The sequence below is a fragment of the Sinohyriopsis cumingii genome, chromosome 10 (genome assembly GCF_028554795.1).
Source record: "Sinohyriopsis cumingii isolate HCF-2022 chromosome 10, ASM2855479v2, whole genome shotgun sequence".
Lineage (NCBI taxonomy): Eukaryota > Metazoa > Mollusca > Bivalvia > Unionida > Unionidae > Sinohyriopsis > Sinohyriopsis cumingii.
The window spans coordinates 73,828,971-73,901,059 of NC_142970.1; the positions used below are offsets into that span (position 1 = coordinate 73,828,971).

Here is a 72,089-nt window from a genome sequence, read left to right on the forward strand (position 1 = left end):
ATGCCACAAACGTGTAGCATGATGTCCCACCAAGTCACATTATCCTGACACCAGGCCAACCAGTCCTAACACTAAACTCTTAATGCTGAGCGCCTAGCGAGGCAGCTGTTAGTATCATTTTTATGTCTTTGGTATGACTCGGCCAGGGTTCGAACCCGCTACCGAGGCGCACGCTCTAACCACTAGGCCACCGGAGGTGTAAGTTTCGGGGGAGTTCGCAAAATCAGTGAATTATTAAAATCTCTTAGATGTCCAATATTTTAATTTAAAACATTTAAAGCGGAAGCCTTTCTTTGACAAGACTATAGAATACCTATTTTGTTGAGCTACTTTTTCAAAAATCCTACTTGTACTGATTTTTTTCTTAACTTACTATAAAAGTTTCTATTCTTTTGTCCAGTCTGTGATATCTCTGTGTCTATCAGATATTACAAGTCTTACTTGTAAAATATTTTGTCAAATTTATCCCACAACATATCATAACTGAATGGTTTGCTGATCAACTATTTACAAAAATGTCACTGATTGAGCAGAATGCATTGAAATGGACAGGAGGTCGAACAACTGCTATGTATTGTAATAAAATTTCGTAAGATTTTCTCTCTCTCACACACACACACACTCCCCCCCCCCCCCCCCCCCCCCCCGTGCTACGATTTCTACCATGATTGAGCTCGATCATCCCCGATAAATTCTTAGGGTGTGAAACCTACGTCAGTACTTGAATAAACTGCTTTGATTACCGGTAAATTGGGTCAATATAGAAATATATTTGAAGTAGGTTAAACGACTATCAATGAGAATAAACCGACGGTGAAGTGGTAACTCAACTCATATCTTTTGGTAGCCATTCTGTTATATATTTTTTTCAAGAAAAGAATTAGTATTCGCTCATCTTAAAAAAACAACAACATTATTATCGAGAAACTGTTTAACAACAAATATAGCAAACGTAGTCGAGTGTGTCACTATGGTGGTAAAAATGTTACTGGCGTCAAGGGAACATAGTATTATGTTTGTCATCATGAGGGTATGATGCTATGTTGTGAAAAATGACCATATGCCGTCAAGGTGAATTTAACATTGATCTTCCATTTTGCCATGAGACCATATAACATCAAACGGCGAGCAGCAGAGGGGCTGTACAGACCGAAACTTTTTGCACAATAAACCCCTCCAGGAAACTATTCCTCGATAGAGGGCTTATTTCGACGAAATAAACCCTTCTATTCAGAATACAGGACAAAAAAAAATGTCCCCCGAAAACTCGAAGAGTTTCCAGGGACAAACTCGTTGAGTTTGCACTGACAACTTGGGTTACTTCAATAAATCTGAAACAGTTTCCGTGGCGGGGTCGTTATTGAAAAATCCATGGGTCGGGTCCATCCCCTCTGCTGCTCTGGGAAATGAGTTTCCAAGGAAAAACATTTTTATGTTGCAAATAGTGTATCAAGTCCAATACGGTATCTTGTTCTGGGATCGTGTAAATTTATTGTCACAAATCCGTGAGGTTTTCTTTGAGCATGACTGAAGAAATTTTTAAATTTATTTAAATCCATATCGCCACCACACCAGGTTTGATGAATATTTCTCAGTGTATGTGTATCAACTCCATTGAATATCGCAAGAAGATTACAATTATCCCTGATTACTTTAGGAATTTGTGTATAACGCTGAGTAACATAAATCACATCAGTGTTTTTGTGACGTCCCCGGGAAAATATTCTTGCGGGATTTTTTTGCTTGTCCAACATAACATCATCATACACTACTAGGTTGTTAATTGATTCATCAAGATCCTCGACGCTGGGGGCTTCTTCGATATCAGTGATAAATTCAACAACATCCTCACCGTCTTTACTCAGCGCGCTTGCACTCCCATTAAAATCTTTTATAACGTTATAGCATCGTTGATCATCTACAGATGGAGCTATCAAATACAGTTTATCCCATTTCATCCACTTCATTATCAAGTTCAGCAACAGCTGTGTTTTACCTGAACCGGATGGCCCAATTATAATCGCGCGGATAGAGTTTGGTAGCACTGAATTATGCTTAACTGGCTCTTTCTTTTTTGTCGCAGAAAAATCTGTAATTTCCATTTGTATATAAAGAATAATAATTATGGATCTATATTGTGTGAAGTGTAAGGCACGAACCCCTACGAATGATCTAACAACCATTACAACAAAAAATAACAGACAAGCACTTTCTGGTAAGTGTACGCGATGTGGCACAAAAAAATTTAGATTTCAAAAAAAAAGCGAGAATTTAGCGGAGGTGACATTGCAGCCAAACTTGGAAAGCTCCCCGGAACTCCCTGGGCAAAGTATCCCGGAGAAAAACATCTCCCAGGATACAATTACTGCGGTCCAGGGACCCGACTAGATATCAGACTTGATGAACAATCTAAACCAAAACCGGGAGAGTATCCGATAAACGCTATCGACGCAGCGTGTCACATACATGATGTTGCTTATCGAAGTAAAGATCTACAAGACAGGCATATCGCGGATGTGAAATTAATTCATGCACTAAGCGCCATAAAAAATAAATCATTTAAGGAGTCACTCGCTAATTGGTTAGTAAGATCAGCGATGAAATCTAAATTAGTATTAGGCGCTGGATAATTAAATAAAAATGCAAGCGATTTATTATTCCCCAATCGGATACTGGAGAGGTAACTCAGCAATTAATAAACTCGCCAACGCGGCATCAGTAACACGCGAGGTTGCCAAAAATTGGCTATCAAAACAAGCAATATGGCAAATCTACTTACCACCACCTCGACAAATCAACTTTGCACATTTTGATGTTAGTGTGCCCAATGAAGTTCATCAGGCTGACATACTATTCCTGCCTCATGATACTGTCCGTAGAAAAATATACAAATACGCGCTAACAGTAGTTGATGTTGCCAGTAGATACAAAGAAGCAGAACCGTTAGCGACTAAAACAGCGTCCGAAGTCGCCTCTGCGTTTAAACGAATTTATCAACGAGGACCTCTAAACTGGCCACGATTATTACAAGTTGATCCTGGCAAGGAATTTCAGGGCGCGGTGTCATCACTGACAAAGCAGCATAACGTTACCATACGACGAGGACATACTGAAATTCATCGGGATCAGGCAATTGTTGAGCGATTTAATAGAACACTCGCTGAGAGATTATTCGGATACCAGTACGCGAGGGAATTCATTTACGATACGAGATCTCGTGAATGGGTTGCAAGACTGCCAAACGTGATAGCCGCACTGAATAATGAAATTACCAGAACAACAAACATGAGACCTGTAAATGCAATCACAAAAAAATATATACCCCGCGTCAGTGAACGCGGACAACAGCAACAAAATGTTTCAACGCAGCCAGGGACGCTAGCGTCCCCACTGCTGGGTAATGTCACCGTTAGGTATTTATACGAACCAGGCGAACTAGAAGGAGGAAAAAAAAGAGCAACCGATCCCACATGGAGTGTTACTACACATAAGATATCCAGCATAACCAGATCAACTGGGAGAAACGCAATCTACAGATTAGATTCGACTGCTCCTCAACGCGGATTTAAACGCGAGCAACTTCAGGTGATTCCCGAGGATACACAATTACCACCCCGATCACTAAAGTGATCCGCACTGAAGTGATTCAATCATTTAAATAACTGCAGCAACACCTCTGCGTCGGTTACACTCAAGACAGGTCAACATCACATTTTCACGTGTATGACCGCGACTGCTATCTATTCTATCTACGGTGAATTGCCTTGGGTCGTTTTTCGAATACTGCCACAGCAATAAACAATTACAACTCGCACAGTGATTATTCTGCTGTTGTTGTAATTGTATTACAAATTCAACATCCAAACTTTGTTTGGGATCAAACTCTCTACCATTTTTTTTGTCGCTCTGTTTGTAACCGGCTAATTTCTTTCTTATTGTGTCATCAGCGATTGAGCTGTCGTTGACAACATCATCTAATACAATTCTTCGTAACTGACCTATCCTTCTTACTCTTGACACGGCTAAATAAACTAAATTTGACCACTCGATGCGATCATCAACAATCCAAACTGTTGTATCTGAAATAGTTAGTCCCTGCGAACTGTGGATGGTCATAGCGTATCCTAGCGTCCACGGGGATTTGCTCATTTTCAGTGCCTGTTCAGCATCAACATCAACTGTGACAATATCATTTAATACTAAATTCTGTTTCTCCGGACCCGACGCAGTCAGGCGCCCTGGAATATCAACATCAATATTCTGCAATCGCGTATCAGCTGGTCTATAACACAACGGCACTGGCAACATGGGAAATTTCTTCTGATGTAACTGAAATAACCGCTGCTGAAGTGTGTCCCTGACTATCTTTCTACTTGCCACAATTAAATCACCTGGTTTCCACGTTTCCCAAAAGTCGCTCAGCGAAGTCTCTGGAATTATTTCACGCATTATCTCACACTGGACTTTATTGGTTTGTAGCCTGATCAGTGCCTTAAACTCTTTCAGCGTTTCATCGAGTGCTCTAACATCGTTAGTTATTTCCTCATAATAATCTACAAAAGTTTTCAGCCACTCGTGTGGAGATTCACCTGTAAATGGGGGTGGTTGACCATGATCGCCGCACATCACCACTGCGGTATTTTTCTTTAGCAGCCAATCCAGAAACTGTTTTAATGTATCCAACGGCACAGTGTCTATCTCATCCCAGATGATTTTCTCGGGAATATATTTCGTTCCCATTCGTTCAGGTGTCCACGTGCCGCCGCTGTATTTGAAAAAACTGTGATACGTGCACGCGTTAACATCCCGTTGTCTCATCTCCCTGGCAAGTCTGTGTGTGGGTGTTAGCACAATCATGTCAGAGTTTCTAAATAATTCAATCGCTCGAGTTGTTTTACCAGAACCACCAGGACCGTTCAGATAAACTGTTTTGTGTCTTGTAACAGGATCGTGCACCGGCGGCAACAACGAAGTTGCCCCCGACGAAACCATCGAAGATATTTCTGCGCTGCGATACTCATCCTCGATTTCAACATCAGCCGATTTACAATATCCGTGTAACATTTCATTCTTTATTCTCCACGAGCCCCACGATGGATCATCCGATATAACATTATCCAACAGCGCTGAGTGTTTTTTATCAATATAAAATGAATCCGTTGCAACTCTCACTGCGGCAACAGGGAATCTATTGATCATCGACAACAAATTTATGGATACATAAGCCAGCATCGAAGATCTCAAATGTATGTACTGAGATGATTCTCCGTCAATATAACTAAAAACAGTCCCTAGTTTTTCCCCGTTTGACAGAAACACATCTTTGCGGTTACAGAACATGTTGTTCGTGGCTGCATCAGCGACAATAAGATCCAATTCAGTCTTGTCCATGATTAATCGACTGTGATGTTGTTTATGATCATACGCTCCACCTTGAGTGAATTTCCCTATTATTCTTCGTCCTAGATCTTTTGCTGTGCTTTCATCATTTCTGAGTTTGCTTTTAAGTACTTCAGGAGCTTTCTTGATGATAGCGTCGATAGAAGTTTCTGGATATTCTCGTGACCAATCTTCGATGACTTCTTCTAACGTAACCGGCGTTGGAGTTGGCAACCAAACTTCGGTTTGACGACAATAACATATAATCGCTTCGCTGACCGTCAGCGACAACAGTATTCGACTGTCAAGCATGTATCGCAATAACACTATCGGTGCCCATCGCTTCTCAACGAAATGTCTGCCAAACCAAACATAACACACACAGGATGTAAATCCTTAGCGAATTTAAACGACGACACACAAGCAAATCCGGTCAAGTCAAAATCGGGTAAAACACCGTTGACAGCTACTCTTGTCATGGTATTGCCAGCGTGGCCAAACCGTTTAAAATATTCGCTGCATTCTCCACGCCCAAGGAAACTTCCTGGATAACACGCCGTCATGTCCACGGATATCATACCGCGGTGATCATACTGAGTATTCCACAAACCGCCGTGTCCGTATTCGACACAGCTCTGCTGGATATCAGCAAGAAAACTTTTCGGAGTTGGTCTCCATGAATTTCGTTCCCGGGCTACATGCGCGACAACACCCGGGAGAGTAAAACAGTGTGTCAGTAACGTATCAGTGTTGCCAGCATGATATTTTTCTGCGAGTTTTTTCATTTCCTGCTGTAACACCATTGTTCTGTATATTTCCCCGTTGGGTCTCACAAACTGATCATATTCTCCATCTTCGCTACTTCTGAATAACCACACAGACACTGGATCGGTTTTACTTATCTGATAAATAAAATCAAACATGCTCCCAGAATTGCTTTGCAATTCCGGATAATACTTCACAACACGGTCTTGCGGAAATATCCTAACCGAGTCAGTCCAGGCGTGACTGTTATGATCGATAATAGTTATTGGTGTTCCACGGGAATTGTATTTACACTCATACAATACCTCACCGGTTAACGATGAAACCGTTATAGGAAATTTTAGTAATCGCTCTAGCTCAGCAACATCATTTATTGACGCTCCTTTATCCGCTACTCGTGTCGCCCACGCTGTTATTTTAGTTTGTCTTAGCGGTGTTAGGCCGTTTCCTCGCATTGCATTTTTAAAATGTTCCATTACTCGCTCAGCTACACAATTCAACACCGACACCTTCATCGGTTTGAGTTTATCAACGCGTGGTTTCTTCATCGGATAAATTCCATAAACAACTGCGGTCACAGGATACGCTCTGGCATAATATGGTATATCAATCCCAACAAGTACTCCCGGTTTTGAGTCTTTACTTAACAGAACGGTTTTTCCACGAACGCCTCTGGCATCAAGAACAGGGTCTAGTTTGTCTCTGATAATCCACGTTCCCTCGCCGACTCCAACAATAAATTTTATCTGTACGAAATATCTTCTATCGTCGAGATACCCAATTATGTTACGCGCGATTGTATCGTTCATGGTAGCATCAATGATACGGTCACGAGAAATGCTTTGCATTTCCCGAGAAACGCTCGCGTTTCCGAGGATAATTTTATACGAAGACCACGTGTGTGCGGCACCATCACGACGAAACTCTTCTTTGGCATTCTTGATAACACCAATTACCTCTGCTAACTCTCTTCGTCGTGGATCAGCGGTTAACCGGTCAAGATCGAATCTAGAACCTGATATGGGTTTTATTCTGGATAGTCTTTCAAAACCCATTATTATAATTAAGACAAATATTTAAATAGACAAATATATTATATGATGAACCAATGCAAGTGGATCAAACTAAATTCATCAGCGCCGTGTAGCAAACCCTGCAGAGGCGAATACTGTGGACAACATGCTCAACAGGTCCGCGGTGGGAGTCTAGGACCGATACCGTGTATCAGATGCGGCATTGGAGTACGAGGAAAAACGCAATTATGTTCAGCGTGTGGTGGAAAACGCTATCGAGAACTAAAACGGTATTATGATAAAAAAAATCCAGACTGTGATAACGCTCTCAAATGCGAGCGTGATTACATAAATAAGTTTTCAGACAAATTATGAATTAGACAATGATTTGCTTATAGTATAATGAATCAAGAATTCGTCCGACATCCAACTATTCCAAATTATGAGGCAAACCGAGATGGCATAGTGAGAAACTACAGGCTGAGGAAACAAGTTGGTACAGTTGATAATGCTGGTTATTTAAGATTTACTGTTAGGAAAGGGAGGTATTTATGTCATCGTTTCGTCTATGAGGTTTTTAACGGAGAGATCCCTAAAGGCCTTGTCATTGATCATATTAACGGGAACAGACTTGATAACAGTATTGAAAACCTTCAAGCGATCACTCAGAGCAAGAATACCATACGAGGAAGAGTTAAATGTAAAACAGCTATAAGAAGAGCAGTGAAATCTGTGAATGTTGAGACTCGTGAAGAAATAATATTTCAATCAATGAGCGCAGCCGGTAGGTATTTCGGTATTTGTCCACCTTCTGTACAGCATGTCGCAGATGGGATCTACAAAACAGCATTTTCAAAGAAGCTCAAACAGAAGATTTCATTCTGTTATATAACTCTTATCGTTGACACAAACGACGATAACTCCTCCGAGAGTGTGTAACGCTTTGCAGAGTTGTCGTTGCTGGTCAGAGGATTTGCTCCCCCTAAGAAAGCCACCTTGATAAAATATTTTATCGAGTTCATAACATGTAATCATTTATTTACCGTAGAATATATATTTTTTTACAAACAATATCCTCGTTTTACTGAATATATCCGACTGTTTTGCTCTTCTGTGCTTGTTATATGACCGCGCTTAAGAAAACATACAATTAAAATATTTTAAATAAGTCCCGCCCACTGCTAGAGCGAATTTCCAACTCGCAAGTAACAGTTGGGTTATATACGAAATCGCTCCCTAAGACCTTTGGGTCGATCGAAAGTCAGCACGCGCAAGCAAAACCATAAATTTAATCCGCCAATGGGGGGTGTCTTTTGTGCACCATCCAATGGTCGATTCAATGGATGGTTTTGCTCTGCTGCTGACCGTAGAAAATGACCCACCTGTGTATGTTTGTGTCGTCATAGGATAAGGTCTTAGGATAAGTTAGGATAAGATTAGATGTTCATTGTGCCTTTACTTGCTGTCATACTCGAATCAGAGGTTAAAGGTTGTCTGTTCTGTACCGTCTCTTAGGATAAGATTACATGTTCATTGTACCTTTGCTTGCTGTGATACTCGAATCAGAGGTAAAGGTTGTCTGTTCTGTACCGTCTCTTAGGATAAGATTACATGTTCATTGTACCTTTGCTTGCTGTGATACTCGAATCAGAGGTAAAGGTTGTTTGTGTTGTCAAATAAATGTTTGCCGGGCCTGCTAGAGAACTCGATCCTAGAAGCCAGGGCTGTCTCGTCTTGTAAATAAATGTGCCTCTGAGTCACTTGGCAGTCAGAGGGGTCCGTCCTTAGGATAAGTTACGTGTTATATGTTTGTCCTTGTCAATTCACTAAACACGTCCTCTTGAGCCTATAGAACGTTATTTGACGATCTAGAGGCTCTTGCAGGGGATAAAGTGTTTCGTGTTACATGTTGTATTGTCATGTCGGAAGCAGTCCTCGTGGGGTTCTAGAACGTTATTTGACGATCTAGGCCCTTGCAGGGGATAAATGTTTCCGACTGTCTCGTTTTGTTTTGGAAAGCTAGCGTTTCTCATGCAAAGTGTTTCTATTAAAAATATAAAAATATATAATAATATGAATCACGAAAATATAAATACCATACTTGTTGAAATTAAAGAATTACAACAGCGAGGTTTTAATATTTTACTAGACACTGAAACAATTATGTCAGATTTTGAATCCTTGAATGAGCTATCACGCTTGGGGAAGAACAATCTCCCTGCTCGTTATAGGTTCATTAAGGGTTTGCAAGATCGTGTTTACAGATCACTTGCCGGGATAACTGAAAATCAGGTATCTGAATTTATTCCACTGTGCCGTGCAGTTGAGAAGATTCGTCTTGGATTGTCACAAGAGTATGAGACTCGAAAATTAATTAGCACCAGGGTGAGACGGTTAAAAGGTTATATAAAGAATCTAGACACGGAAATGCCTTGCATTTCTGACAAAAATACTAGTGTTTCTGACTACGAGGCCGACAAGGAAGTATAAACCGCATAGCGTGTGACTCACAGCACAAAGTGAAAGTAGAACCTGAGAACGCTAGCCCCCCCCCCCCCCGCTTGGAGTGTAAAGCACATTTCCACGGGTAAAAAAAAAAGTGTATTATTTTTTTTGCCCTTGGAAACTCAAAGAGTTTCTCAAGTGAAGGGCGCTTTCAGATTTTCAGGATTTGCTTAAGCGTTTCAACATCAATACAGGAATGAGAATAGTTCATAATCTGTTCTCGTTGACACCAAACTATGATCATATGATTTTGCTGTAGCTCTGTTAATTGTGACGGAGTTAACAAGAAGTCTTCGTCACCATACACGTCAATAACTATTTTAACGGGGAAATACTGTTCTGGGAATGTCTGTATTTGAAATGCGGTTTTTATTGCCTCGTAAAGAATTTGCTTATCATGAATATGAACTCGTGCATGAATGTACTCGGGTTGATACATTATACACAACCGTTTTTTTTTAAATGCGTGCTAGCACTTTCAACGATAACTTATGCTGGTTTTGATAGGGTATTTGCACGATAAAATGACGAAAATGGATCAGTGCAGAAAAAAAAACTATTATAAATATTATGGATCCCTTGACTTAGGACTTCACCAGTAAGTTTATACTAACAGTCTCGTCACGCAGGTCCAACAAATTCCCCCTCTGGTCGGTGAGTTTGAAATTTATCGTTGACAACCACGGGTTATGACACCGTAGATAGACCGGATTGATTGGTTCTTGCACAATCAGAAAACCAGGGGGGTCTCTTGGTGTGAACGTATACAGGATAAACCCCTGTTGTGCCGTCGTAGTATCTGATGCGCTGTAACTGCCATCGATGACGTCACATACAAGATTGACCGCAATAACATCTGTGATATTTACGATCCCGGGTGAGATGTGTCTGCCATCGGATGCTGTACTGTTGTCGTGCTTGAGAATAACAGGTTGTGGTTTTATTCGTTCGTACGCGGCAAGAATATCTTCGAAAGATTGATCGATGAGATCAGAGACTGATTTTCTCAGCTCGGGCACGTTATATCCAGGAAATTTAAAATCTGAAATATCATTCACTTGAATACCATATTTAATTGCAAAATCTGCTCTGGCTATCTGTCTATAATTATCATCGATATAGTCTTTAAGATCCAGTAAAGCCTGAATTATTCTTAGATTTATAGTTTCCATGGCCGATGCGAGTTTGTTTAGTTTTTCTATGGTTGTGATAATATTATCACGCGGACTTGTTAAATCAGAAATATAATCTTGGAAATATACTCGCAGGAGTTGTAGCTGTTGTTTATGTACTAGATTGATCGGAATAAATAATTCAGATTCTATATCATCTAGACGGTAAACACGGAGCTCCTGCCCCCCCTTAACACGTGGAGCTTCTATACTCCAAGTATCGGGCATTAAAGTACTTTTTCTTGCTAGTAATTGATCTGCAAGGAGTAAATAATAATTGTACTCGAGGTCGTGTAGTGCTTCTTTATAGGTCATAAAATCCGATTTTTCAGGTTTTGGTGGACGAGGTTTAACCTCGGGGGCCTTTGGCCATCCTAATAATGTTCGGATTGAGCTGTTATAAATATCCACGGCGTATCCTGGCGTTGAGATTTCAATGACCGCAGACAGCGTTGGTTCATGAGCTGTTATAGATATTTTGGCTTCCTTGCCGGTGATTCGTTTTATTTGGCGTTGTATCTCATTATTGATTTCTTCGATCTGATAACTCCCAGTGGGAAGTGTAATTGTATTCCAGTCAAGTTCACCCTGTTCGCCGGAGTCGGCTTTGCTTTTCCCGAACACGAATGAATTATTTGGCTGCAGACCACCAAATGATGCCGACCTAACATTGGGCCAGCTGTGATACACACTGAGCTTTGCTAACGCGATTTCACTCACTGGAATTGGAGTTCGAAAATTAATACCGAATTCTGGTGTCGTCGAGGACACTGAGATCATTGTGGTCCTTACCGGTGTTGTGTTTGTGACTATTTGTTGAAGCAGTTCTATTGACATTATTTATTTGTTTAGTTTTCAAATAGTCATTGTACGCATCTGACATTAGTTTGAATTCAGAATCTGATATCGTAGCGTCGCTACTTTGCACGTCTAACGATGATGATATCAGCGATGATAATTTCTGATATGCGGTCGTGGCTGTATTTAATTTTGTCGTGTAATCGTGTAATTTTGTGTTAGCACATGATGATATTTTTTTTGCTATGATGCCGAAAACTCCAGCTGTTGTTGTGGCCGCGGAAACACAGATCGTGGCGGCGACTGCTGCAGTTACCGGAGTGACCGCTGATAGTATTGCTCCGGCAGATGCAACAACGGCAGATACTGAATAAACCATAATATCCAGCACTGTTATGCGGCGCTTGTATTTTTTTACTTTTTGACTAGTTACTTCGATGACAGTTTTTAACTCAGATTGCCACTCACGGACTTGATTGTATCGATATTGTTGAGCATCTGGCGTCGTTGACATTATTCAATTACGCGGTAACCAATTGAGGCGTTGCAGCGACGAATTCCAAACAAAACCAGTAAGATGTTGCTGTTAAACTATCGTCCTCGGCTTCAAGCATAAATGTTTCCTCGGTTCCGCTGTTTAGTATTACAGTGCAAACCCCGGAATACTTATCGGTGGAATGTCTCCAAGGATATGTTGTGAAGATTTCAAATTTAGCGGCTGAAAACACAGACAACCTGTAAACACCGGTGGCTGTTGCTGTATATTTGATAGTGTTATTTTGTCGTGACCATGTTGCGAATCCCGATGATACCGTGAATACGATGTTGGTGATATGCCCCGGAGTAACTCCAGTGGGAACTTTAATCAAACTGGTTTTGTTAACGATATCAGGAATACCCGATACGATATCCTGCTGTGTTTGTTTGATCGTGTTAATGTCGGTCTTTACATCAGCGAGTTTTACATCGACGACTGGAGGAGTCCCAAAGAACTTATCCACGACCTCATCAGTTTTTACGAAGTTTCTTCGAAATCTTGTAAACGCGCCCACGTGAACATCATGCTCTGCACGCAGCGTATTTAGTTTACCGTTGACGATGTCCACGTATTGTTTGTTTGACGCATCCTGGTCGGATTCGGGATTCGCTAACGCGGTTATTTTGTTGCCGCTCATGCTGAGTTCGCCTGTCATCGTGTCACCGGCTTTTTTCACACATTTATCAACACCTTTATCAATACTGTCTTTGATGCTTGCGATTGATATATTCGAGTCCTTGTTCCGGCCGCCATCACTAAATGCAACGAAGTTATCCTTGGTAGCTCCAAGAACTCTGCGAATTATATCATTCCACTTAATGTTGCTCGTTCTTAGTTTTCCTTGCCTGTCTTGGAAAATAGCAACTTCATCTGGGTCAACTCCAGCTATATTCAAAAGATTATCGACTTCATCTTTGGTCGCATATTTTGAGAGATCAGCATCTGTGCTTGGTTTACCTCCTCGTGTGAAAGGTCTTCCGTAAATATCCACCATTATTCTTATTGCTGTTTTTCAAATGCTAGCATTTCTCGATGCGGTATATTCATACACTACTTTATGAGGAGGAGTTGCTGGATTTCTTGAGATTGCATCAAGAACATTTAAAACCTCCCTCCCACAAATGGGCGGATCAATTAATGTTTGTGTTGGTAACGTCGACTGCCACACTGGAACATTAGAAAATCTGCTGACATACTTGAGAAACTCAACTGGCGGTGCTAAACCGTACGAATCAAAATAGATAATTCCACGTGGATCGATCGCGTAAGCAACCCAGTGGGTTCCCGGACCATCTTTGTTGTCGAGATTGATAATGCCAGTTTCTGGATTATTCGGTCGTTGCGGTAATTGATCTCGCATAAATACGCCTCTGAAATGTTTTACACGCAATTTTTTAACAGCATCGAGTAAATCAAAATTGCTCAACGGCGTTAGAATTTTTTTGGATACCATGATGGTGGAGTTCCTGGTAGTCTTAGACCGCGTCCCTTTTTTTTCTTGTATCCTTTTCCCGTTGCCTTTTTTAGTGCCATTCCAGCTGCAGTTCCAACTGCACCGAGTGCCGCGGCTTTTGCTACGGCTGGTGCTGCCGCGGCAATCAACGCCGGTATTGCTGCGAGAAGAGGAAATATTCCACCGGTTTTAGTCATGTCCTTGATAGCTGCAGCAGAGAAATCAAGTCGGACACCGGTTTTTGCTGTTAGTGCCTTATTAAAATGTTTAAGCTGAGTATTAGTCAACGACAATTTGTTTGGACCACCAGTAATCTGATCTTGTTTTAGTGTTATTGATGTCCCGCACGTGCTTGCGTTCTTTGATTGCAATTTCTTCGTTTGACCGGAAGTCAAGGTGACATTAACATGACTGTATGACATTATATCCTAAGTTTGATTTTAATTGCGTTACATATTCTCGATTGGAGCGTCGATGACCCTCATTCGTCCGCCAACACCTTCAAGCAGCATTGCTTTATCGGAGAGTATGACAGCAATCGCTCTGTAACCACCAGCAGGAACACCTACACGAGCTCGGAAATGTAGGTCGACAACAGATTGTTTAACCAGATCAAGATGTTCCAGCGAAAAGTAATAAATCGGATATAAACTCATAAAGTCTCGCTGTGATATTTGCAGGCCAGTGTCTACATTAAGGTCGCGCCCCATAAATGACATCAGACGATGATACGCGCGTGCGACACGATGATGTTCGAAATCTATTAATATATCCTCAGATGGCTCCTGATGCCCATTTATTCTCAACGAAACTTCAGAAACTCCAAGTGTATCAAATACCATTGGATTTCTTTCCTGGCTATCTGTTCTAGCACGGTATTGAAATGCAATGAAAATATGTCGTGGTGCTGATACTCCTTGTTGCGATGATATATGCCATGTAAACAACCCACCATTATCACCCTGAATAACGTCTGTGGTTGTTGTTTTCCAGGATAGCAGTGATTTACCGCCCGTGTCCATGAAAGACAACAGTCGTTGTTCTTCGGTGATTGACGGAGACAACACTGGCATCCACAACCACAGTTTAGTTAGTATTACCTGACCAGGGGCAACAGCAGCATCTCGCCAGATAGCGTCATTATCATCAGGTTTTCGCACAAGTACAACTGTGTGTTTGGCACCGAATATGACCTTGTGGACATCTCTGCAGAATCCAAAGATGTGAGACAATGGAATCACACCTGAGAACTCTTCATCTCCACTTAACATCGATCTACGTGTTGCAAAACCCAAATTAAAATTTTCGTTCATCGATGCAACTGCGTCACCGGCATTATTCATTGTTACATTCCTGTTCTCGGGGCTGTCGGTTATATCCTTTGCAAACATCATTGATGGTCCGGCTGATCTGGTGTAATCATCCGAGTATCTCGCCAACCCGAGAATTGTTGTGGCAACGTCGACGTTATCATGAATTGTTTCAATTTCTTTTCCATCTATCATGTAAATAGCGGATTTAAATAACGCCATGATGCCGTTGTTAACAAATCCAACTCGGTCGCCGATTCCGTAGTTAGTGTTATCATTCTTTAAAAGCCTACCTTCAACTTCGATGAAGGCCTCAGCGGGCAAGAAGTATCTACTTGTATCCTGGACCTGTAGTTCAATTCTTCCGCGTTGGTTAGGATCACGTGCTTCATAAGAATAATATTGAAAATCACGTACAGAATCATCTTTAAGTACTGGTTTGGACATATCAAACGCGTCATTGGATTTTCGTGCAAACATTATTATTATTTGTGATGATCTAATTAAAATGTTATCGTCACCGGAAACCACTACCAGCTATCAAATTAGCAGTTACACTATCTTGCAACGCTTTGGAGGTAATTCCTGCTGTTGCGATCTCAGCTAATTTCTGATTTACGGCCTTATTTACTACGCTACTAACATTTGCCGGCATAGCTTCAGTGGATGGTAGTTTTACTGGCACCAACCTCTCGACTGGGTTTTTTTTTCGTATCAGCTGTGCTAGTCGATCCTTGATTGATTGAAATGCTTTCCCGGCAAGACTACCAACAGTGCCAATGGCTTTATCCTTGACAACATCAGCGGCTTTCATCGCGAATTGTTTTGCTAACGGTCCAGCTTTCGGAGCGATTCTTGTGACTAAATCCCTAACAACATCACCGACTCCATCTCCGTAAACAACCTCGTATACTGGTAATCGTGAGTTTACTACTCTGACACTTCTTGGTCTGCGAAAAGAATCGTGTAGTATCATTTTATTTAATTATTGTTTATCTAACTGAATTTGCTAGCAAATTTAGTTATTAGTCGCTGTGGTAACCGTCTGCGAGTTCATCAATGAGCCCCCGGTAGATGCTGATATCCATGATGCCACGCTGAAATAGTCTCTGACAGATATCTGCGGCTTCATTTATAATTTCCGGAGAATTGTTTCCGGCACGTCTTCCTCCGATGAGAACTTCCAACCGTGATACATCATCGATGATATTATTAGGGCAGGCAATAAAACCGGATCCTAAACCCTCCCCTGTTGATGGTACAATTCTTGGGGATAAAATGTCTTGAGGCAAACTTTCAGAAGATGTTGTTAAGCTAATTATCGGCGACCTAGTTTGTTTGAATTTTTGGCCCCGCGGACTTCCTTCAGATGCAGCCTCGTATTCACTTAACGGAGTTAGGTCAGGATCTATTGCTCTTCGCCGTGAAGGATATTGTTGTCGTTCTGTGTGTTGCAACGGTGATTTTTCTTCTTGAGGTTGCGATGGTGGAATTTCAAGTTTACGTATAGCATCTACAAGTCTATCGTATTTTGTATCGTCCCTGCTGATTTGTTTTTTATTTTCACGTATACGATACGAATATTTGATAAAATTATCATCTGTCATAGAACCGTGTTCTGGGTTTAAAGACACATCTCTTCTAATCAATCCTAACAGTATTGTCTCAGGTAATTTCTCTTCTGGTACATTTTTAAGAAGTTCAATATAATCCGGCGTAAATCTTTTGGCGGGGTCAGTAATTCTCCCTGTTACTCGCTTACCAGCAGGTACTGACACAACAACTTCATCGGGTGGAGGCGGGGGTTTAAGTCCAGCTGAAATATCCTGTAAAATTTTCCTTTGCTCTATTAAAGCCTCTTTGGTAACAGCTGCGGATTTTTCAGTAGCTTTGGTCACGGGTTTAAATAATTCCTCCGTAGTCTCTGCAAAGCCTTCCCGTGTTTGCTGTCTTAGTTGTAATTTTTGTCTGACACTATCACGGACAGGAAGAAATTTCTGAATTGCTTCGAGACGTTCTCGAGCTAATCTAGTCGTATGTGCTTCTCCAATATTTGCCATTATTTATTTGTCAATGATTTAATTCCGCTAACATAAAAATGTTTTTCCTTGGAAACTCATTTCCCAGAGCAGCAGAGGGGATGGACCCGACCCATGGATTTTTCAATAACGACCCCGCCACGGAAACTGTTTCAGATTTATTGAAGTAACCCAAGTTGTCAGTGCAAACTCAACGAGTTTGTCCCTGGAAACTCTTCGAGTTTTCGGGGGACATTTTTTTTTGTCCTGTATTCTGAATAGAAGGGTTTATTTCGTCGAAATAAGCCCTCTATCGAGGAATAGTTTCCTGGAGGGGTTTATTGTGCAAAAAGTTTCGGTCTGTACAGCCCCTCTGCTGCTCGGCGCAGTGTTTTCAAGAAAAATTAACATTACAGAGGTCATCTTTAAGGTATGGACCATATCCAGACAAAAATAACGATATGCGCATACGGGTACGTGAACTATGGGAATTTGATACATGTGAAAGATATGTAGGGTATGTGATAGAGACTGATTCTTGCAAACCAACACTCACGTTTACATTCTCCAACACTTGAGTGAAAGGTCATTTTCATTTTCAAGTGCGATGCAAAATATTCAGTGTTAGTTTGATTCACTTTGTTATCATTTTGCTGTTTACGTTCAGCTGACTTAGTATGCTTACTAACATACTATATATTGTCGCTTCGAGAAACATTGGCAGAAAGTGCGTTGCGAACCAATGTCATTTTTGTTCACTCACTCTAGATTGGATATGTTCACCTAAGCTTTTGGTGCACAGACCCTTTGCTACACGTTCAAACCATACTTCACAGACCCTTTGCAACACGGTCAAGCCATACTTCACAGAAACTTTGATACACGGTCAAGCCATACTGCACAGACCATTTGCAACACGGTCAAGCCATACTTCACAGAAACTTTGATACACGGTCAAGCCATACTTTACAGAAACTCTGCTACACGGTCAAGCCATACTTCACAGAAACTTTGCTACACGGTCAAACAAACCCATACTTCATCGTAAGCAAGCGGTTTTGTGCATTTTAACGTTTGTTAAAACATAACATTTTTTTTTCTGCCACTGAACACGACAAACCAAACAGTAAAATGGGAGACTCGTTTGCAACATTTTCGAAAAGTTTTAATATAATCTAACAGGCTGTCATTTTCTCTGTCAGATTCAAAAGAGCAAATAAGATACAAATTGTATGCTACTGAACTGAATGATCGAGATGGGGCAACAAATGTATATTCTAAGTAGTACGAGAGAGAGAGAGACAGAGACAGACAGACAGACAGAGAGAGAGACAGACAGACAGACAGAGACACAGAGAGAGAGAGACAGAGAGACAGAAAGAGAATTATTTGTGAAACCTCGTATAGTAACACCTAGTATTGTTTTTATATCTGGCGTGCTACAAAGTTTACTTCGAGAACATTTCTAATAACAACATTTACTTGAACGTCCAAAATCAAAGATTTAAAGTGGAATTTGTTTACTTTTTGTGTGTGAGTGTCTTTCTTTTTTGAAAGGCAGAATGTTGGCAAGAGCTTTGCAATATTGCTTTGGTCGCTTCTAAACATGTCACTAAATATTGTTTTTCTATCTCCTTATAGGGAATAATTCAGAAGCTTTTTACAGCATACTATTAAAACCTACTAAGTAGAGTCTACATGGGATAGATAGCAATATGGACGGATAGAGAAAAATGTAAGTGAGTGATATAATTAAATTTTTTTTAACTTTTCTTTAGTTTTTAATACTTGGACTGACAGCTGGGGTACAACCATCTTGACCAACAATCGAATTATATACAAAATTAAAACTTGAACGATAACAGCAATAAGGAATATCTTCTCATAATAGATGACTATTTTGTTCACATTACATATATCAAATTATTATATCCACATAACATACATGCAATTATAATGTTCATGTAGCAGACATGAAATTAATACGTTCACACATAAGGCATGAAATGTATGCTGTTCACATAGCAGACATGAACTCATTCTGTTCATGTAACATCTGCGAAATTACTGCATTCACATGGCAGATACAAGATTATCATGTGCAAATATCATGAATTAACATATGTCCTATTGAACTTTATCAGGATGTAAAAATAGGATTAAGCCCCTACTATATTCCACCCCGTCTTCCGCAGTCAGGAGTCTGCATCTCAGTAGAAAAAGACTTGAACGTGTCAGCAAAGCGGTAAATCTTCAGTCCACATTACGCTGAATTAGACAGTAAGTCAATCAGTTTAGCAAGTAAAATGTCATGATAATTCAATAGATACAAAACACAGACAACGGTCAACACACATTGCGTTCACCAACGAGTTCACCAAGATAGCTATAATAATTATATTAACATGCAAGATACTGTAACGGTATCTGGGTGCAAACAAATGCAGACTACATTTGTTTACTAGTTTAAATTTTGTAAATATACCTGCTAACAGAAGGATCAAGACACTTACTATAATTGGCCCAGCACAATGTAACGTGTAAAGTGTTGATGTGCATCTAAACATCATTAAATCAATCGATAAATCAATCAGTCAATCGAACCTCCTCGTTCTTTACAGCAGTTTACTCTCGACCATAAAATGCTGCACATATCCCAGAGAAAATGCCTGACTATGCTAATGCCACGTTTATCAGTGATAGATTGTAATATACATTTTTCTCACAGTCAGATTGGACTGGATAATTAATTCCTGAGGAAGCCCAAACCACAGCGTATTATTAAATTACCTTGCTAAATGTGTGTGTGTGTAAGGCGACGCTTCCTACTGTGTAATCTTCTTCCTGGTCACCCTTTGCAAAAAGAAGGATCCATGTTTCAAAGGTACAGTATAAAGTCTGATTTGTTTTACTTCAAACCCTTGGTATGAAGCACTAACAAAGAAAGAGAAAGTTAAAGTTTAAATTATTTAATAACGAGGCTTCCTCTGTCCATTATCATCCTTGATAACAAAAGCGTTATATTTCTAGCATTTACAAAAGTGCTCACACTACAGTTTACCTTTACACCCTGGAAATAAGCGATTGTTTAGATTGCAGGTTACAATGAAGGACGATAAATAAGACGAATTAAAATATGTTACATATTGCCAAATTAGCTGTCTGCAATTTGAGACACAAAACGAAAACAAAACAACTGAACATGTATTTATGTTAGGAACTATGGAAGAAGAACAGGGACTATCGTTTTTATTTAAATCCCGTCCGTTCTCGCTGCAACAGCGTATATCGCTAGGCACAAGACAGTCCAAAAAGTATACACGTATCCTCGTGCATGAAAAGTTGACCGTTAGTTCAACCAGTCGAATAAAGAGAGGTTATTTAGTCGCACCCTCGTCAGTGTCGACGTCGCCATCAGCGTCCCACCATAATTAAAATTGTGTAAGAAGTTACTGATTATGTCTATTATTCTCCGTGGGTGATATATGGTATGAATGGTTCTAATTATACGTATATCCATATTTATCCAAGTATATGTCACGTGCTGCATGGTTCTAGTCATACGTATATCCATCATTACCCAAGTATATGTCACACGCTGTATCGTTCTAATGATACGTATATATATATATATATATATATATATATATATATATATATATATATATATATATATGTTTATTTAAGTATGTGTCACACGCTGTATTGTTCTAATCATACGTATATATATATATGTTTATTTAAGTATACGTCACACGCTGAATGGCTCTTGTGATACGTATATCTATGTTTACCAAGCAGCGTTTGACCTACTTTGATAAACATCGATATACGTATAATTAGAACAATGCAGCACGTGACATACTTTGGTAAGCATGGATATACGTATGATTGGAACCATACAACGTGTGACATATACTTTCGAATAAAGATATATGGATATTCTTTATACGTGTTTCTTTTGTTTTATGATATACCTCTGTATGATGTTTCACAGGAATGACTGCATTGATAAATACACAGCTCCTGAAATATAAATGTGGGTATAACCAGTGGCGTCACTAGAGGGGTGCGGAGGGTGCGGACCGCACCGGGTGACACCATCAGAGGGTGACACCAAAATGACTGTCTATAAAAAATTTGCGCAGTGTTTCAGCAGAATTTTTTTAAAAAAATTATCCCTGTAGTTAGTTATAACCACAAAAACTTTTTTCTTATGCCCAGCTAACATGTACTGTCTCAATATACATGTAAGACTAAAACTCCATTGGGGTGACACCGTGAGTTACCGCACTGGGTGACACCAGCCCTAGTGACGCCACTGTGTATAACTAATGATATATCTGTACTTTTTGTGGTATAATCTTAGTTATCTGCCTCTTGATATGACCATCTGAGTACAGTAGTTTCAGGAACATGTGCATTGATTTGAGGAAAATAAAGAATAAATCATTGTAGATACTTAAAGAATATTTTAGAGTCCACTGACAATGTTTTCAATAAGAAATATTATATTATTAGTATGCTTCATGTTATCAAAGTTGTACTTTTATCATATTACCTCATTTTGAATAGTCCCTGTACGTTTTTCTCCAGAATATCTTATTCACTTTGATACCTTAGATTTCTAAACTTATTCTCAAATGGTTCAAATCTTCGATTCATTTGTACCAAAACAAAGACTTTGAAAAGAGTGAGAAAAAAATGTAGTCTATCAACTATATTATGTGCGGTTCAAAGGGTAAAATCCACTTGATGCCTTCCACGTATCCTTGGTCTCCGTACATATAATCTACCAGAATATATGTTGTCACTAAGATAATTAATTTAAGTTGTTCCTAATCCTAGTTGAAGGTAAATATATACTTGTAAGCAAAGACGACATCAGTTTTCCAATTTCTTATCTGTTTCTAGAGCAAAATGTCCGCCAAAGGAAACAAGCTTCTGGTTGCGGCAATTGACTTTGGAACAACTTACAGTGGATATGCATCTGTATTTAGACATGAAGACTTCACTAAGATTATTGCCAACAGTGTGTGGAGTGGTGGAAGTCTTCTGTCTTTGAAGTGTCCTACTTGTGTTCTGTTCGACCCAAATGGGGAATTTCATTCGTTTGGCTACGAAGCCGAAAACAAATATTCAGATTTGGCCCAAGATAATGAGCATCGAAAGTGGTACTACTTTCGACGTTTCAAAATGACCCTGTACGGTAAACAGGTAGATACAGTTTTAATTATCGTTCAAAAATGTATTACATTTGTCTCAATAGAAAATAAAATGCATCCATATATTAATGTATCTAATGGTATCTTTTTACTTCAAATTCTCCGATTTCATATTTCAGATGAAGTTTCCTCATGAGAAAAGCGGCCTGTATTAAGACTTTTGCATAGAAATCTAATGATATTGCAACGCTCTGTCAAAAAGTTAATAAAACATAGTTAATGACTCTGCAGCAGTGCGCTGTGGTAGTCGTGGATAATTCATCAGCGCAAATATGTTCTTTCCACCTGTTCTTTTGATTTTGCCTGTTTCAAAATATAGACTATTTTTCCAATATCAGACTTAAACAAAGTGTGTTTCTTCGCAGTTTTTATTTTACATTAAACTGGAAACATAACAGTGCAAGAAGTGACAATGAGTTCATGTTCATAATACACCAAGATTGCATTCATTACAAGTAGCCATGCTATATTCAAAGTTCCTTTCAGGATTTTTTTTATGCATATGTATTTTCATTTAGATCAAAAGAGAAATGGAAATAAATGATGACAAGGGACTTAAAATGCCAGCAAGGAAAATATTTGGCGCTGCTATTAAATTTCTAAAAAAGCACTTGCTAGACGCACTCTCAACGCGAGGGACATGTGTGGCCGAAAATGATATTCATTGGGTTCTAACGGTACCTGCTATCTGGAGTGACGCCGCCAAACAGTTCATGCGAGAAGCTGCTGTGAATGAGGTAAATATGCTATTAGCGTGAACTTTCAATGGAAAGGGATCGAAAAGTTGGAATCTCTCATCGCTCTCTGTGCGTGTGTGATTTAATTCGTCCATGTGAAAAAGTCATGGGTGATGGCCTAACCGATTTGGGTTAACCTGAGTACCTGGTATTGTTAATTGTTAGCGTTGTGCCTTTGTTGTTTTTCAACAGAATGAGACGATTGTCATCGATCATACACATTGTTGTGCGAAAATAAAATCATATATTTTGATCAGAAAAGTTTGTGGGCATAAGCCCAGCAAGGCCTCTGATCTTTAACTGGGATTTCCATATCCCACGCAAGTGCATGCAATTCTTTTTTAAAAACTTGTTAATTTTGTTTTGGATTTAGAAAGAAACCTGCCAGCCAGACATGCATACATTAATTAGATACCCCGTGGATAATAATGACGGTCATTCCATACCGACTGTCATTCATCCTGAACTATCCCACCATCCATCCATACTAGTAAATATTTATCAAAACAAAGAAGCATGTCGGTTTCATTTAAAGGCGATCTGAATATTATTTGTAAACTAGACAAACAAATGGTTTGACAATTTGTTCATGGCGATATCAGTCGACCTCTTGACATCTAGCAGGTAGTTCATAAAACTAATGAAATAAAGGAATCGTACGTTTGCCCTAAGATCTATCCTTATATATAATAGTTCATCATGAGCAAATAGTTTGAAAAATTGCAGAAAAACGTTATTGGAACAAAAGTACAATCCAGAAAAATCTATTGCCAAAACAGTTTAACTATATTTGATTTATAATTTGTTTAGTAATTTCACTACATCAGTGGATATTATAAACTTTATATATGGAATTTGTTTTTATATTATATGTCAACTGATAATGAAGTCAGTATTTTTGTGTTCATTTTCGTAAATATATATTTGATTGGCTGAGAGTTACAATCAATCACAAGATCAAGACCATAAATTCATAACTGTTTGGTCAGGTTTTTTTAAAAAAAATTAAGGACGTTACTTATTCAATAAAATATTTGACAATGTATTTTTGGTCGTACAACTAAGTAAATAATCCACAAGTTATATCTAGCGTACGTACCAGAAACTGATATTATTGACCGTAGATTCTGTCAATTTGTCTTTCCCCAATGATGGGTCTTGGGGTCTGAGATGGATATTTGGGGGATAATAGACATGAGAACAGGCCGCTTCCAGAGATTAAACGTCTATTTAGGTTGTGCTCTTTTTGGATGGTCGTACTAATTATGTAAAATAAAATGATGTTTTACTAAGAAAAGCAATACTGAGATTGATCGGATAAATTCTTCGGGTTTTTAATAACCCATGTAGGAAGTGTTATTGGGCTTGGATGATCAGTGGAAGTCGTGTTATTGGGCTTGGATGATCAGTGGAAGACGTGTTATTGGGCTTAGATGATCAGTGGAAGAAGTGTTATTGGGCTTGGATGATCAGTGTAAGTCGTGTTATTGGGCTTGGATGATCAGTGGAAGACGTGTTATTGGGCTTAGATGATCAGTGGAAGAAGTGTTATTGGGCTTGGATGATCAGTGGAAGTCGTGTTATTGGGCTTGGATGATCAGAGGAAGTCGTGTTATTGGGCTTGGATGATCAGTGGAAGTCGTGTTATTGGGCTTGGATGATCAGTAGAAGACGTGTTATTGGGATTAGATAATCAATGGAAGAAGTGTTATTACAATATACCAAATATGTTGAAGTCTGACTTGGCGCTCGGCATTAAGGTGTTAGGACTGGTCGGCCTGGTGTCAGGATAATGTGACTGGGTGGGACATCGTGCTACATGTCTGCAGCATGATGCCCCAGTGCTGGAGATCACTATAAACTGCCACACTGCAGACATGGTAGTGATATGACTGAAAAATTGTTAAAGCTACGTTAAAAATCCTAATCACACACACACACACACTAAATACAATGTTTCTTGACACAGGCTTTCGCCCATCGAGAAATGTCCAACACTTCAACTTCGGGTACTCTCAACATATCAACTGTTTCTTGTTCAGTAGTACATGAGCATTTCGCAACAGTTAAAAATTACTGGACCAATCAGACTAAGATGACAAATATTAATACAATACATCAACCCACTTTTAAAGGTACATGCCAACAATATTCACTGGCACGATAAGACTATGTATATAGTACTGAGAAGCAAATATATATTTATTAATACAGGCCTAAAAATAAGGTGTATTGAAATCGTTATAACGTTAATTGATATGACAAAAGCACCCGATTTGATTCATTTAAGTGGCGGTCGCTTGATATTTAGCAGAACAAAGAGATTAGTTAGGTTGTTTTTGTCTTTTACGACACATCTACACAGTCAAGTTGAGCATTTTGCACATAAAAATCACTTGGAGTAAGGTGCCTTGCTCAAGTACACAGCAATACAGCAATAGCAAGCTTGGGCTGATCTAATCGTAGGACTCTAACCTGCATCTTTTCGGTCACAATTCCAACAGATTAACCACGGAACTTCCATTAGTCGCATCTTACAGTATGCAGAAGGGCTCATTCGACCTATTCTACATTCCCGAGCTCGCAGAGGCGGAACAAAAAGAACATGAAATGCAAGACTCATATAATGTAGTTGTACGATGTGTTTATATTGTACGAACATGTTGGTACTAATATACCTTTGTATAATATATGAACATACAATATATATGGGTTTCGTTTTTGCAATACTCAATATCTGGTTGTATAATTTCAGCCTTTGCTATTTCCAAATACTAAGTTAGGTTCAACCACTGCTGCACGTGCAAAGTGTAGGCGGTGAGAAAGCCAATATATCGAGTTCTCTGCCACTGGATTTGGCCACAGTAAATAAGAGACCTGTCAGGAAATTGTACACTTTACCGAGAGATCACTGAAGAAAGTAAAAAGTATATAAGATGAAATATATTTCAGTAACCAAGTACTGATTGTGTGTTGAAAAATGCATTAACCAATAAACTTTTCGGGTTGCTTCCAGAAAAAAAAAAAACAGTAAGGCTAAATATCTTACGGTGTGCACTCCCCAACCAAACCACGTATTGATTGCATGTTGAAAATTACATATACCAGTAACCCATGCGGAAGCTGTAGAGATATGCAAAATATAAAACGGTGTTCTTTTTTGCTGTCCGTTCTATGGGATAGAATCGTTTATATGTTGAATGTTTCGAAATTAAATCTAACATTTCGAGAAAGTCAACCCTATGCCACATAGCGCAATGTTACTGAATAGACAATTGTTAGCCATTTTTATAGCTGTACAGATAAGTTGAATTCAGTTATATTTGCATTCTCGGTGGCTAGGCCTGGATCCATTCTTATCAATCTAAACGAGTGTTTATTTAATGGTAAATATTGTGTTCGTGACATTTATAAATTCTAACGAGTCATCTATACTTCCTAGGTTCGGATCGCATTTTTTTACATCTGGATTTACAGCAGGATTTCATGCAAGTTTACGCGAGTCATTGGACGTCTTTAATCTGCTGCTGTATCCAACATTACTATCATTTTTCATAATCTTGTCACCCGGTAGTAAAACTATACCGTTACCACCAGCAATACAAGTTGAATTTTACTGCTGAAGTTGAAATATTTTGTTAACATTTGTCATTATATGTTTACCTGAATCGTAATTTTGTTCACCCAGTAACTGTTTATCAAATAGCTCTTAGCAATGTCTTTGATCAGTGTTTTGTACATATGCAATCCAACTGCAGATGTGCATATATATATATATATATATATATATATATATATATATATATATATATATATAGTGTCGCACAATGCAATTTATTTCCTTGGACGCTTTTACTTTTCAGTTGATGTATGTAGTCATGATGTATTGAAATGTTTAAATGATTGCACGCTAAATTAAATTGTTTTAAATCTACCCTGTTTTATTACGAATCAATTCACTTTCTCCATGCAAAGAATGTTTCTATTCTAATGGAGTCTTTCTATCTAGAAGTAAACGTCGAGCCAATAAACAGATGTAAATAACTCTAAAATGCTTTAGTTTTGTAAATACCAGTATAAAATCACATAACCACTTGTTTCCATCCGTGTTTAGTTGATGCTGCCAAAATCTTAAGCTACACTGTTCTCTGTATGCGTTTAGAGGATCTTCATTAAATTAAATCATAGTTATCAAAGATTATGGTTGCATTTGTAAAGTTGAGTTTCAGAGGAAGCAAGTTTTAATCTTGTTAATTATGCATAATCTGTTATGGTGCGTTAATCAATTTATGTAACTAAAATGAATCACAGGAAGTTAAACATCATAAGTTCATTATTTTGTTTTCAATGATCTGAATTATCCCTACTTTGTGTAAAAACGTTGAGTCTCTGTTGATTGCTTTTATCAACATTCACATGTTTTTCCTTTTTGGTTGCTTTGCAATATTTTTATTATTTCCTGTATAATATTCGTTGATTTTACCCACTCTTTACATCTCTTGAGTTTGTATTTCGTCTCTCAAGTTCCTCCATTAATATGTATCTATAGCATTAGTAACAGTCGAAAAATGATGTATCTCAAATACTGAACTAGCCTTTTGTTGTTTAAATTCAAGTACTAATGGATGTCAAATATAAGTTGATTGTTATGAGATAATTAACTTATCAAAAATCTGTGTATGTACGCACTATAAAATGTGAAATGAATTTTACTAAATCCATCTCGATTTAAATATCATCTAGTAGCAAATTACTGTAGCTATGTTTAAACGATACTTTGTAATAGACGTTTCTATGGATGTGTCAAAAGTGTTCATGGTAAAAGTTTTGTCCAGGACAAATACATCATTTATTGTGCAATTGTTGAATGAAATTAATGAGGATTATAGGTACTCATGACAATATTCAGCGCTTACATTATTTGCATATCTGTACTTTTGTTCAGAATATCACAGATCACAGACTCCCTAATGGGTTTCACATTGGATACATTTTAAGCTTTGTTTTAGATGTAGCGGGAACAACCTTCTTACTTTTGGTGCATTATTATTTCATGTTTTCAATAATGGGTTTTATTACCCACTTGGGACACTGTGTACACTATATAGTCGCCTTAATATGCATTTCATAAGTAATGTTTTCTTACTCTCTTCTAATGTTTTGGTAATAAACTTACCTTTTGCCCACTGGTTTTGCTATTAACATACATTCTCAAGCCTTGAACGTGTTACCATTTTACGCTGCAATGTTTTGTTCGTTCAACATATTTTGCGTTCATGTTATGTGTTATAAGCTCAAAGCTTACATGATCCTAAGAGTGATATTTATAAACTCTTCTTCAGCCAGTTTTTTCATGTAACAACTGTGAACCAACCGTCTACAACAACTACGTTTAGCTTCAGCAAACTCCAACTGACATTCCTAAGGTTGGTTGTAAAACAGTTAAATCTTTAATCGAGGCACAATATACTGTTTGAAATAAAACTTAGCCCTGCATACGTTATTTATGGTTTTGTTGAATCATTTTGACTCTGTATAGTGTAGTGATCTTTAAGTTGCATTGTAAATGTGTACATATACACCAAAAGCACGTAATTTATTGCTTCATCGTACCTCTCTGTTTAAGCATATTGCTATTGGGAGTAATGTTTTTTATTTCAATGTTATCGTTAAAAAAATATGAAAATCTGCATTTTTTCTAACGCACTGCATGACATCTTGTTCATGTTTAAAGTCAAACATTTAACACTTGTTTTCTCTTTACTGTAATTATTCGTCACAAGCGAATTTGACTGCACATTAATACTATCTAAACATGGAAACAAGTATGAATTATCTCTACATACTGACACCGTTCCTTTTAAAGAGAGGTAATAAACTGCTATATCGACAACCTTTAAACCGTTGACCTCACCAAATATAGCTTTGCTTCAATATTTACGATGTAAATATAATTTCAGATTATCATGTTGTGTTGGCCAAATGGCGTTCAGTTTGCCTGGTCAGTATTTTTTAAACTATTGTAGAATCCTCAAGTCTGACTCTTTCTTTAATTGACAGCAAGTTTCGTATTGTGAATAAAGGAATTTAAACGCTTGTAAATTATCCGGTATACTTATTTATTTCTCAGTGGGTAAAATCCATGCAAGAAAGAAGAAGGAACTGTACTATGTAATTTCAACAATAAGCCGTGATTCGCGATATATCAGTTACTTACATAACATTTCTAATTTAGGTTGTTGTCTCCATGGTCGATAATTGTGTGATTTTGGTTTGCTCACGGGTCTCTTTATGACCCAAGTCATGTAAAAATAAAGATATTGTTCTGTTGTTGTGTTTTACATTTCTTTTCAGTAAGTGCTAATGATCCTCAACGAATACACTGTTCACATCTCACTATACCTACTGGAACCATTTCTATTATGATAAGTTAGTTTAAGTATATAATCTGGTTGATGTAATGTTTATATAAAATGTTGGTACTTGATATCAATGTATTCAAGAAGGACTTGCTTTACGGAGACAAATTGATTACCAATAAATCAAAACATTGTTGAGAATGTTTTTAATAATTAAATGCATATGATGAATAATAAAATCACTCTGAAATTCAGGACACCCGAATTCTTGGTCATCGGCATGAAAACTGCTAATTGAAAAGACAATTCACGCTACATGGTTTTCAATTTATTTTTTTTACAGAATGAAACAGAAATTGTACAGTTCTACGTCCAAAGATCAATCAAAAGAAACTAAGTTGTGTCGTTAGGCAATGAAATACAATGATCTAGAGTTGTAACAACATAAACACAATTAAATCAATTCACAGTTTACAAGTAACTACCTGACAATAATAATTCAACCAAATATGTTAATACTTTAATCTAATGCATGTGCATCAAACAATGCAGAGTGGAGCTTTAACACAAAATTAAGCACAAATTCCCCCATCCACCAAAAACGACAGCACAAAACCAAACAAAAAACAGTTTTAAAAATGTACTCTTAAAATACGTATATGTATGTTTCTTTTACCACATTTCACAATGTGTATCGTAACAAACCTATATCTGACCAACATAATTTGAGCGAAGTACAGTGGCTTGCAAGTCACATAGAATTAAAGGGTTCATGATTCGAGAATCCAGCAATCTAACAGGGACAAAGTTAATAATGTTTACATCTCTGAAACATGTTCAGTTAATTTGAGCCACATTGGGTGAACTTAATAGTCTGACATAATTTTGGCCAATCAAATATTTTAAGTCTAAAACTAAACTGAAAGAATAATGTTAGTGGAATTGGTAAGATTTTCTGAAAGTTCAAATGTTATATTTCAGGCGGAAATAGACAGTGGTTCATTGACAATTGCACTGGAACCGGAGGCAGCATCTTTATACTGTCAGCTGTTGCCAAGCGACAAGTTATCAGCGAGTGGGATGTTGACCGCCAGCAAGTACATGATCTTGGACCTTGGAGGTAAAGATTAAGTTTAGAAAGACAGGCATAGAGATCTGACATATACACCTGAAGGATAAACCGCTCGTACCATTGATTATTTAAAGATCATAAATCTGTCTCACATTGTACAAAATATTTAAAAGATAACCTTTGTTAAAGGTCACCTACCACCTATATTGTACAAACGTGTGATATTATTATAGTTGTAAACAAAACGCATTGGTCATGCATGCACACCTTAACAATTTTTAATTAGACTTATAACTCCGCTTTATAAAATGAAAAAAATATTCGGTAATCTCCGTAAACAGTGGGTAGTTTCCGCGTGCAAAAACCGGATATGACGTACATTTATCCCTTCTAATCAACCTAGCCATTCAAGAGCTTAATTTCCCACGTAAATGTCTATGTGATATAGCGTATGATCGTGCTTTTGTACAGCAAATATAGTGCACTGTGTTGCATATGGATGTAACCAAAAGAGTGATGATGGGGAAAAAGCGTTTTTCTTTTTCCGAAAAACCATGTTAACCAGAAAAAAGTGTATTTAATTTGTGGGATCGAATAGGGGAGGGATTGGAAAGTTATATCATTTATGCTGGATTATAGTGAATTTGGCCCAAAGACAATTCGGCCCAACTCGAAATACCATTCGGCCAAACTTATCAATAGTTTGTACGTTCTTTTTCTTCAACAAAAAAGTAGATGCTATGTAAGATAGGTATTAAGGGGGAAAAAACTAAATTTAAACAAACTTTTTTGATATACTTTGAAAGAAAATAATCATACTTCGTAACGTACATATTTATGAGAGAAAACACAAACTGACATATCTTGCTTGTTCTAATTAAAATATTTATATACATTTTTTTATGCTAACAAAAATATGCATCTGCACAACGACATTCGCTATTTAAGTCTTCCGGTCAAATTATCAATAATCATTTATAAAACAAAAATACGCAACAGATAATATTGTACATAATACGTATACATTTTGCTAAGGGTAGTGTACATGAGATATTATAACAAATATACTTAATTTGAGGCTTCACGTTATAACAGCTGCATATAATACACACGCGATTACACATGAGAAAGAGAGAGAGAATAATGTTGAGCATTTTGTCAGTATTTAGTTGCTGCAATATGAAACTCTTACCAGTTAATTGTATTGTTTTTATTTTTCAAGTTGTCTTAGTGTTTGCGCGCGTAAATTGAAAGCTTATCATTATTGGTCAATATCGTCAATCATATTTGCTCCATTATTCCGTACAAATTAGAAAGGAAATAATTTTGTGTTTAATTTGTGCCCCCCCCCCCACACACATACACACTCACGGTACAAAATAAATTGATAAACATACACTTGTTTGAAAATAAAATGAAAGAAATTAATATTGCATTGTTATCATATATTCCTTCTGTTTTCATTATGCGAAAATTATTTTTTAAAAATATATGTCCATGAACTCCGTATCTGCAGCGGGTGCCGGCTTGTGTATGCATCCTTAGTGTAGTGTGTGTATCGATTATGTCAAAATCGCAAATGAGACGAAAGTATCACCCGATTGCTTGAAGGCACCTGCCATTTACGCATGACAAGTTACTTATTGCAAACTGACCCAGATTGTATTCTATCCAGGTTAACTGTAAGTCCGTATCTCGCAAACAAACCACCAAAAAAGAATCATTATTTTAAAATACATTCAATGTGAGTGCAAATGATAAAGTATTATTAAAGCAAGTTATTATTGTGTATAATATTTGCCCTGCAAAACATGAATTATGATTACATATGGCAAACAAATAGAAGCCCAGGTGATAAACACAGCTGGCATGGAGCAATAAACTCATTGTTTGAATTTACCGACAGGATATCAAATACATAGGTTATTTTATTACAATGCAAACCAACCCCGGAAAATTCACTTTGGTATCTTTTAGTGTGCCGATTTTTTCTTCTGAAGTTGGCCAACAAAAGGAAGTCAAATTTGGTTCCTTTGGATTCTATAAGTGTGCCGATTTCTTTCATCTTTTTTTTTATAAAGTCTGCCGACACAGGGAAGCCAGGATTGATTCTTTTTACCTGTATTAACAGGAATTTTCGAAATAAATTGAAACATGGAACAGTTTTGAAAGCGACACAGTCTAGTGCGTCTTGCACGCATACAAATATAAGGCTGAACAGTAAATTAGTTTTCATTAGTTTCAGCTAAAATATTCCCTATCCATAGTTTATAGTGTTTTATTTTTCGACAACAAGAAGCATGTACTTCGTCTTCGTCTTGTAGGGATAAATGTATGTCATTTCCGGTTGCGTCCTCTATAGGTAGAAAATCGTAACTAACGGGAAGTAACAGCGTTGTATACTTCTATTTCAGGTAATTAAATTATTATTTCTTCTTTACACTTGATATAAAAAAAAAATTGTGCGAGTATAACTATTTTTAATCATGTAATGCAAATCTGATATAAATAGGAAAATGTTGGAGTATGGCCGGTGACCTTTAATGCAAATTATGCAGATTATATTGTAAAGGTAGTAACTGATTATCTTATGTTTCTTTTTTAAGTTCATGTATTAATTAACTCATTTGTTTATTTTTAATTTATTGTTTATTTATTATTTACATTCTCTCCATTGATAATGCTGATTTGTTTTCTCAGTGCAACTTACCAGTTTAGTCCGTTTACTTTTATAGTTTCTAAAACTAAGTCTTAATCGCATATTTGCCTGTAAAATGGAAAAATTGAGCACTGCTTACACTCCATTGTTCTTACTGTTTTTTCTACCTTCTCCATTTCTCAAATATATGCTAACTTAACATACTTGCTACTTTGCCAACTTCCATGGTTTGTTCGTTCGTTTGAAGGTGGCACAGCTGATATAACTGTGCACGAGAAACAACTTGACGGATCCCTCAGAGAGCTTCATGAGCCAACTGGAGGACCTTGGGGAGGGACAAGGGTAGATGAAGCATTCCATCAGATGCTGGTCACAATAGTAGGCGATAAAACATTCAACACTTTTTGTGAAAATAACAAAGAAGATCACATGGATCTACTTCGAGAGTTAGAGACAAAGAAAAGGATAATTACTCCCGAATTAAATGCAATGGTTTCATTAAAAATGCCAGTATCTTTGTCCAGTATTTATGAAAAGGAAAACAGAGAAACCATAGAAAAAGCTTTGGAAAAAACGCCCTTCAAAGGTAAAATTACTTGGTCCGCGGACAAAATTCGAATTGAAGCAAACCTTTTCAGGTCCCTTTTTGAGGAATGCACTAGCGGTGTAACGCGACGTGTGAGGGAGCTTTTGCAGAAACCTGAACTTAAGAATGTTGACACTTTTCTAATGGTTGGGGGTTTCTCTGAATCACCCGTGATGCAGGCCGCCATCAAGAAAGCATTTCCGAATGCAAAAATTATTATACCAGCGGAGGCCGGATTGGTTGTTTTGAAAGGAGCTGTGGTCTTTGGACGTGTGCCAATGATAATTTCTTCCAGAATCGCTAAGTACACCTACGGTATCAATATTTCGCCGCCATTCGACTCTTCAATACACCCACAAGAAAAGCGAGTGAATATAGATGGAAAGGATAGATGCAAAGACGTCCTCAAAAAGTACATAGTGAAAGGAGAATCTATACAAATCGGTGAACGGCGAACTGGAAAGCATGTTAGCTTGAAGCCTAATCAAAAAGAGATGCTTCTGAAAATATATTCCTCGGCTGAGAAGGATCCACGTTTTGTAACTGACGCAGGTTGTGAGTATATGGGACGAATGGTTGTCAACCTGCCAGACGAACAAGACATCTTCAAGGTGAATGTCGACATGATGTTTGGACAAACTGAACTTTTGGTAGAAGCCGAGGAGGAAATTTCGAAACGGAAATTCACATCCTACTTTGACTTTCTGTAGATGCTATGCTTTCATTATCGAAAATATGCACCAGGAGACTTGCGTATAATTAGGTCCAACATGTATGACGTTCTAATATATTATATGTGCATTAAAAGTTAATTTGAACCAGATAAAAAAACTTTCATCTTATTCTTCACTTTGTTCTTTTAAATGAATAAGGCATACGTTTCGGATGAAATGTTTTAAAACATAATTTCGTTAATAAAACAAATTGAGGTTTCAAGACTGTTCCGTTTGATACGTTACTGATGGCTTTAATTTTCAAATTAACTTAAAAAGAACATCTTAGATCATTATGGTAAATATTCCTGTGATAAATATGAATATGGTTGTACAGCAGACACACACACGAACACACCCAACAGAACCTGGGTTAAATGATTTTTTCATAAGTTAAACTTCGAGATTTACCTTATCCTGGACTTTATTATTTCAGCTAGGTGAAAAATGTCATCATAAATATACAAAATCAAATATTGCCCCACTGCTTTCAAAATTTATGCAACAGTAGGGCCTTATAATATGCTGATCCGTTCCTTTTCCTAAAAGATACGATATGCATAATGTCCCCAGGGACGAATTAAAGACTCATATGGCCTATAGTCCTTCGCTTGTCCGTATATTATATTTACAATTTATATTCTGTTACGAATCTAAAGTTTTAAACTGCGTAACAAAAAAGAGCGACAATTCTCAAAGTTGTGTTCAATTCAACACATAATATATTTTCCATAGAAAGCAAAATTAACATATTAAAAGGAACTTTTAGTATTTTGATTTAAATGCCAAATAGTCCTTAAAGTTCTATCACAAGTCCAAAAGTGTAGAAGTCCAAGCTTGAATGTGGTGGTATACCAATAGTCTTCAAACATTCTTGATGTATCACAATAATATAATCCAAAATGACATTTAATGAATTCACAATAATTCCAAAATCATGATTTTCTCCTAGAATCAATGAGCACTTTGTGATTCCATTGAATAATTTAAAAAAATAAATTTTCGCACATTATGACTGACCACAATTAAAATATTGATTCCTCTACATATGTTAAAAGGAATGAATAATTTGGATGTAAGCAACATTATTATAAGGACCTATGACACATTGGGGGACCAAGGCAAGGGCTAAATGCTCATTTCTAGAACATACTAAGTGTAGAACAAGATCATGTCTTTTACTTACTTTTGAGTAAATAATATGCCAAATATCAGGTAAACTAGGAATTGATAAAGGGAAAACCAACGTCCTGAACTCAAATCCAAGTAAATAGGTTTACCTACAGGTAATAATTGTCTTAAAATATAATCTACCATCATAAACGAAAAATATACATGTTGTATGCAAAATGACCCTCACAACCTACAATCATGAACAATAGTTACACACATAATATAGATATACATATAACTTTGTTAAGGGGCAAGTTTGTTTGCTTCCTGTAGTTTGGGGCAACACTCTACTTGTCCTAATGTCATTTCATTTGGCAGAAATAAGGTTACTAAAGAAATTCTAGGAAAATTTGGAGGCATTCAGATATTAAAATTATGGGAAACAAACTTATCAGAAATTAGTAAATTTATTAGTAATAGGTTTTGGCAAGATGCAATTTTTGCCTTAGCAAGGTGGAAATATCCACCCTCGTCACTCGAAGAATGTTTGTTTCATCATATTCTAAATTGTGTTTATATCAATCACGTTCATTCTTAAATAAAATGGCGGTAAACGGCATAACATGTCACGTAAATGGCTCTGACATTCAAGGATCATTATTAAATTTTGAAGAAGTGCGTCAGAAGGCTTGTACTAATAATTTAATCAAATATTGCACACTCATTTCAAAACTAACCGAGGAAGCGACAAGTAAATACATTTATTGACAAAGGAAAAATTCATAAAAAGAATGAACTCAGAAAATGTTTTCTATGACAAATAATAATTTAAAATCTGTATATAAGGATCTGTAAAGAGTAGAACAAATAAACGAAATGGAAACCACAAGGCATGTTCAAAACTACTATGGTGCCGGATAAATGATCAAACCTAGTAAAAATAGCATTTGTTAGCAAATAAATGCACCAAATATTCAAACTAAACTGCCATCCAGATTAAATTTACGGCAGATATGTTTTAACAAATCAAGTTTTGTGGTGTTAAAGAGAATCTGTAAAATTTTGGCATATGAAATGTCAATAACAAAATAATGTCATTTTTATTTAACACGTGTCCTGAGAAAGAGCATTTCAAGACACATACGTTGAGTACGTACTACTGAGCATGGGTGATCATCAACTAACTTTTTGATAGCTCTTTCGGTTTGTGTAAAAGATTATACTGTCACCAAAGCTTTCATAGATTATTTTGAGATGGAATTCACTATCGGGTCTCCCAGGATCGCCAAGCCACATATATTCATCCAATGTACAGTAATCAAATCATTTACCATAATTTGATTGAAATACTCCTATTGTCTTTATACATATGCACACTGTCGGATGCAAGCTAGATTCTTTAAACCTTGATCGTCCAAAAGTGTCTTAGAAGTTCTCCCTGGCTTTCACTTTTTTTTAAGGACCTAGTTTACGGTGCAATTTTGTCTAATAAGGCACTAACGAAGATGAACTTTATTTGCATTACTGACTGAACACGGCAGAATATAGCAAAAACTGGGCATGACATGTTTACCTTTGCATGCATGTTTGCGCCCTATGGAACTTTAAGTTCCCATAGGCATGACGTCATGTTTCAAAAGCATAATTATACTATGTGTTGAAGATGACGTTGTTTGCGTCATCAGTGCAAGTCACCAATTGCAATCTGTTAAAATGGTTGTATACACGTGACAAATTACATAATTAGGTTGCCCTGTTGTGGCATAGATATTCCAATTTGTTGAAATGCCAACATTGTTATGTCAACACATCTTAATTCGTCCTGTTGATCGTAAACACCTTAAAGACCTCGTCTTGACCGCCTTTGCCTAAAAATCTCGCCGTGACGATGGTAATTTAATACTTCCATAGGAAATGAATAATAAACGAGTTTCATACTAGAGTCTCTCCTCATATTTAGCACACAACTTTACATCTTTATCAACCATAAGAGTGCAACAATCTTTCGTTTTAATCAACTTCGTAGACAGAAGAACACTAAGAACTCTATATCTTGAGGCAAAATAGTAATTCTTTATTGGACCGGGTTCTCGGCTTCATACAAGAAAGGATTGCTCTAATATGGGAATGATAGATCCAGCACGCACCCTGTAAAAAGAACAGTGTGCCAGACAATATTGGATAGTCTAGGTGACTGAAGAAAAAAGGTTGACAACTACAGGAGAATGGTTTATCCACCACGAACGATGTAAAGGGGCTCGTGTACCCGACACGAATTTATTTTATTAATGATGCCAAGTCTCTTTTCCTCTTTCTCTGAATATGTACAACGGACAGCAGGGGTGATCAAGGAATCTTGCAAAACATCGATTTAAAAAAAAATTGTGACCTAAAAGAAAAGGACAATTATTTGCCTCAGTTAGTTGATCTGTATCTGTTTTATGGCCTTCTCAAGCCAGACATATAGTCCATAGTTCATGCGCGCATTCATTCAACAGTATGGAGGAGGGGGAGAGACAGCTCAGAAACTGACACGGAAATATTCCTGTTTAATGTTATCATCTAGATTCACAGGTCAAAAGCTCGCAAAACAATTTTGAAACATACTGTAATTACTTTGGCAAAGTCAGACAGAAACTATATGTACTCAAGTATATTGGACTGCATGGTAGTCTCTTGTATGTGCGATATTCCGAGCGACCGCTGGACAGTCATATGAGGTTATCGCAAAATAGTATATCGTCCTAAAAGGGTATTACGAACTATCCTATCGGGAAATAATATAGGTTATATCGGTCATTCACACTGGATAGGGATGAAATTCGTGTTAAGAGTTCTGAATAAAATGATAAAGACACTAGTAATCGATGTCAGGCAGGTAAAATTCCATATAATGTCATTTAAGTTTGAATCGACTACACTGTGCCGCTACCTTGTGATTTCCATATTGCCGTTAGGGAATGTGCTCTTTCAACCAGCCCCAACATTAACAATCCAAAAATCTAAAGTGTAGGGAGTGTAGGGTGAAATGTCAGGCGCAGCTCGGGCTGACACTTAATTCGGATTGATTTCAAAGATGGGAAACACAGTAACAACTCTATTTCATGCAGTTTCATTTGCGCCATCTACTGGTACTTTAGTTTGTTTTATAAAGTAATGCTCTTCTTGTATTCCTTTCGCCTTGGATTAATTAAGATGCATTGGGGATACCAGAATGCCTTCTCTCGGCATGAAACGTATCGCTTTCGGTAGGATCAAATACTATAATATGCAACAAAGTTCTACCTATCGACACAAATTATACACTGAACAGCAGAATTGTCTCTGTGCAGAATATAAATTAGCAGTATAGATGTGTTTATACAAAATATATACATGAAACAGTATATATGTGTATATACAGAATATACATTGAACAGTATGATTGTGGCTGCACATAATATACATGGAACAGTATAACTGTGTCTATACAAAATATACATTGAACAGTATTATTGTGTCTATAGCGATTTCATGCATTCAACAGTATATATAGTTGTGTATATAGAGAATATACATGGAACTGTATAGCTGTGTCTTTAGAGAATATGCATTGAACAGCAAAAAAGTGTCTATACAGAATATATATTGAACGATATAATTGTATATGTAGAATATACATTGAACAGTAAAATTGTGTCTATACAGAATATACATGGAACAGTAAAATATGCATTGAACAGTATAATTGTGTCTATACAGAATATACATGGAACAGTAAAATATGCATTGAACAGTATAATTGTGTCTATGGAAAATATGCATTGAACAATATAATTTTGTCTATACAGATTATACATGGAACAATATAATTGTCTATTTAAAATATGCATTAAACAGTATAATTGTGTCTATACAGAATATACATGGACGAGTATAATTGTGTCTATTCAGATTTTATACATAGAACCTTAGAATTGTATTCATATAAAAATATACATGGAATAGTAAAATTATGTTTTAGGTACATGTGTCCTTCATACATAAATGAAGAATGTAAACATATTTTAAAATCTTGATAATATATTATTCCTTTACAGGAATAGGTGTCCGTTATATTCAAGTACCCAATATTGCAGGTTTCTTTATATCTTATTAAGCACAGATGTAACCACAAACATAAATGAAACGTTAGACTATCAAACAATAAAGATATTTTGAAAATTAGAATTTGAAAACCCTCTCTTGGGGCGTACTTAAGTGTGTGTCTAATGAAACACATTTACTTTTTGTGAACTCAGTTTATTTGGAACTGAAATAGAAAGGCCTATATAAAGCAAAATGTAAAGCAAAAATACATTCAACATAGAATAATACATACCGTATCTGTTTCAAGACAAAGAGCCTATAACCAATAAAATATTCAAAGTATTAGCAAAATAAAAAAGTTCTGTAAGGTGGGGAAAGAAAAGTTTTCCCACAATCTTAGCCAATCACAAAAGAGAATACTGCGCAAAAATGTTAATGTTCCGTTATTAATGTATAAGGGACATATTCTTACAGAAATAAGCACGCTAAGCATTGTTAAAAGATGTATCACTGTGTCCATATCCATAGACCAATACTGGATTTCAAACTAGAAATACGCCCTGGTTTGTTGCAACACTTATCCATTTACCCAAAATTACACCTCATTCCGCGTCGAGCGTATATTGGTTGAAATTATGTTCTTCACTTGTACATAAGACATATATTTTCCAAGCAGAGACATAAGGTGCGTTCGCATGCACCATTGCATAGCGTTCACTCAGATCTATAGAGAAAACGATCGACGCACAATGGATTTTCAACTCGTCTGTACCACAGTAATCGGTATGTATTGTAATTTGCGTATATATTATAGATGGTTCAGAATTGGTTTAATCTCATGTATTTGCCTGGCAAACATTTGGTAATTGCTTTGTTCCTCACAAATGACATAGATTGTGCTTAAACGTTTGTAAAAGTGTTCTTTCCCATTTGATATTGATTGTTGGTTCACTTGCAAGACGTTCATGAACATCGACCGTTCTTCATCAGCAGATAAGGAAGAGCCTGCCAGAAAATAAATAGTTAAAGTCAAAAGGATCGGCAACTTTACCATTTACAGATGCTCTCATACCCTTATACGAAACGATAATAATGTAAATTTTTTATTTGGTTCAGCAAAGTGCTCATAACCTATTTTAAATGATAATTCACAAATATCAAGTGTTTTGTAGTGTTTTCATTCCCTTTTAAAAGAATTAATATTATATGGCTGTCTAAATTATTGTATGGTGCCCTCCCACCCCACCCATATACGAGATGGAAGTAATTACAATTATAACGTATTATCATGCACAAAGTTCTGCTAATCGCCAAGTTAAGAAACTGTCTTTGCGAATTCATCTCATTGGGTCTAATACTGTCTCATGAACATAACGCCACAGTGTGCGAATTCCTGTTTCATGTTAGTTGATAATCAGAGTACAAATATAAAATGGTGTAAACGCCACAATACAGCAATTTAGATGTATTTTCTTATGGAACGTAACCAAGAAATGTTTAAATATAAATGAAGTATCTTTTCAATTTGATCAAACGTGATATGAAAATACAGGATGACAAGGGGCTTGCAATGCCTGGGAGGAAAGTATTCGGTTGTGCGATTAGATTTTTAAAGACACATCTGCTGGACACCTTTAAAGCTCGAGGGACGGGTGTCAATGGCAAAGATATTCACTGGGTCTTGATGGCACCCGGCATTGGGAGTGACGCTGCCAAACAGTTTTTACAAAAAGCTGCTGTGAAATATGTAATTACGCTCCAAGCGTCTAGGGCGATGGAGAGTGAAAACCGGGCATTGTGTACAGTAATTGTTTCTGCTGCGGAATATGAAAGAGTGGTGATATGTGTGTGTGTGTGTGTGTGTGTGTGTGTGTGTGTGTGTACAAGAGCAGGAAATAGTCTCTTTGAGATTTGTATTACTGTTTTATCAATTAAATGATGACTGCGGGTGTTTAACGACATTTTTTAGAGTGATCGTCAGAGTAAAGGAGTGATACCGGCACCATCCACCTAGCCACCATAAAGAAACAATAAAAACGACTTAATAAATCCCACCGCCCACATCTAAGTAATTTTAAAAGATAGTAAAAACAACTCTCGCTCCTTATATGAGAGCTCACGCAATCATATGTTTGTAACTGATAAACTGATAAGCTTTTAAAAACAACAAGATTTTAAAACCATTTGTTCGTATAATACATATTTACAGCAAATGTGCACGTTATTTAAAGTCCGACTGGCATTTGTAACTACAGACAATTTCATATATATAAAATGATATGACAAGACCTTTCATTTTGACATTTAACGGGTTAGTAGAGTGTAAGTATAATAACCAATGATAAGCACTTTTTGTATTGTATCAAATATTTTTTTGTACCATAGACAATGATAGAGTATGGATTTCATGTGTTGATAAGTTGACAATTATATTCAGTAGACACTGGAAGAATCTTTTGTCTCTTTGATGTTGGAGTGAATCAAAATAATCGTATGTCTTAAGTGTCAACTTAAATTTAAATCCTATTCAGGAAACTGGGCTTTATTGGAAAGAATTTAAATCTGACCTAAATTTCCTACTTAAATTTATAAATCTAGACTTAGATCTGATAAAATATTCACCTGATTCCTTACATTCAAGATTCATATTACAGGCGGAAATAGACAGTGGTGCATTGACAATTGCTTTGGAACCAGAGGCAGCTTCTTTGTACTGTCAGTTGTTGCCAGCCGAGAAGTTGTCTGGTCGGGGAAGGCTGACAGATGCCAAGTACATGTCTTGGATCTTGGAAGTGAGGATATTAGTTTGGGATCCTTTATGTGTGTATAAGGAAGTGTCATGGCGCACACGCAAGCAAAGCATATGCATGTTAATGTGTGTGGGGTGTGTGACAGACAGACAGAAGCAAGCTTAAGGGTTTCAACACCAGCAACATAAACGATCTTACATTATGTTTGCCTTTGCCTTATTCCCGAGGTTCCGCCTTTCTTCCTTTTTCACCCATGAATTAGACTACTTACCCTTTTAAGGGGAGACAGGTTGCATTACTGTGCACAAAAAACAAGCGCATGGATCCCTCCGAGAACTTTACGAACCAACCGGACGAGCTTGGGGAGGGACACAAGTGGATGAAGTTTTTAATGAGATGCTGATTAAAATAATTGGCGCCTAAACAGTCACAAAAGTTATGACAGTCATAAAGATGACCACGTGGACCTGCTTCGAGAGTTAGAAGCGAAGAAGAGAACCATTACTCCTGAATCAGGTGGCAAAATTACATTAAACATTCCGTTTCTTTGAATAGGACGTATGAAAATGACAACGGAGAAACAATCCCAGATGCGTTGAAACAAACGCATTCAAACATAAAATGAAATGGAAGCAAACCTTTTCAAGGCGTTCTTTAAAGATTTCACTGACGGTGTAACACAATCTGTGAGGGAACTATTACAAAAGCCAGAAGACCGAGGCGTAGACACTTTTTAATGGTCGGAGGATCTTCGAATCTCCACTGATGCAAGCCGCCATTAAGGATCCAATTCCTAATGATAAAATTATTATCTCAGCTTACGCCGGGTTGGTTGATTTGAAAGGATTCGTAGTCTTTGGACGTGAACCAATGAAAATTGCGTCTAGAATTGCAAAGTTTACATATGGTATTAACATCTCACCTCCTTTTGACAGCACAATACATCCACAAGATAAGCGAGCGTCCGTAGGTGGAAAGGAAAGATGTAAAGACGTCTTTAAGAAATACATACAAAAGTAACAATCGATAAAGATCGGTGCACCGAGATCTGGAGAGCAAGTTAGCTTGAAGGCTGACCAAAAGGAGATGCTCCTGAAAATGTATGATTCTGCTGCAAAGGATCCACAATTAATCATCGATCCAGGTTGCTAGTATATGGGACGGCTGGTTGTCAAACTCCGGGAAGAATAAGATATTTTAAGGTGAATGTGGACATAATGTTTGGTCATTCTGAACTCTTGGTGGAGGCCAAGGAAGAAACTTCGAGACAGAAATTCACAGAGTTTGTATTTCCATTGAAGTTAACCGGCAATGAAACTGTTGTTATAATCTAGGGTGAATATTTCTTCTATATTAAAATCCCTTTTGAATCCAATGCAACATTTTATCTATTTCAGGATCTTTGCTTTCATTTGATTCAATCTACTCTTATTTAGCGCAGATCTTTAATGTAATACATTATCTGTGACTGTAATCAATAATTTCTTTTCTAGATTTCACGACTGAATACATTCACGAGAGTGTGAATTTGCAATTAACATTATGGGAATATCAAAGATCCTGATTGTAACTACCCATGGCATAAATATAGGATTTTGTGTTTACTGCTATCGGTTCTTGGAGTCGTTCGTCAAGTATCGAACTTGTTTTGCTTGTGTTTGTTGTATTTTGGAACTAAAGTTGTGTTCACCTCCTGCTTCTTTTAAATGCCACAATAATTCAAAAGCATGCTTTGCGATTCGAGCACATGATATGAGAACCTATCTTTATTACTTTTGGGGAGAAAAAAACTTTTAAAAATATACTTCAGTTTCAGTTATCTTTTATATACCCATCAGTTCCCTGAGATGAATGCCAAATCCCCATTTGTCCCAAACAATGTACAGACAAATTAACTGAGGCCCCAGTAATTAAAGAATATTTCCAAGGTTTGAATGATGTTTGTTTTATTTAGTATAGTTACAATTTAATTTGCCAGACGTTCAAACAGAGTCACGCATTAATCTGCGACTTAATTTGTTGTAAAGGCAACGTATTCACTGTTGATATTAACTCCGACGAAAATGAATGGCTGATTAATTGAGCCTATTTTTTAATTCTGGAATGCTATTTATCTACATAATTGTATTGACTGTTAATATAACCATTAGGCAGGACAACACTTTCATTCAAAACCTTGGTTGTGCACCGTTGTTGTATCTCTCGCTAGTTATTTTCCTAAAGGAATATACTGTCTTTACTTCTTTTCAATGCATAAAACAAATTAGCGTAGTCAAACTTTGAAAACTGAATATTTTTTTCTGAATACATTATCATTCTAAATATGCATGTCACTTGAGCTCCTGTGTGAACCCACCAAAATATAGTCATCACCGAATAAATTATTGAGTTTGCTTTGAGGCAAATATTCAGACCCATTTGTTTGTGTCTATCTTAGGTGTAAGTTCAGATCTTTTTCAGAGTATTTTATAGCAGAAGAACTACTGAGGGTCATATAGTAATATATTGTACCTTCTGGCGAAGAAACCTGCAAACACACAGACAATAATGCATACTAATGAAACGTATGTCTTACTTTCGTAAATAAAACCTGTTTTCCTCCATCTGTTCCGTAAATGTTGATGGAGCAAATTTAATCTTTTCTTCGTCTGCTCACTGAGTTATCCAGGCATGTGCATGTGTATAGGAAGATTGTTTCATGACTTTGTTCCAATACACCCAGTGACCTTTTTATTTACGGTGAGATTTTTTTTTTTTTTTTTTTTTTTTTTTTGGTTTACAATACAAACGATGGATTCCGTTTTGGTTGCAATATTTGTCATCTTTAAAACCTTGTATTCATAACCATTTGGGGCGATGTGGAGTCTAATGATAATCAAAATTACATTTGGGTGGGAATATCACCCTATGGGAGTTTTAACATTACTGATGTGTCTATAGCCATCTATGAATTTTAACAGGATGGACAGAAAAACAGATATAAGTATAATAACAGACAAAAAACACCGAAATTCACTAACACTTTGTCATCTGTACAATAGAGGACTTTCCCGTTGTTATTTCCTCTAATTAATCTTCGTGCGAAAAGACGTTAAATCCAATTAAATCCAAAGGGGCGTTGCTCTGGTGATCATGCAGAGTTAAAGAGTCATATGAAAATGAATAAATGATTAAAGTAATAAATATATATTTCAAACGTAAGAAATATTGTTTTGCTTTAGCAAATACATTTCCAAAGAAATAGAGATAAGTGTAGGCAGTAGAAGATATAATAAATTTTAACCTGCATCTATGCGATCAAAATGATAGATATACATGAAAACCTACAAGATCAAGATATATGCTTTAACTAATTTTTAAAGAACTAACGTAAATATTTTATGTCACTTCAGTCTAAGAATAAGTTTAAAAGAATTGATCAATCCATCAGCTGATAAACGATATGATTTAATGTACAGAAAATTTATAGCCAATGCTGCAATCGATATCTTCACTATTATTTCATGTAAATCATACATGCAAGGACTGTTTGACCTTGATACCTTCCGATCTTTCATAGAAACACTTTATAAGTCAAGTGAGAACAAACTCCATTTAAAATGATACTATCTACAGAACACAATGAACTTTAAAATAATCCTCCAGAAACAAACGTAATATAAAAGCTAGAACGAATTTGTCAAAAGGTTGTATTGCCTACTAAATATTCTTGATTAACTCCACACAAATATAGTTTTCTTCACGGGAAAGCATTTTAATTATAGAACGAGTTTCTAGTCTAGAGAAGAGGTAAAATATCAGGCCACACCATGACATACTTATCTCACTGACGAATTATAAGGCATGGTAGGCCAATATAGAATTGGATGTTGATCTGAGAGAGGCGACTGTTGCATCCATTTGATTATAACTTCACGTCTTAAGATTTTTTTCTGACCTTTGGTTTCTTCTAAATAATTATTTTTAGACTGCCACTGAGAATCTAATTAATTAAAGTTGCTATTTCACCGGTCAGTTTTATTATTAAAGGGAACACACAAAGAAACAGAACAACAAACACGGGTAGATGCTTTTAAGCAGATAATTGAAAGAGTGTAAGAATATTACCATACGAAAAGAAAATCTGTTCGAACAATTTCGAAATATATAACTTTACACATGGACGAGAATTAACACGCGAATAAATAGATGATTATTACAATTCGCAAAATGACATTTCATTTCGCAAATGGACACTTTGAATATAGTGGAACCTGGAACGGAAATCCAGTTGCAAGTTATAAATCACGAGAATGAACCGATATTACTTTTGACTTGGGGTTTCAATGAGTTTTTATTATACCGACCAATAAAATCTTATTAATCGGTGATCCTCATGTGTACGCAATATTCCATTTGAATACAGCTGACAGGTTACATATCTCCCTAACGTGAACACTACAAAACAATAAAGCAAGTCTTTATTTTATTCAATTTTCTGGTTTGTATTTTAGCCTTGTGTGTTTCTTGGTTGACATAGACAAGAGTAAAGCAGCATATTTCAATCAAAGTCTTTAAAAATTCATGGGTGACAAAATTAATATATTTCTTGGCTAAGGATATCTTCGCTAAATTAAAACTTATATATCTATGCCTGACGAAAAATATATGTAAGTTAATTTTGTGTATGAGGCAAAAGCTATTAATATTTAAGACCTAAGTTTATGAAATTGGAGAGTGTCATTGTTCTTTAACAATTTGTCGATGACCGACAGAATAGCTGATACGTTTTCCCCTTCATGTAAAACCTCGCATGTTCTCGCGTCACTAGCATGACGCTGAGTATGCGCATAACAACGCGAGTTTCCTCTATGCCGCTTGTGAGGAATTCTACATCAGCACATTGACACATTTTGTCAAAACAAGGTTCCAAGTTAAAATTCAGTTATTTTCTGTTCTTCTAAATAAAATAATAATTGTTTCCTTATCTGAGTAAAGAAAGGAATGAAGGATCAGTAAATATCGCCCATGCATTATGTTTTAACCCAACTTTTCGAAGAAAGCAACACATTATTATGTCACAGTATCGAGACTTTTTCTGTAATACAATGGAGAGAAAGGATATGATGAAAAAAACATCACATTTATACTTAACAATTCATTATTCGCACGTACTTATACGACAATTACTGTGTTGTATCAAGTCAATTAAATTAGTGTCTTTTACATAAAATAATTATTTTATCCTTAGTTTATGCTTACAATTCAAGTTGACTTAATTGGGCAGATTCATGGTGAAGACGTGCCTCCACACTAAGCTAACACAGCGGGTTCTGATTGGCTGAAAGACATGATTTTATATTAACCTCATCACAAACGCCATTTGCATAGAACCAATAGGATTTCGTAATGAACCTCCATATAAAGCTCAGTTAATTTATTTTGTGTACAAGGAAAATGTCATATCAAACTTAGACCGTACATAGTAAAAACGGCATAGAATTTTTTTAAAATATTGTTTCAAAACATAAATCAAATGAAATTACCAGTTAAATCTTTCTGTCACTAACACATTAGTTTTAAAACTGATTGGTAGCAACTGAAATATCGCCAGTGCATAGATAACCACACGCAGGCATAAACACAGCACTTTATATAAGATAATGGTATTTTTGCATTTACACTTCCGCCATTTAAATAGTCTTAATTATGCAATGCATTCTGAACATTTTATGAATTATGGTTGAAAAATATTTTAGTCATGACGATTTGTATGTATACCTATATATATATATATATATATATATATATATATATATATATATATATATATATATATATATATATATATATATATATATATATATATATATATATATATAGGTGTAGGTGATAAGGTGGGTGACGTTAAACCTGAAAGTCAGCTAGTGCCCTTTAAATCACGTGATGTTCACATATTTGCCATTCATTGCATTAGTTGGCGACCCAATGATATCGATAACAGTAAGGGTGTGATCAACATAGAGAGATATGCTAATTGAGCATGTTTAATTGCTTTTTACAGAATCAGCTGATCTACAGGCTCTAGTGTGGTTATTGGTGGCTGATTTCACTTATATAGACATCCATGATCAAATACAAACCGCTTTTTCATCAGAACAGCTGTCGAAGCGATCGTATCACTACTTTTAATACCACAATTTATTTACAACAAAATCTTCTCGAGCATAACCCGCACGTCTTTTTCTGAAATGGCATACGCAATAAAGCATGAACATTTAAACTTTTATTGGGAATCAATAACAGACGGAAAGCAAAATTTTACTCTAGATCGTAAAATTATAAGAATTATTATTCATTTCTTTTGGCAGAATGATTTAATGATTTAGATCGCACTGCACTTTCTTAAAAATGCAAGACCTGTACCCGGTACTTCTTAATACAATTTTCTTATTAACTTCAGATGATAAACTGTTCAGCCTCCTAATTAGAATGTATATGCATTCCTTTACAACCAAAGATTTTTAATAATGCGTCTGGTCTTACTTAGGAAGAAATGACATCGTGCCATCTGATCTATACTTCGAAACTAATGAAGAACAAGTAGATAATACTATATAATGGTTATTACATTCTCTCAAACACACAGCCCTGATAAACTTACTAAGAACAAGAACGTGCGTAGAATATTATATAATGATTATTATACGTAGCCAACACCCATACACATAAACGAACGTATAAAGGAAAAGGGATCGAGAAACACGAGTGTTTTTCAAACAAACACATAATGACACTCTCAAGCGGATTGAAAAGGAAATTGGTGCATATAGAAAAAGTTGAAGGGCAAGGAGAAATTAATTTTTTCTCACATACACACATTCAACTCAGTAATAATTATAAACAAATTTATATGGGAGAGTGACAGGGAAGTATGTATATTTATTGATAAAACACATAATCAAACAATCATATTTACAAACAAATTGATAAGAGAGTAAAGGTCATCAGATGACCATTATGAACATGCACATCTCACTTATAGACCAACATCGACATTTACTAACCAACACCTAACGAGAGAGAACGTATGCTATGTTATGAAGGCAATTACTGATTTTTCAATAAATATATATCGTCCACTCTGACAAACAAATACTCGTTTTTATAAATTTACACGATGCACTGAACTGTATAACGATCTTACCTGTGGTCTCCTTATATAGTGAGAGTACAATACATTTAAATTTTATACTATAGCGATCTACTATCCACAAACCAATTATGCACTATGAACACAGATTTATCTACTATCCAACACTCATTTAAAGCAGCAGAGGGGGCAAACAGACCTTTTGCTGAAACGTAACTTTGAAAACTAAAACTCCATGCGAAAAATAAGGTCACTGACGCTAAACCAAAGCCTCTAACTTACCGAGAGTTTCTCTAATTGGGTTACTTTATGTTTGTCAAAATTTGTACGTTTTTGTTTTTTTTTTGTTTACCCGCCTGACGTCTCATTGAGGTCGCGCCCCCTCTGCTGCTATAATTAGATCATTATTTATATCAATAATGGCACCTGGTGCTGAATCTTATACAGCTAGATTAGCTAGAGAAAGATTAGAAGCAATCAAAAAGTTTTTGCCTGTTTGTGATTCTCTTAAACACAAACGTCAAGAATCACAAGTAGAATTTGCAGAAGGTGCAGAAAAAATATTCAAACCTATTACAAAAGTTACTGAATGAGTTGCAGAAGCTACTGAAGGTCTTCTTCCGACGTTAAAGCTAACTGCTAAAGATACTAAGAAAGCAAAAATCTTTTACAAACACTTCCGGCCAATATAACTACCTCTCAGCCTCCTCCTACTGATGCAGGTGAAGAAATAATTGGTGAATTGGCTGATATAAAAAAATATTTTACACCTGAACTTGAAGTAAGAAAAGAAAATGTAGAATTAAGTAAAAGATTTTAAAAAGGTGTTATTAAAGAACTTAAGGAAGTTAAGGAGGATGATTTTCCACGTGTTGCACATGATAGTTATTTTCGAAAGTCAGAAATTTTAAGAAAGCATGCTGACATAAATAAGGATAGTTTTTAAAATGGTTATATCGTTTGTATTATGACAAGCCCGTGGTCAGAAGTAATGATAAAATATATGATGAGCATATCAAATAAATAAATAGACTTGGGGAGTTTCGACTTCAGCAACAAGAACCACAATCTCCTCAGCAAGAACCTTCCTATCAGCTTCCTCCACCGCAGCAACAAATAGAAAGACAACAAAAGCAACCACAATCTTCACGAATTACACGGTCACAAAAACAAAAACTACAACCTCCTCAACAACAACTACCAGAACTAATTAATGTTAGGAATAAATTTACGTCTAGCCTCATCACAAATTTGCCACGTGAAAAGGTAGTATATATTACTGCTCGTGGAAATCGTCAACTAGAAAAATATATAAAAACTGAATATCTTTTTCACTGAAATAATGATGATGATTGGAGTAAAGATGTATATTTCATACACAGTAATAGACCTGCAAAAGAAGATGACTCGCATTTTCTTGATGTAGAACTAAAACAGATACAAGAAAAAGAAGAATTTCGTGACTTATATAGCCCAGGCGCTACTGGAAGTGGTTTTTCTACTCAAGGAAGCTGTCCTGGCAGTGTTCTTTCTGACGTAGATAGATTAGAAGTTCTGATCAGAGGAAAACGTGCAGGAAATAATTCGCCGGAAATTATTAATGAAATATCTGATATTTGTTGAAGATTATTCACTGGCGGTATTATGGATCGCAACATTTTTCGTTCCCTTATTGATGAAATTGCTGATGATTATCACAGCGACTAAACAATTAATTAATCAGTATATAAAAAATGATTGTACGCACTGCTCAACGTGGACCTGTAATGGTCAGGGTAGTAAATTCACGACTGCCAACTTACAAAGCAATTTACGGAGATGGACTTGGTGATACTGTTATGGGTTTTTTCCAGAAGGATGGCTCCAAAAGCAATACCGACTGCAAAACAATTAGGAATGAAGGTTATTGAGGTTATTCGTGATAAAATTCCTGGCGCTATTGGTAATATTGCCGGTAAAGCGTTCTCGACAGTCAAGGATAGACTAGCTCGATTAGTACGAAGAAAACCACAGCAAGTAAAATTATCTAGCACTGAAGTTATGCCTGCAAATGTCAGTACAATAATAAATCAAGCCGCAAATCAAAAACCAGCGGAATTGGCTGCTAATGAAGTTGTTCCCACAAAGTTATCTAATGAAATTATACCGACAAATACAAGTTTTTTTTTCAGGAAGTGCTCTTCGTGTTAGACGATAACAATTATAATAAAATGTTCAAACGTGTATCCAATCCGGTGTTCGATATAGACACACCGGTTCTCAAAGATGAATCGATATGTGATTATCAATTTTATTCTTATGACGCAAGACAACTAAATCAACGTGGTCCAATCGAATTACAAGTTCAAGATACAAGCAGATATTTCTTACCCGCCGAAGCATTTATTGAGGTAGAAGGAGAGCTTGTAACAGATGTTCCTCTTAATACAGTATATGGAGCTGATGTCATAGTTGGTTTTGTTACCAATGGTATGATGGCGTTATTTGATAGCGCTACGTATATGATTGATGGAAGAAATATTGAAACAATTCAAAAAGACGTTGATGTTGCTACATCGATGATAGGTTTAGCAAACTATTCAGATGATTATACTAGATCAGCTGTACCGTCAGCGATGTTCGCCAAAGATAGCGCCGATCATCCTGAAAGTAACCAGTATGATATAAGACGACCAAGAAATAATACAGGCGCTGCTGATATTGATGCTGAAAACATGATTAACACCAGACCAAAATTATAACCTAGGATTTGCCACACGTAAATCAATGTTGAAAGATGGTCGTAGAAGATTTTCTTGCGCGATTCCATTATCTCATAGCTTTGGATTTTGTAGAAATGTCAGAAAGGTTATCTTTGGAGCGAAACATACAGTTGTACTTGTAAGAAAGGGTAGCGATAATGATGCTATTTGGCGACCAGCCGCTGTTGCTGAAGGTAAAGTAATTTTATTTAAACTTTCATTATGGATGCCAGTAATGACTCCATCGCTTGCTGAAGAACAAAGATTACTTTCTTTTAAGGATTCAGGTGACAAATCATTGTTATCATAGTTAACAATGACCACAGATTGCATTCAGAGTAATATTGCCGGGTTATTTACATGGCATATTGCATCACAACAAGGAGTTTCTGCGCCAAGACATATATTTATCGCTTTACAAAATGCTGAACGATTAAATAATCTAGAATGTAGTCATATGTTTTTTGACAATTTTAATATTAGTGAGGTTTCTTTACGGATAAATGGACATCAAGAACCATCTGAAGATGTAACTTTAAATTTTGAAAATAACTACATAGCACGTGCATATCATCGTTTAATGACATTTATGGGACGTGATTAAAATATTGTATCCGATCTATTACTTTTCATTGGAACATCTTGATTTATCTAGACAATCTATCGTTGATATACATTTTTGAGCTCGTGTAAACCCAGTTGGTGGTGTTAATTAGAAAGCAATTGCAGTTATTCTTTCAGATAAATCAATGTTACTTGAAGGTGCTGGTGGAAGAATGCGAGTTATTGACGTTCCAGTAGAAAACGTGTAATTAAATCACTTATCATATTATAAAAATGTCGTATAGTCAAGTTGGACATACTCTGACTTCCGGTCAGATGAAAAAAAATTACAATCAAAACTGGCGAATAAATGCGGAACAAAAATATCACTAAAAAAAGATCAGATTTCTAATGGGAGTCCAAACAAATCATGATTAACCAAGACTCAACTTAAACATTTTAATAGAGCCTTGGAATCAAGGACGGGGATTCAACTTCATCTTTCTCCGAGCGCTATTAAAGATATGGTTAAAGTTGGTGGTATATTTCCACTCCTTGCAGCTATAACAGCATTAATAGCCGCTGCAGCTCCAGCCGTAGCGAAAGCAGGCGCGTTAGGTGCTGGTGGAACCGCCGCTGGAATGGCATTAAAGAAAACAACAGGAAAGGGATATAAAAAAGAGAAGAGGTCTAAGATTACCGGGAACTCCTTATCGATACGGGAAAGGTCTGAGACTTCCTGAACACTTCGATAATCTTTCCAATGTCTAATTTTGATGTACTTGATGCCACCAAAAAATTAAATATAAAAAGTTTTAGAGGTGTTTTTATGCGTGACCAATTACCAAAACAACCATACAATTTTGAACAGGAATCATAAATCTTGATAATAATTCAGGACCTGGTACTCATTGGGTGGCATACGCAATTGATCCACATGGAACTGTTTATTTTGATTCGTACGGGCTTCCTCCACCAGTTGTGTTTTTAAAATACATAAACACAATAAAAACTCCAGTCTGGTATTCAACATTACCAACCTAAGTACTGACTGATCCACCGATATGTGGTCGTGAAGTAATTAATGTACTTGACGCTATATCAAAGTCTTCCAATGCACCTCATAAAGTCGTGCATGATTATACAAGTAATCACGTCGTTTTAAACAGATCTTAACAATATAATGGTTGATATTTATGGAAGATTTTCTTCTATCAAGGGTAAGAAAAAAGGATGATATTGATTTGTCAAATTACTCGACTAAAGATAAACTCGCTGATATTATGAACCTCTCTGGTGTTGATAAAGATGAAGTTGTTATTTTTCAGGATAAATACGGTGTTTTAAGGACAAGCAACATCAAATGGAATGATATAATTCTTAGAGTTCTCGGTGCTACTACGGATAACATTCCAGTATTTACTGATGGCGGAAAAATCAAAGATTCAAGAAGCGTTGCTAATCGTTTGCGGAACACCGGTGATACGATGACGGGCGAACTCAGTATGAACGGAAACAAAATATGTACTTGCACAAATGCAAAATTGCATGATTACATAATAAAATTCACACATCAACGATAGCATACTCCAAATTATCCTCGTTATTATCAACGAGCTTTAATGATGGAAAAATATCTGAATTTGAATTTACGGAGATGATTAAAATTTACAATGAAGCAATGACAATGATTGATTTAAAAAATCAGGATTTAAATAGCAATGACGTCGCAAGAGCTACTATAACAAATCGTAACGAATACGACTCCAACAAAAACAGCAATGATATCAGTAAATTCAAATAATCCAGAATTCAGTATTAACTTTCCAACTGCAGTTTCAGTGAAAGAAATCGCACTAGCACAATTACGAATATATTACAGTTGGCCAAATATCAGATCAAAATCATTTGGTGGATTGCCAGCAAATAATGCACTTGTATTTGCAAATAGAAATAAAGATTATGGAACCCCCGATTGGTTAGTTGTTTCTGTTCCCACAGGAAGTTATCGGATCGAACAAATTAATGATGAATTTCAGTGAAGAATCAAATCAGTAATTGGAAGAGAGGCGAAAATAGCTATTTCAGTACACGAACCAACGTTATCATCCGCGATAGAGATAAATTCCCCAGATTATGTTGTAGATATTTATCAATCATTAATCAGATCTGTTTTAGGTTGGCCTGAAATCCCGCCAGAGTATCATGGACTGCCGGAACCTCAACGAGATGATTTCTCAATTAATGAAAAAAATTTATAACGAGTCTACAATATCGAGATGGATATCCGTGGCGTGATCATAATGCAGATGATGGTATTAAAACTTCTGATGGTAGATTATTTCCTAAAACAGTTTTCAATAATCTATTTTGATAGAAGTACTTCAGATTATATTGTCTATGAAAAAGATTTCAGATCTTTGGCTGATGAAATTAAAGCCGAACATACAACTACATTCATGACATTAGTGCAATTATTTAAAAGTTATATTCTGGAATACCCTAATAATGATTTAAAAAAGAAGATCATTGAAACGATACAACATTTAAATCAATTTGTATCAGATATTGAATTTACTAATCGAGTTATTATCGAAATAATAAATGCTAGTATGTACGATATAGGAAGTAAAAAAATAACAAATATCAGACAATTATATATTAATCACTATAAAATAGCTGAAGCAGATTTACTAAAATTTATACTTCCCGGATTTGAAACCAACGGACTAAAGAGATCACTTAACAATTTTATCAATGAAAACTTTTCCCAAGTTGTCGAGTCATGGAAAAAAATATCGCCACCAGCATCTCTTCTCACATATAACAATAATCTGTATGGAGAAGGTCGTCATATTTCACCAGGAATCGGTAATATAACCTCAACGATTGCAGACAATCTTGTATGTGATGTAATTGATGGCAGCTTTCAAATAGATCTTGAAAAATCAATTCAGTCTCAGCAAGGATATATTTTATATACTTTTACTCCGCAAGTACCTCCTGGATACTTGATTGTACAAAAACCAATCAATCCTATTTATCTACGATGTCATAATCCATTATTATCAAGAATAAATTTCAAACTTACTGACCAGAGTGGACACTTAATTGACCTACGTGGAGAATTTCTGAATTTAAATCTGTATGTCAAATCTTAACGATTTTACAATTAATCAAGAAGTATATCATATAACGTATCAACACGTGAGGGTTTTCATACACGAAAGGGAGGTATTTGAAAATGCCATCAGAACAATAATTACACAGTCTCCAGTAAACACAGAACAATTTAGTGTTGATATAGCTATTGATGAATACAGTAACGAAGACTTTTTATTGACACAGGAACAATTAGATTGGCTCCGGCGAGAAAATATTTCTATGAACACATGTGATAGAGATCAGATTCTGAATTATGCACATTCCTGCATTAAACTCGATCAACTTAAAAAAATACTGTCTAGTTCTGAGTTTTAAATAATAAAAAAATACTGTCTAGTTCTGAATTTAAAAAAAAATACAAACAGAATATTTTTTTTACTGATTTTCACTAATCATTCTCACTAGTGATGTTGTTCCTAGAATCATTTTCAAAAGCAAGAGTGTTTTCGCTTTCAATATCCGATATAATTTTTTTCAGTTGTCTCATGCGTGTGTTTGTGATCTTTTTTGTTTCATATTCGTCAGATAATTTTGATCTAATATTATCAATTGTGATGGAAAGAGGGACGAATAGCTCTACTTCTGTATCCTTCACTGTTGATAAAGACTGTAACATAATTTTATGTATATTCTTCATCGATCGATATTCAAATGATAGTGTATATCCACCCTGAAATTTACGGTTTTGTAATGATTGAAAATCAGAAACAATCTTTTCAGGATCAAGTAGAATATTTATGCCATTTTTTTTAATTTTTTTATTGCAGAAATAATAGCATTAATATTTTCAAAATTCATTTTATTATATATATATATATATTATATATATATATATATATATATATATATATATATATATATATATATATATATATATATATATATATATATATATATGTATGTATGTATGTGTGTGTGTGTATTATCATGGAAGATTGACATATGTATATATGTATGTATGTATGTATGTATGTATGTATGTATGTATGTGTGTGTGTGTGTATGTGTGTATTATCATGGAAGATTGACATACAATGTCTGGTGACTTCTTAGTTCCAGAATTGAAATTTGGATTACAAACTGATAAACTACATATTTATAATTAGAGGAAAATATTCCATAAAAAGATGTGCAGTTTATGCACTGAGCTTTATGAAAGGTTTCCAGTAAGTATACACAAAATGGTAGACTACTACCAATAAGCATATATAAAATGATAGACTTCTAATGTACACAAAATGGTAGACTACTAATAAGTATAAACAAAATGTAGACTACTAATAAGTATACACAAAATGGTAGACTACCAATAAACATATATAAAATGATAGACTACTAATATACACAAAATGGTAGACTACTGATAAGTATACACAAAATGGTAGACTACCAATAAGCATACATAAAATGGTAGACTACTAATAAGTATACACAAAAAGGAGGACTACCAATAAGCATATATAAAATGATAGACTACTAATATACATAAAATGGTTGACTACTAATAAGTATACACAAAATGGTAGACTACCAATAAGCATACACAAAATGGTAGACTACTAATAAGTATACACAAAATAATAGTCTACCAATAAGTATACATGAAATGGTAGACTACCAATAAGCATACACAAAAGGGTAGACTACTAATATACACACAATGGTAGACTACCAATAAGCATAAACAAAATGATACACTACCAAATAAGTGTACACAAAATGGTAGACTACCAATAAGCATACACAAAATGGTAGACTACTAATAAGTGTACACAAAATAATAGTCTACCAATAAGTATACATGAAATGGTAGACTACCAATAAGCATACACAAAAAGGTAGACTACTAATATACACACAATGGTAGACTACCAATAAGTATAAACAAAATGATACACTACCAAATAAGTGTACACAAAATGGTAGACTACCAATAAGCATACACAAAATGGTAGACTACTAATAAGTATACACAAAAAAATAGTTTACCAATAAGTATACATGAAATGGTAGACTACCAATAAGCATACATAAAATGGTTGACTACTAATAAGTATACACAAAATGGTAGACTACCAATAAGCATACACAAAAGGGTAGACTACTAATATACACACAATGGTAGACTACCAATAAGCATAAACAAAATGATACACTACCAAATAAGTGTACACAAAATGGTAGACTACCAATAAGCATACACAAAATGGTAGACTACTAATAAGTGTACACAAAATAATAGTCTACCAATAAGTATACATGAAATGGTAGACTACCAATAAGCATACACAAAAAGGTAGACTACTAATATACACACAATGGTAGACTACCAATAAGTATAAACAAAATGATACACTACCAAATAAGTGTACACAAAATGGTAGACTACCAATAAGCATACACAAAATGGTAGACTACTAATAAGTATACACAAAAAAATAGTTTACCAATAAGTATACATGAAATGGTAGACTACCAATAAGCATACACAAAAAGGTAGACTACTAATATACACACAATGGTAGACTACCAATAAGTATAAACAAAATGATACACTACCAAATAAGTGTACACAAAATGGTAGACTACCAATAAGCATACACAAAATGGTAGACTACTAATAAGTATACACAAAAAAATAGTTTACCAATAAGTATACATGAAATGGTAGACTACCAATAAGCATACACAAAAAGGTAGACTACTAATATACACACAATGGTAGACTACCAATAAGTATAAACAAAATGATACACTACCAAATAAGTGTACACAAAATGGTAGACTAGCAAATAAGTGTACACAAAATGGTAGACTAGCAATAAGTATACACAAAATGATAGACTACCAAGTAAGTATGCACAGAAAGGTAGACTACCAATAAGTATACACAAAATGATAGACTACCAATAAGTGTACACAAAATGGTAGACTAACAATAAGTATAAACAAAGTGTTAGACTACCAATAAGTATACACAAAATGGTAGACTACCAACAAGTATAAACAAAGTGTGAGACTACCAATAAGGATACAAAAAATGGTAAACTACCAATAATTTTGCATAAGGTGTGAGACTACCAATAAGTAATCACAAAATTATAGACTACTAATAAATATACACAAAATGGGAGACTGTAACTGTAAGTCTTGGGACACCCTAAATTATTGTCATATGTTACTTTAATTATGACCTATAAATGTATGGACACAAAATTATATCGATTTTTCATGTACTATTATAATTCTTGGGATGCCTTCAACATATTTTTTCTTCTACTAATTGATTGTGTTTTCCTGATTGTAAATATACACAAGATGATAGACTAGCTAAAAGTATACACAATCATGTTTGAAAATGATGAATCTTTTGAGCATTATTTAGTGTTGACTGCAAGCCAAAATTAAATGACAATCAAAAATTGGATACAGTGTCTGATACAGATCATGCATGAGTTAGACTGCAAGCTTGCCAAGGCCACAAACAATTACATCTGAATGTAAAACAAAAATAAATGAAGAAATAAAATCCTTTCAAGTAAACTCATAATCATTAAAAGCTTTTGTTTAAAGGTGTTATATTCTGAAGAGTCTCATGTACAACCACTCTGTGAGGGAATCAATATGAATCCACACATGAAATGTTTAAAAAAAATGTCTTCATTTTCATATGAATATTGGTCCTTTTTTGATGAAATACACAATTTTAAGCATGATATGTGCAAGCTACACTTGTAAAATATCACAGTCCTAAAGTTATTGTCAAATTTACTTCTTTTTATTGATGTAATGATGCAGCTGTTAGTACAGAAAAGGAGACAATCCATGCAAATCAACATTTATTGCCTTTAAAACATTTACAATAAAAAGAAAATCCCAATTGTTTTTGCATACACATACAAAAATATGTGAAGTGGAAATATTTTGTATGGACTTTGCCACTTGTGACAATATAAATGTTTCCATTTCACTTGTAAAATATCTTCATATATCTACTCAAACAATCAATGTGTGTGTGTGTGTGTGTGTTAAACATGTACAAAAAGAGATATGTCAAACAACATAAATTAATAATTAATATTCTTAAATCTCAAAATTATTAAATTCAAACTTATTACTTACCAACTAGTTACACACATCAATTATTATTTACCAGCTACATACATCATGTATTAATTACCAACTACCTACATACATCAATTGTTTTCCCTTCACCACAGCACAATAATCACATGGATACTTAATTTCTAAAAATGACACTTCAAGCATTAGAACTTGTCAAACAAAAGAATAAGCACCTTTAAATATACAAGTAAAATGCAAGAGCTGATGGAGATACAAATACATATCTAATTAAAATCATCATCTGCTTGTAATAATCAGATCTGATTGGCATGTTCTGTTGATCTTTTGATTCACCAATCATATTACACTAGCTTTCAAATATTACTATTAATGACAACCACACCTGAAAGCAACAGATAATCTGATTGGCTACTAACAATATTTGGACTGGGAATCCCAACATTTTATCTGATACACTACTAACAATATCTGGACTGGGAATTCCAACACTTTATCTGATACACTACTAACAATACCTGGACTGGGAATTCCAACACTTTATCTGATACACTACTAACAATATCTGGACTGGGAATTCCAACACTTTATCTGATACACTACAAACAATATTTGGACTGGGAATTTCAACACTTTATCTGATACACTACTAACAATATTTGGACTGGGAATTCCAATACGTTATCTGACACACTACGAACAATATCTGGACTGGGAATTCCAACACTTTATCTGATACACTACTAACAATATTTGGACTGGGAATTCCAACACTTTATCTGATACACTGCTAACAATATTTGGACTGGGAATTCCAACACATTATCTGATACACTGCTAACAATATCTGGACTGGGAATTCCAACACTTTATCTGATACACTACTAACAATATCTGGACTGGGAATTCCAACACTTTATCTGATACACTACTAACAATACCTGGACTGGGAATTCCAACACTTTATCTGATACACTACAAACAATATCTGGACTGGGAATTCCAACACTTTATCTGATACACTGCTAACAATATTTGGACTGGAAATTCCAACACTTTATCTGATACACTACAAACTAACAATATTTGGACTGGGAATTCCAACACTTTATCTGATACACTACTAACAATATTTGGACTGGGAATTCCAACACTTTATCTGATACACTACTAACAATATTTGGACTGGGAATTCCAACACTTTATCTGATACACTACTAACAATATTTGGACTGGGAATTCCAACACTTTATCTGATACACTACAAACAATACCTGGACTGGGAATTCCAACACTTTATCTGATACACTGCTAACAATATTTGGACTGGGAATTCCAACACTTTATCTGATACACTACAAACAATATCTGGACTGGGAATTCCAACACTTTATCTGATACACTACTAACAATATTTGGACTGGGAATTCCAACACTTTATCTGATACACTGCTACAATATTTGGACTGGGAATTCCAACACTTTATCTGATACACTACTAACAATATTTGGACTGGGAATTCCAACACTTTATCTGATACACTACTAACAATATCTGGACTGGGAATTCCAACACTTTATCTGATACACTACTAACAATATTTGGACTGGGAATTCCAACACTTTATCGGATACACTACTAACAATATTTGGACTGGGAATTCCAACACTTTATCTGATACACTACAAACAATATCTGGACTGGGAATTTCAACACTTTATCTGACACACTACTAACAATATTTGGACTGGGAATTCCAACACTTTATCTGATACACTACTAACAATATCTGGACTGGGAATTCCAACACTTTATCTGATACACTACAAACAATATCTGGACTGGGAATTCCAACACTTTATCTGATACACTGCTAACAATATCTGGACTGGGAATTCCAAAACTTACCAGAATGTGAATTTTCATTGCATCTGTCTAATCTCTGTGTTGCTGGAAATCTCAATTTTAATGAGATAAAACTACATACATGCTTTGTTCTGAGTCAGTGGAAAGACCAAATCTGATATGGTGTATGGGTCCATCAAACTGATGAATTTGAATGCCATATCAAATTACTCAGAACAAAATATGAAAGAGGTTTTTATTCACTAAATGCTTCTCTTCCATGCCTGGCAGATATTTTTCATCTGTAACAGTACAATTGGGATATATATAAAAGTTCAGTTTAGTGCATCTATGAATACTGATGCATGAATATCAATGAAAACACCGTAATAGCTACAGTCTGGTCGTCCAATATGTAAAATCTCTACATAATATAAAAGACAGTATGGTATGCCAGGAAAAAGATACTATTGTGCAGCTTGTTCAATAATTCTAAAAACTGAAACCCCAAAAACTTATAAAAAAAAGTGTGGCTCTTTTTAAATATTTTTATAAGTATGAAAATAATTAAGAATTGTGATTCTCAATTTTAAAAGAACATTTTTAGAATTTGAACAGGCATTCAGCTATATCAAATGTTATCCTGTTGAGAGTTGGGCCATAGAGTTAGCATCATGGTTGCTTATTTCATGCCTTCTGCTAAAAAGATATTGGACAAAAATTTCTGAAGACGTTTCTCAAGAGATTTTTTTATCCTGACCTGAGAATGTGACAATGAGAATTTAGTATTGAGAACTTCTGCAGCAATGACAAGAACACAATTCAAAGTCCACAACCTGGTAGAAGAACAACCATTACAGTGATGTTGTCCTTTGCACCTGCAAGTAGTGCTGCCTGTACCAAGTGTTCTGCCATTCTTTTTGCAAACTCCCTTTGATACTGTTCTTGTGTCAGAGATCCACCGTACTGTGACAGCTGTGATGCATTTGGCATTGATAAACCATCTCCATAAGTCTCAACATCAGCCTCATTTCCAGATTCATCACCTGACTCATCCTGGTCCTTTCGGCTGCCAATTTCTGTTTCTAGATCAAAATCGAGACTCTTTTTTCCAGTCTGAGTTTGCCCTGATCCCAATTTCAACCTCTCTAGAGACATGGAAGGATTGACTTCTTTGCCATTTGATTTGTGATGATTGGTTAAATCTTCCTGTTCATTCTGGGTAGAGATCTTGCTATTTGGCCTTGATCTTTGACCTTCATCCTTGACCTCTTGAATTGCAGAAAGGCTATGTGGCTTACTAGAATTTCCTGATGTACCAGTTTTATCACCCTTATCATCCCTAAGATAACTGTCTGACCCCACAGTCTCAGAAAAAGAGACCCTCTGACTTGTGTTGACCTCTTCCAAAAGGGGTCGCAAGGTAGAGCTGATAATGCTGGGAGCTGGGAGCTGGTTGCTAGGCAACAGCTGAAAATGAAAATAGATACAAAGTAAAGGAAGGTTTCTTTGAAATTGTGAGAAGAAATTACTTCTTTGATTGCAATGAAATGAGTCACACTTCTAAGAAATGTTGTTTTAGATTTTATTTGATGGCAAAATATTCCTGAAATTTTCTGTGCACCCACTAGTTTTTAAAATTTATATGAGTTTACAATGTATTTATTCTAATCATGGCAGAAGCTGCTATTAAGGTTTAATGAAGAAAACCCCTGTTTCATAATAAGAAATATCAATACTTTAAAGACATTAATGAAACATGTTTGTCTGTCAACAATATGCAGTAGAACTTTGGATTAATAGCCAACATCTGTTAGTTATTCACTGGTTTGTTTATTTTACTTTAAATTTCAGGAACCATTCAATCATTAGGATCATATCAGGGTACTGTATTTTATTCACAAACAATGCCTAGTTTAAAGTGTTGATTTAAAGGATGGCATCCATGTATGTAAACAATGCAAAGGATCTTGGAGTTTTGTACTAAATACAATGCTCCTCCTTTATAACATTTTCCAGGAACCACCCCACTCCACCATAAAAAGATACTTACAGTAAGAATGGCTTATATAAAGACTACCATGTAGAGACTGCCTTAAAGAAAGACTGCATTATAGTGAGACTGACTTACAGTAAGACTGTATTATCGTGAGACTGCATTATAGTGAGATTGCCTTATAGAGAGACTGCCTTATAGTGAGACTGCCTAATAATAAGACCGACTTACAATGGGACTGCCTTAAAGTAAAACTGCATTAAAGTGAGACTGCTTTATAGTGAGACTGACTTATAGTAAGACTGACTTACAGTGAGACTCCTTATTATATTAAGTTAGACTGACTAACTGATAGACTGCCTCATAGTAACACCACCTTATAGGATGATTACCTTGTAGTATTACTGCCTTATAGTTAGATGGCCTTATATGATGATGTTGTTGTTGTTGTAGAGTTTAACGCCATTTTTCAGCACACAATAGGTTATACATGGCCGCCAGTATTAATGGTGTAGGAAGAACCCTGGAAAATCCCGGAAAGAACCAACGACCCATGAGAAGCTACTGGCAAGCTTTCTCACATACCCACATTGGCTGAATCTGAGACTCAAACCCATGCAGACAGAGGTGAGATGGCAGTAATCCATAACGGAGGGCGCTTTGGACCACTCAGCCACTCTGGGCCCCGGGCTTATATGAAGATTGCATTATAGTGGGTCTACCCTATAGAAAAACCCTTATAGTGCAACTGTCTAATGGTAAGATCATGGCATCCACAGCTTTATAAAAGTATTGATACTACTGAGGTCAGAATTTTAAGAAGTTGGAATGGTGTTATGGCCACCTCAATATGTGACATTCAAGGTTGACACTGAGGTTATATCAACAGAATAAATAAAATAATAATTGATATATTAAGATAATGTGAAAGGAACTGCCATGCCATCTTTTACTCCCTTTGTTCTAAGTTCAATTCAAGAACTGCACATTAACTGCACTACTTAACAATTTCATTTAATGTACTGTACAATAGCCACTTACGATAAGGCCATTCATTATAACATGATTCTTGTTATAAGGCCCTTCATTATAACATTTATCATAATATGGTCATGATACAGAGCCTTTTATTATAATATGGTCATTACAACATGGATTTTGAAATAAGACCCTTCATTAAAGAATGGTTCTTGTTACAAGGCCTTTTAATTGCTCTGGTAGCCTATGTGGTTAGAGTGTCCACCTTGGATATGGGAGGTCACATCTTCGAACCATGGCTGAGAAATACCAAATACTTATAAAAATGGTACTAGCTGCTGCCTCGCTTGGCATGCAGCATTAAGAGGTTAGTGTTAGGACTGGTCAGCCTGATGTCAGGATAATGTGACTGGGTGAGACATGATGCTATATGTCCGGGGCATTATGCCTCAGTGCTGACATCACTATAAACTACCACAATGCAGACATCACAGTGATATGAGTGAAAAATTTTAAAGCTATCATAGCCCTTTACCTCATAGAGTGTATGGCTTTTCAGAACTCCGATACACATGAAGCAAAGTGCAGTGCGCTATAAATAGAACACCTGTTACCTATTCGATTCCATACGCATAGGCCTGCCTGTTAACTGTTAAGCAGTGTAGTGCATGTTATGTTTAACAGCAATTTTAACCATTTTACATTTTTGGTACACATCTATTATGTAGGACAAATGTAAGCATAAAGTCCAATCGTTATAGCTGTGTAATTATTTTTCACATAAGAAATTTTTTGTGCTTTAAAATCTTGAGAGAACTTGTTCACCATCAAGTCAGTGAAGCCGCATGACCAACCATAGCTGCCATTTCTCATACTCGAAATTTACAAGTTCTTTGTCTACGTCTACATTACAAAGTCATTTGAATTTGATAATTTATAAAAACTAATTGTTACCTACATCAATATCGGAGCATTTACCCAACTTATTGAAGCTTTCATAGTTTGAAAAGTATATTGAACGAAATCCGCGACCTCCATTTTGGAGAGTGGAGAATATGACCCAGTTGCTTTAAATAGCAGATTTCGACCACAGCATAAATATCAACCACGTGATCTGATGTAATGGTCATTCACAGCAATGAATGAGGTATGTAATAGGGGGTTTTCCCCGAAGGTGGCACTACGAAAAGCTGCTAAAAATGGATTATGTTTACAGCAGGCATCAAAAAGCGCTTCCATGTGAATGGGGTAAAGGCATCAAAAGGTGCTTCCATGCGAATAAAGTAGAGGTGTCTAAAGGTGCTTCCATGTGAATGGAGTAGAGGCATCCAAAGGCGCTTGCATGAGGTAAAGGGTTAAAACCCAAATCTCTCTCTCTCTCTCTCTCTCTCACACACACACACACACACACACACACACACACATAGCCCTTCATTATAGCATGGTTCTTGTTATAAGACAGGTATTTTCCTATTTCATCAAGTGATAGTAACATTTGGTATGACATGTATATTATTACAAAACATCCTCACTGTAAGGTATTATACACCATGACTCCCATACACTACATGAATTTGTAATGAGGGATTACTTTATTTATCCATGTATGGTGCACACTCAATTACGAACAGCACATAGATAGATGTGTTAACATTAAGGGTCTATTCTGTTTGTTGGAAATTATAAGTACTGTTTAAGTATCCTTTATTATAAGGAAGCTTATAAAACAGCTACAGACTTTGAGCTGAGAAGAACTGCAAAGGCATTAAAGAAGCGGGACCAAACAACCCCAAGCAGCATCTCCTGCCCAATGTGCTAAAGATAGTTCAGAGCACAAATCGGCCTAATCAGTCACTCATTATCACTGAAACAAAACCAGTTAGTGATGTCATGCTCATCTTTGAATTCAAAGGATGAACAACATAATGTAACCTGATATAAGAAAAACTCACATATAACACAGTCCTTATTATAGGGCAGGCAAATTGGTCAAGACTCCCATTATATTATGTGATCCATAGGAATACTGTGCAAATTGTGCCCCAGTATAAGACAAACATAAAAACATAATTAGGTCCCTTTTTATTATATGGGCATTGACATGGATCCTATCACATAATGGGATAGTAATAATATGCATAATGTACCCCTTTATAAAATACCTCAATATAACACTGTTTATAAGGTGGATATGGTCTTGGATCATATAATATGACATTAATGTCTTGGATCACATTATGTGATAGTAATACTAGCTATAGTGTATCCCCAGTATAAGGTGACCTCAGTATAATATTGCTCCTTTTAAGGTAAGGTCATGGAAGAGATTACAATTAGTGAATGTAATACAGTACTATGTAAACTTTAGCCCCAGTATAAAGTGTCCTTACCAAAAACAGTAGATTTTAATGGATCCCCTGAATAGCATTAGTCAGGGATAAAAATAGAATACACAGACTCTGACCTGCAGATTCATTATACACTCCTGTACATGCATGTCTATGCTGTGTTCATTTTAATGTACAACACACAGTCTAGATCATGACCTCTAGATTCATTACACCCCAGTATATGTAAGTCTATGCTGTGTTCAGCTTTGTGTACACACAGTTAGATTAAGACCTGTATATTCATTACATCCCCAGTATATGCATGCCTATGCTGTGTTCAGTTTCATGTAGAACACAGTCTAGATCCCAACCTGATTCACTACACCCCAGTAGATGCATGTCTATGCTGTGTTCAGTTGTATGTACACAGTCTAGATCATGACCTCTAGATTCATTACACCCCAGTATATGTAAGTCTATGCTGTGTTCAGTTTTGTGTAAACACAGATTATGACCTACATATGCATTACACCCTCAGTATATGCATGTCTATACAATGTTCAGTTTTATGTAGAACACAAAGCCTAGATCCTGAACTGCAGATTCATTACACCGCCAGTATATACATGTATATGCTGTGTTCAGTTTTATGTAGAACATACAGTCTAGATCCTGAACTGCAGATTCATTACAGTCCCCAGTATCTGCATGTCTATGCTGTGTTCAGTTTTATGTACAACATACAGTCTAGATCCTGACCTGCAGATTCATTACACCCCAGTATCTGCATGTTTATGCTGTGTTCAGTTTTATATAGAACACACAGTCTAGATCCGGACCTGCAGATTCATTACACCCCAGTATCTGCATGTCTATGCTGTGTTCAGTTTTATGTAGAACACACAGTCTAGATCCGGAGCTGCAGATTCATTACACCCCAGTATCTGCATGTCTATGCTCTGTTCAGTTTTATGTAGAATACACAGTCTAGATTATGACCTGACCTTGGGTAACCTTGGGTATCCATTCGTGGGGCATCCTCATTATGTGTCTGAGTCTATCAATCAAGCAGATCTTGATCTCCAGGGAAATGTTGTTACATACCGTCTTTCACATAGGTTCACATGGAGATCTTGTTTGTCCAGTAGATGTTGCAGAATTTACAGAGGCAACTATTTAATTATATTTATTACATATACCCTTTTTGTGATTTGTAAATATTTTTCACTTTACTGCATGAAAGAAATTAAAAACAAACTGAGATTTATAAAAGTTTGATTCAACGTGTCTAAAAATGTAGATGTCAAAGAAGGCACTGATATAATCAGAATCTGAGCGTGTGATATGTAAATTTGGACGGCATAGTTGTATCAAATGCCAGATGAAGCATGTAATATTAAATGAGTATGTACTAAACTGTAATAAAACTTTCACAGATGCTATATTGTCCTGGAAGTCATGTGGATTGTCAATATGTAATAAATAATACCATTCTCAACATAACAAAGCAAGATGTTTGTAAGCTATTTGTTCTTTCATACAATTTGATATAGAAAAATACTTTCTTGTCTACTTCAATATATTTTATGATTTTTTTAAAAATTATGAAATCATGCAAAATGTTTCATTAACTTCCACATTTTTATGGTTAGAAAATTTTATTCACTGTAAGTGAGGGGTGAGGCAAACCCTAATTAGAAAAGAAAACTGGCCATATCAACAACTACATTAGCATTTAAAGAAAATATCCACCTCTACTACAGTCAAAGTCCTAGGTCAAAACATTACCACCCCAACCCCAAATATCACTTGTAAATTCATTTTAACTGCACAAAAATAAAATCTGATAAATGCAGACATTACTGTAAACATGCATATCAAACAAATTGTGCAAAAGTGCAAATAAAATTGTAACTAACATAAAAGCTATTATAACAAAAGGAGCAAAAAAGCTGAAACAAAATAAATTGCTTTAAATGAATAAATATCTAATCAGGTCTACTACAAAGACACATAAGCAGACATACTAAATTTAATCTCCTTATTTCCAGCAGTTTATGAGTTTTTGTGCTAACAATGTTGACACATACACAATAAAGTTTGATCCACTCCATCTCTTAAACTGAAAATCAACTCAGGCAATCAACTTATGAATTTTAAAAATATTGCCAAATTTCATTTGACAAGATCGTACAGTTTCTGCATGACTGCATTAAGAAGGTTTTCACAGAAAATATAAAAGTCTATATAATGCGACCCAACAAAAAAGAAAGAAATATTAATGAAAATACAGATTTCCTTAAACTGCATAAAAATCTAGTCATATTTTCTGCATATGAATGGAATCATGTATAATACCAGATTTAATTTTCCATCATAATATGGTTTCTATGTACTGATAAACAGAGTACCACAAATTGCACATGGCACCTTCATTGTGATCTTGACCTTGAAGTAGTTAGGGACTTGACTATAAAGTACAGACCTGTATAAAATTTCATCATAATACCTGTAGGCAACATGTGACAATCTGGGTAAGGAAACTGGGCACTGACTTACTACAGTTGTGACCTTGACCTTATGGACCTTGACCTTATCGCAGGGGGTATGTGGTAATGTGAGTCACTGTCAAGTTATATAAAAGTCTACAGTTTTATCAAACTATCGTCATCATTTTAAAAGTTATACCCATACACTGATAGCAGCCACTAATTCCGATTCATATTTATGACCCTGACCTCGAGCTGGAAAAGTTGTTTAGGTATGTGAGACACTGCCTAATCATGAGATATCACTGATTAAAATTTCATTTAAATATTTTTCTCAGGTTAAAGAGTTCTACTTAGGACCATGATACAAGTCAGAGTTATATTTTTTCATGCCATGACCTTCACCTTAAGGCACCATCAAAGTCTATAGTACTAGAATATAAGACACTGTCTATAATTAATATTTAAATAACTAAAGTTTCAAATAAATATCTTAAGTGGTTCAAAAGTAATACCTGAAACAATGATGGAAGTCACATAGTTACATCTTCCATTCTGCCAATGTTGGTAAGTGAGAAAGCTTGCTGGTAGCTTCTCATGGGCCGGTGGTTCTTTCTGGGTTTTCCCCGGTTCTTCCTCCATCATTAATACTGGCCACCATATATAGCCTACCTTGTGCTGAAAAATGGTGTTAAACCCTATAGGTGGCGCTATACAGTTTCGCATTTTGCATAGAGTTAGGAATTTAAAGAAAAAGAATGTCCCCGGCTTTCCTCACTGGTTATACTGGCTATTTAAAAAAGACCTTGTATATCTTAGGTATAATGCAAAGAACCTTTAATTCCCTTTATTTTGGTGTATGATTGATGGGTGTACTATGGGTTATAGAGTATACAGCTTGGCCTTACTTCAAATGTGCACCTTTCAAAAAAGTGCTAGCTCTACTTGGTCATTTTCACTTCCTGAACTTCAGAGGTCAATTGTATAAAAAAGAGCCGATAACTTTTTTTACATTTTATATATTTGGTAATTCATTCATTGCACTTTCAGAAGCTGGTATTGTCTAGTCTGGCAAAATTCATTTTCCCTATTTTAATAGCTTCTATGTATAGTGTACTTTAGACTAATTCAGACTGATTTTTTAACACAAGGGAGCAGTCATTTTAGTTAGCAGTGTGCTTAAATCATGTAAAATTTCCAAAAGTACAATATCCAAAAGAAATATCATCCACATTACATTAATGTAGCATAGAGGTATGCAAACATTCTCTCCACTGTGCATGTTTTAAATGCGAACTACTTCACCTTACATACGTCACTCTCTCAAAAGTACATATTATCTGGTGAGCGCCACCATAACAACAACAACAACATCTTCCATTACTATGACCTTGATCTTGAAGCAGATGTTTGGATATTGTACATGACACACCATCTAGTCATGATATCTATACTTGGGCACAATTTCATAAGAATCTTTCCAACTGTTACTATAGCAAAAGCTATGGGTCAAAGGAACAAATGTTAATGGCACAACAATGCCATGAAATATGCCTGGCTTTGTCTGGGCATGTAAAAGAAATATGCATAATTTAGTCTGGGCATATAAAAGAAATATGTCTGACTTAGTCTGGGCATATAAAAGAAATATGTCTGACTTTGTCTGGGCATATACAAGCAATATGTCTAACTTTGTCTGGGCATATAAAAGAAATATGTCTGACTTAGTCTGGGCATATAAAAGAAATATGTCTTACTTTGTCTGGGCATATAAAAGAAATATGCCTGACTTAGTCTGGGCATATAAAAGAAATATGCCTGGAGTATATAAAAGACATAAGCTTGGCTTACTCTGGGCATATAAAAGAAATATGCCTGACTTAGTCTGGGCATATAAAACAAATATGCCTGACTTAGTCTGGGCATATAAAACAAATATGCCTGGAGTATATAAAATACATAAGCTTGGATTACTCTGGGCATGTAAAAGAAATATGCCTGACTTAGTCTGGGCATATAAAACAAGTATGCCTTACTTAGTCTGGAGCATATAAAAGACATAAGCTTGGCTTACTCTGGGTATAGAAAAGAAACATGGCTGGCTTACACAGGGCATATAAAATAAACATGGCTGGTTAACACAGGGCATATAAAAGAAACATGGCTGGCTAACACAAGGCATATAAAAGAAACATGGCTGGCTTACACAGGGCATCTAAAAGAAACATGGCAGACTTACATAGGGCATATAAAAGAAACATGGCTGGCTTACACAGGGCAAATAAAAGATATCAGTCCATTTTGAACACAGTATGTATTTAAATATGCTTACCAAATTTAGTCAACTTAATTAATTTAATTCTGACCAATACGAAAATGACTTAGGATGGATGAGTGAAAGTGCAGACAACTGAATTGATAGCAGCAAAACAATATGGCCTCCTTCTGCAGAGATGGCAATCCCGACCAGCATCAAATATGAATATAATCATTAAAAAGCTGGAATCAAAACATAAAAATAGAAATACTTGAAACTGTACCTTACAATTTATT

The 72,089-nt window shown here is 35.9% G+C and overlaps 3 protein-coding genes across 5 annotated transcripts in view; 2 read left to right on the forward strand and 1 right to left on the reverse strand.

Moving 5' to 3' along the window:
- The window catches only part of LOC149790389 (arylsulfatase B-like), a 28,609-nt gene extending 28,162 nt beyond the window's left edge, over nucleotides 1–447 (forward strand). Inside the window, exon 9 of the mRNA XM_089973211.1 lies at nucleotides 401–447. Within this exon, the coding sequence (XP_089829337.1) occupies nucleotides 401–447 (47 nt within the window). The remainder of the gene's footprint in view (nucleotides 1–400) is intronic.
- Nucleotides 448–19,641: 19,194 nt separating this feature from the next.
- On the forward strand, nucleotides 19,642–34,431 carry LOC149790390 (heat shock 70 kDa protein 12B-like). Its single transcript, XM_089972438.1, has 5 exons — nucleotides 19,642–19,835; nucleotides 21,866–22,168; nucleotides 22,695–22,913; nucleotides 30,254–30,392; nucleotides 33,251–34,431. Exons 2-5 carry the CDS (start codon nucleotides 21,872–21,874, stop codon nucleotides 34,297–34,299), a joined length of 1,704 nt encoding a protein of 567 aa, XP_089828564.1. The 5' UTR covers nucleotides 19,642–19,835; nucleotides 21,866–21,871; the 3' UTR covers nucleotides 34,300–34,431.
- Nucleotides 34,432–59,640: 25,209 nt separating this feature from the next.
- LOC149790391 (protein phosphatase 2C-like domain-containing protein 1) overlaps nucleotides 59,641–72,089 on the reverse strand; it is a 41,124-nt gene continuing 28,675 nt past the window's right edge. For all 3 annotated transcript variants that reach the window (XM_089972441.1, XM_089972439.1, XM_089972440.1), the window contains one exon: nucleotides 59,641–63,213. In XM_089972441.1, coding sequence (XP_089828567.1) covers nucleotides 62,566–63,213 — 648 coding nt within the window. In that variant the 3' untranslated portion in view covers nucleotides 59,641–62,565. The remainder of the gene's footprint in view (nucleotides 63,214–72,089) is intronic.

What these genes read in the sequence shown, in the direction of transcription:
- LOC149790390 (XM_089972438.1), top strand. Translation starts at nt 21,872, where the DNA reads ATGTCCGCCAAAGGAAACAAGCTTCTGGTTGCGGCAATTGACTTTGGA. An exon ending in GAGAAGCTGCTGTGAATGAG is followed by an intron (nt 22,914 to 30,253) that starts GTAAATATGCTA and finishes GTTATATTTCAG; the next exon opens with GCGGAAATAGACAGTGGTTC. An exon ending in CATGATCTTGGACCTTGGAG is followed by an intron (nt 30,393 to 33,250) that starts GTAAAGATTAAG and finishes GTTCGTTTGAAG; the next exon opens with GTGGCACAGCTGATATAACT.